The sequence below is a fragment of the Lacerta agilis genome, chromosome 1 (genome assembly GCF_009819535.1).
Source record: "Lacerta agilis isolate rLacAgi1 chromosome 1, rLacAgi1.pri, whole genome shotgun sequence".
Classification (NCBI taxonomy): Eukaryota; Metazoa; Chordata; class Lepidosauria; order Squamata; family Lacertidae; genus Lacerta; species Lacerta agilis.
Genome location: NC_046312.1, coordinates 86,406,038 through 86,478,126, shown reverse-complemented (window position 1 = coordinate 86,478,126; position 72,089 = coordinate 86,406,038). Strand labels below are relative to the sequence as shown.

At 42.6% G+C, this 72,089-nt stretch overlaps 1 protein-coding gene across 2 annotated transcripts; it reads left to right on the top strand.

Moving 5' to 3' along the window:
• The first annotated feature begins 23,388 nt into the window (after window positions 1–23,388).
• GYPC (glycophorin C (Gerbich blood group)) lies at window positions 23,389–51,591 on the top strand. 2 transcript variants are annotated; one of them, XM_033161877.1, is made up of 3 exons: window positions 23,396–23,692; window positions 47,114–47,164; window positions 50,597–51,591. In XM_033161877.1, exons 1-3 carry the CDS (start codon window positions 23,659–23,661, stop codon window positions 50,791–50,793), a joined length of 282 nt encoding a protein of 93 aa, XP_033017768.1. In that variant the 5' UTR covers window positions 23,396–23,658; the 3' UTR covers window positions 50,794–51,591. The 2 variants fall into 2 exon arrangements, with proteins under 2 accessions (XP_033017779.1, XP_033017768.1); XM_033161888.1 differs by lacking the exon at window positions 47,114–47,164 and having other exon boundaries at window positions 23,389–23,692.
• Window positions 51,592–72,089: the final 20,498 nt, after the last annotated feature.

Sequence of the window (72,089 nt, the reverse complement as noted above, 5' to 3'; positions counted from 1 at the left end):
ACGATTTGCTGGGATTAGACCGATAAAATATCAAGACTGAGCACAATGCTCTTTTTTGTCCCATCATAACACTGGAGTCATCTGGTGCTTTAGAATTAAGACAGATGCTATGGCTATTATTTTTGGTAAGATCTGAGGCACACTGACTTTTAGTTTGCCACTTTACTCATATTTTAAACAAGGATATTTTGAAAACTAATGTCACTTTAAGAATAATCCCCATTGTATGGGTGGAGTTGGAGACATACATTTAGAAGTGAAGAAATGAGATATCCAAGTCTGTGTGTGCTGTTCGTGATACCTCTTTGCAAACCATCACCCCTTTTGCAAGAGAAACCTATAATCCCTGCCATTTTATGCCTGTTTGAGGATTAAAATTTCAAATAAAATTTGAAATCTCTGTGACGCTTTTTCCTATACAAAACCTATGCCATTTTGCCTTTCTCAGTCTTAGGATAATTGACTGTTACAGCAGTGTGTGTAAGCCAAGCATAAAATCTATAAAAACTTTTCTGTTCCGGCTGTTCTGATGCCTTTGATATCTGCAGACAGTGGGAATGGAAATATTTTGTCCCTCCCTTAGCTTCTGAGAAGAATTTGATTAACATGTTGCAAATGTGTGATGGGAAAGTCAGTGATTTATAGCCCCTTTCAGAGTTCATGAACCTGCAGTTTGAATCAAATTCAGAGCATAGTGTACATTACTTAATGGACTGTCTAAGCAGGAGGCAATGATGTGGTCAACTGTCTGTGGCTAGTCATAACGTGAGGACAAAGTGGAGACAAGGTGTGCCACATCACAGGCAGGTTTCTATGTAGACATGTGTCTACTGCATACTAGGACTGCATTCACATGGCAATTTATTCCATTTCCCCGACATTTTCCTAACTGTTAATTCCCACATTAAATCTGAGCTTTCACACAATCTAAAAGCTGCTTCTGGAAAACTGATGGTATATAGTGTGGAGGCAGACAGTCAGGTCGTGTATCCCCTGCAGGGACCAGAGGAATGACCACTGGAAGGAGCACAGAGAGAAGAAACGCCATGGTGCACCTGTAGCAGCAAAGCCGGATGCCTTCACTTTCCCCACCTGCAATAAAACATGTCCCCCCTGTTTACTGAGCACAGTTTTACAAGATGACTCCAACAAACATCATGCTTTGCCAAAGGTTCTTTCATTTTTGCGTGGCCAGGGGGAGACCCCCCCCCCGACCCCAGACGACTCCCGGGAGGAATAATGACTCGTGACAATGTGTTATGGGATTAAAATTGGCCACAACTTTATTAAACTTTCAGATGTAGGGAGACCTTGGCTTGGGCACTGGGCATTTATCCCACCCGGTCCCTGGCCAGGGATCTGGGGAACATCAGGGTTATCCAAACCATGTGGGGATTGGGCTGGCTTTGGAAAACGTATTTTTAAGCAGAGAGCCTGCCCCCCATTTTGCCACAATGCAGGGGAGAGCACTGAAAACCTAATGGTGTGTGGCCAGCAACTCCCCTCAAAACAACCCCTTTAACAGGGAACCCTGGGATTGCCGCCGGAGGGGGGGCATGGGTCACAATTTCAGGCCCCCCCATTTAGGGAAGATAGACTAAAGGATTCCGCCCAAGGCCTGAAACCGCCAAAGTTATGACGTTTTGCTACGGGGAAGGCAAAACCTGCCAATGCAGGGAAATTCCTTCCCGGTCCTTCAACAGCAACCATCAATGACCATAGCTGTGCCCGCATACCTGTAAAGAAGAGGTTAACCTGCAAAAGGAAGACATAAACTGAGGGAGGGCAGGGTGGGAGGAGCTCTGGAGCCAACTGAGGACTCCCAGGTAAGTCCCACACTCTATTGTGTGTGCAGGGCGGTCCTAACCCTACCTGGTCAACTCCCCTGGCAACACCTCCCCAGCTGGGATTGGTTAACTGTCTGAGGTTAGGCGGAAACCTCCAGGTATCCAGCTTGGGGAGGCAAAGCCAGTCTGACTTGCCAGGGATTGTGTAGGGTCAGGGGACTGTGCACGACCACGCAAAAAGCGCCCTCCATTTGAAGTGGGGAGCGGTCATTATTTTGGGTCAGAAGCACTTCCAGTGTTTACCTGCAGGGAGAATACCATAGCTCAATGGCAGAGCATGTGCCTTACATGTAGAAGGTTCTAGGTTTATTCCCTGGCATCTCTAGTGAAGGGCTGGGGAAAACCACTGAATGAATTAATCTCGGGGTTGTAGGTTAGAACCCCCCTCTGGGCAAAAGATTCCTCCATTACAGGAATTTGGATTAGATGACCCTCGTTCCTTCCAACTCTACAGTTCTACAATTCTATGATTCTATGAAACCATGGAAAACCAGTCAGTGTGAGCAATTCAGAGCCACAGATGGAGCAACGTCCAATGGTCTGGCTCTGGAGAAAGCAGCTTCCTATGTTTCTAACTACTTCTGTACTTTTTCCTTCTCATGTTGTTGTCTTGCTTGGTTAGTCATATGTGGACCAGCCAACCAGGGCTCACATACTTGGAAAGAAATAATTATGTTGTGAACCACCCTGAGATCTGTGGATGTAGGGAGGTATACAAATGATGATGATGATGATGGATGATGATATTAATCAATCATCATCATCACATTTGTTCTGGAGAGAAAAAGGAAGCTTCCATCTCCGCCTCTAGAATGTCCTAAAATGATACAACACCCAGAAGATGATTACAGGAATATAAAATGGTGACTCCACTCTTAGTGTTGTTTCCAATATCCTCTCTGCAACTGCCACAGGACAAAGGCAAGCTCTTGGCCCTGCTATGCATATGAAAAATGTATTCAATTGTCTTCATTCCTTACTCATGACCTCTGTTTCAGAACAAATCAAAACTGAACTGAGTAGGCTATATTCAGCTCAATTTTTCCTATGTTCCGAAGGCTTCACACGCCCTTTATTTATTTGATGGCATATTTTAATCTGTATTGTTGGTGCTTTTGATGTTTTTGTGGGTTGGTTGGTTTTATTTTATGTTCTGTTCCCTGCTCTGGTACCTGCATTGTTGTTGTGGGTTATATATATTTCAAATAAATGAATAATAACACATTTAACTGCAGTAATATATTGGCTGCAGGCTAATTCCTGACATCAGTATTGGCAAGTGACAGCAATCCTTTCTGGAAAGGTAGACATTTCTTATCCCTTTTTATGCAGCACTCACAGAATTGCCAAAATATGGCACTTTTGATGTTCCCAAAATGTCTGTGAAAAGTAAACCTGCTTTCATCTCAGTCTTTGTAAGGATGCCCAGTAAGTAGCAAGCAAGCTTTGTTTCATGGTACATGTTGCAAACAGTGTGGCTGAGTCTTTTGAACATGCAAAGTAATATGGTTTTTATTAGATCTTTGAGGAGATTCTTCTACAGGTTTTAGTCTATAACCCATTCATACTCCCCAATGCCATGCCAAGTCATCTATAGCTCAGATATGTACTGTATACCTATCACTTCTGCCATTGCTTTCATGAGATCATGTGCCCTTTAACTCAATATCCAAAGCCATAGACTGCTGTGGTTTACTGGTGATTTCCCCATCCCATTTCAGGGAAGAGATAACACTGAGACCCCAAAGAAGAAGAAGAAGAGTTTGGATTTGATATCCCGCTTTTCACTACCCGAAGGAGTCTCAAAGCGGCTAACATTCTCCTTTCCCTTCCTCCCCCACAACAAACACTCTGTGAGGTGAGTGGGGCTGAGAGACTTCAAAGAAGTGTGACTAGCCCTAGGTCACCCAGCAGCTGCATGTGGAGGAGTGGAGACACAAACCCGGTTCCCCAGATTACGAGTCTACCGCTCTTAACCACTACACCACACTGGCTCTCATCAAGGTTGCTTTTAGCCTCTGTGGCCTCTTGTCAGCATTATGCAAAATCCCAGAAATGTTTTTGAAATATGATGGCAAAAATAGTGAAAGGTAGCAAGAAATAAGAAAGAGGCATGGCCATGTATTCTAGCTCTCTGGATTTCTTAGTTCACATTTGATGCTTTCAAACTGGGTGTCTCCATTCCCCCATCCCCACCCCCCAAAAAACAAGAATACTATAATACTGTTAATACATTCTTGCCAGCACATGGAAATGACTGCCACTTTTGTGAATTACATGCATCTAATTTATGCAAATTAACTGCAGCCCTTTGGCTCTGGATATTTCTAAATTGCCTCTCAGTGCTGAACAGGTTGCCCACCCACTGATCTATTCATTTATCCCCTGTTGGCAGGTATCCACCCATCAGGGAATAAGCAGACAGCCCAGCCAGTGCCTGCCAACACTTTGATTCACTTGCAGCCATGATTTCGCTGCTAAGGACAGATGGCAGTATGGAATAATTTTTGATGGTTGACAGTGGTCTCTTGGATTGAAATGGTTTGAAAACAATTTGCTAAATGGTCAGAGTAACAGCTAGCTACATTCCTCTTCACTTGTACCAAACTGCTATAGAATAATGAAGAACAGGGTAAAGGTGTATCCTTTTAGGCATAGAGACAAGACCATTAGGGGTATGCTGCAGCATAAGAACAGAAGAAAAACCCTACTGGGTCAGATCAGAGGCTTATCAGGTCCAGTATCCTATTCTCATAGTGGTGAACCAGTGGGAAGACCACAAGTTGGTCATGAGTGCAACCATGCTCTGTGATCCTCAGCAACTGGTATTCAGAGGCACACCATGTCTGATGCAGGAGGTAATATCATCATCATGAGTTGCCACTGATAGTGTCAGGCTTCGCGGAATCGGCTTCCTCCCCACTGGCAGTAAATAAGCAGATCAAACGAAAAGGAATCTTACCAGTTAGTTTCTTTAATAAACACAGCGAGAGACAAAAGAAAGTGTCTCCGTAGAATGGTGGTGCTCCCAATTAAGGCTGACTCCCCACTCCATCCCTATTAATCTACACCACTCCTATGTTTTGTAATCTGAGCTTGTACCCTCTTCACTTTCTGTTCTGAGACTTTTTGAGCTCTTCTTTACCTTGGGGAGATTGGTGGAGGAATGCTGTCCAACGACTGTGAATCTGTTAACTCTCTCTCTCTCCCAGAGAAAGAGTTCTTCTAGCTGTTCTTCTTCTAGCTGTTACCTATACAGTATTTCCCAGCTACTGCCTTCTGAACTATGCCCCTCTGCAAACCACTGCTCCAAATCTATGTTGTCCTCCTGTTCCTGGGAAGATTCAGGATCAGGGGGAGGGGGTGGCTCCCACTCCTCCTCAGTGCAGCCCTCCTCAGCACGGCCCCTGGCAGATAGTCTCCAAGAATTTGTTCAAGCCCCTTTTAAAGTTGTCAAAATTGGTGATCATCTCTACATTTTGTGATAACAATTTTCATAACACATAAACTATGTGTTATGTGAAAAAGTACTCTCACCTGGGTCCTAGTATTATGAAAGGCGGGGTGTGTGTGTAAACATCTCTATCCATTTTCTCCACAGCAATCATACCTCTATACACTTATATCATGGTTTCAAAACCAAAAAAGCCACACCCACCCACTGTAATCATTTCTCATAGAGGAATTGTTCTAGCCCAGGTGTAGGGAACATTTTGTTCCCCAGATGTTGCTATACTACAACTCCCATCATCCCAGGCCATTCTCAGGTAGTACCTATAGGAATTTGCCTTCTGTGCTCTTGGGCCCATGCTTTGAAACACCTTAGAAAAACAAAATTGCTATGCCCTCTGAACCTGCCTCTACAAATAATAGAGATGTTTCAGACCCAACAGGCTGTTAACTTGTTCCTTCGTTACTTGTGGAAAATGAATAATTGGAGATGCTCAGTGTTCCAGGTAAATGGCCTCACATATCCATTTGCTCCTTTGCTGTCTGATGCAACTGGTCACATTAAAGATTACCAGAGCATTTAGAGAAGAATGGTCTCCAAGTGACAGGATAATGCCAGAGTCCTCCCTGAAATGGCATTTATCTGCACAAATATTGTTAGGGGTATCTATCTTTAGCTTCCTTATATCTTCTTCAGCTTGACAGAAACACACACACACACACAAATCTTGATCTGTATGCTGAAGCATTATGTAGTTTTCTGCTTTCCCAGCAGTGGCAGATCTTGGGGGCTCAAATTTCAGCAATTCCAAAATCCAGTGCCTCTCTACCTCTTGTACTCCATTCTAAATCATAGTTGCTGGGTCCCTGGCAGTGCCCCCAAGGCTCTGTGCCTCAGGTAATCAGGGACATCAGTTCTGTTCTCCATATAAATACAGGCCTAGGGACAACTGGGAATTCATTATGTGGGGAAGATTTCGAATACCTGAACCGACTCTAAGTCACACCTGCAAATGCTGTTGGCTTCACTTGGGAACTGCATCCAACATCTCCTTGAGCTCATTTAAACCTGATAATATTATGAATGTGCAACATGCCTCGACAATATAAATGTGGTAATTCATTATCTTTAAATACAAAACATGCTTCCATCTTTAGCTGCAGGGAAACAGATTTTTGAAGCCAGGATTTCAAAGCAACTTAAGCAGGCCACAGCACTAGGTCCCATGGAAACACCCTTGGATTTGCCCATTACTGTGACGTATATCCCTTGTTAGCGTAACATAAAACAAGTGTACCTATTTTCTGCTGTCAAATAATGGGAAGCATGCATCATTAACCATATGGATTTTCATGTATTTACCCACAATTTGAACAGCAATGTAAATCAGGGGAGAGCTGGGACTTCATTTGCAGCTCTCTTGCAAATGTGGTTTCTTCCCCTCCCCTCAAATTATTCCGGTGGGGCAGAACTAGGTCACAACTGGCCTTCACTTCATCAGGAACGTGCACAATGCCTCATGTCAGAAATGGCAGGAAGAAAAGGCCATCAAATCCAAAGCTTGTTCCTCTCCGGCTGCATCTGTGTGATTGCTGCAAATTGTATGCCAAGTACAGCTCTGCCTTCAGGGAGCAGCAAATGGTTCACAGGCGTGGAGGATTCAAAGTTATGAGTAACATCTGTGGTGGGGACATTGATTCTCTTCCCCCTGTGATGCTTCCTCTTTTCTATGGGTTTTGATATCACAACATGCAGCTGATGCATAAAAGGTGAGAGAGAGAGAGCAAAAGAGCAAGGCAACCAGACAATATTAAGCTCCATTTGTACTAACATTGTTTGGCAGCAAACAGAGTCGGAGCTAAACTCCTCTGGTTTTTCAAGAGATCTCCCCACTGTGTTTTGCTTGCAGACTCTGTGCTCTCCCTGGCAATAACAGCTGCATTCTCTCTCCAATTGATTTCAGCTCTGTTGTTTACTTCAGCTGAAGTACTTGGATTGTAGAGCAGGAGGATGTGTAAGATGCTGGGTGAGTAAGTGTGGACCTCAGGCTTTGAGACTCAGACCTAAATTTCAGCACCTGATGCTGTCATGGGCTACCAACTACAAAAGGCCACCTACCTAACAAAGCAGGACCAAATTGAACCATGTCACCTGAGGGCCTGCTGCAACAAAGCCCACTTTTTTCCTGGTTGGAGACAGGGCAGTGTTCGATTGCAGAGTCATGCTAGCATGACTTTTAGCTCTGCAAAGTAATTTCCCCATCCTCTCCTCTCCCCAAGTGCCACAAACTGGGATTAGGCTTGGTCGGGATTAGGCTTTCTAGATGCTGGAACAAGAAAGATTTTTAGATCCTTGACTAGTTTGGAGCTCCTCTGCTGCTGGTCCCAGGACTGTTGCTTTCTGATGTTGCCATGGGATCATGACCCTGGATTGTTTTTCATTTTGCATGCTTGTCTTAGCATAACATTGTTTGGCGATCTTGTGTGTGAGGCCTTGACCTCCTGGGTCTTCTGAACGGGATTCAACTCATGAGTCCCATCATCAGAAACACTACACAAGGGCTTCTGCTTGTCCCCTGTTCCATGCACCTCCCCTCAGAGATTGGCTCTGGATGGGTTGGGGAAACCCACGGAACAGCACATGGATTGGTGAGAGGGGGACCATTTCACCTGGCAAGCCAAAATACTTGCCCTGACAGAACAATCACCTCAGCACAGTGTTGAATTCCTCCCATTAGGATTGGGGTCTACCCACAGATTACACCTGCTGGAGCAGAACAATGAGACACTGCATCAGGCTAATTTAAGGGGGTGCAGGGAAGGCTGTGTAGTACATACACCTCTTCCCTTCAATAGGGTGGACTGCTACCACTGCCTCCATGCATTTCTAGCAGTTGCTGCCTGAGGCAGCTGCCCCACCACTCTGCTCTGCATAATGGTAGCACCTGGCCTTTCCTAAGGCATCCATTACCCCAGAAAGAGCAGATCAAGATCAGATCAACAGGAGGAGGACCCATAGTTCAGGAGTAGAGCAGACGCCATCTTCCTAGGTTCAGGTTCCATCTACTTGCTGTAGTTCAAAGGATCAGATAGTAGGTGATAGGGAGCATCTGCCTGAGTACCTGTTGTTGGAGTGGGCAATATTCAGCTGGATGGGCAAAAGGTCTGAATCAGTACATGTGTTCCCAAAAACTGGAAGCAAGAGCCAAAATCATCAGAGAGATGATTCATTCAAAAATATATTAAAATGTTATAAAAATGTTATTTGAGTCCACTTTTAAAAATAAGAATACTTCCAAGCATCCCATCACATTTTTTTAGCCTATGTTCCTTTGGGGCCCTGTGTTCCTCTTCATCCTATCCTTGAGTTGTTCATTGAGCAGAGGCGATGTACCCCAGCCTCACACAGTGCGAGTTTGACTTATGGGTTCTGCTTCAGTTGCCAAATATGGACAGAATCTGGACAGGAAGTTTGTCATTCCTAGGAATCGTGGTACTTTGATGAACAGTGCCCTGCCAAGCATAGCCGCCTTCCATCTCCATCCACACTCTCATTTAAATCATACCAGGGCAGAGGAAAACTTGTCTTAACCTTCAGAGGTTAGCCTGGAAAAAAATATCCAAGAAAGAAGGGAGCGGAATGAATTTCAGAGTGTTTCCTGCTAAATAGGAACAGGACTTTGAAGCCAATATCTCAACGCAATGCCAAGTGAAGCCGCTCCCTCATATTGAAGTCCTACAAAGTGTGATCCAGCTGCAACTCATAATTAGTCTTCATATGCCAACAGCAGGGTTACCATATTTCAAGAGGCAAAAATCTGGACACAAAAAGTTGTTGAGCTTGTTAGGGCATTTTAGCACCTCCTCCACCACCACCAGAGACTGAACCAGAGCCACCAGCTAACCACTTTTCCTTTGTCTAAGCTGTCTTCAGAGGGGCAGGTTTTTTTTCTTACAGAAAAGACAAAGAGCCTTTCTACACTTACCATTTATAGTAGTGCAGTTGCTGTTGGAGCCAATGGTTTTGACGGTGAACTTATCTGCACCTGTGGTCAATGGGTGCCAATATTAGTGAATTTTGGGTGGTTTCCTATCCACTCTAATGGGGGGGGTGATGCCTGATGAGAAAAGTTCTGGGGTTGTAGTCATACCCCTAACATACCCTTGTGTTCCCCCAGCCAGTAAATATCAGAGTTACAAGTGTCCACAAAGGGATCAGAGGTGTAGCTAGAGGTTACTAAAACCAGCCTCTGCCAGGCAGGGACACAGGCATGGGGTGTGGGGCACAAAAACCACCCCAGAAATATGTCTCCGCTTATCTGTGTAAGGTTATGAGTTTAGACAAGAGCTAGGAGCTGAACCATAGAAGAAATGGTAAGGCTGTATGAAGGCAGACTGCTGGAGGCTATGGAGTGCATGGCGTATATGAATGTGGTGACATGCCACCACTTGTCATGGTAAGATCAAATACAGTGGTACCTCAGGTTACATACGCTTCAGGTTACAAACTCCGCTAACCCAGAAATAACGCTTCAGGTTAAGAACTTTGCTTCAGGATAAGAACAGAAATCGTGCTCTGGCGGCGCAGCGGCAGTGGGAGGACCCTTTAGCTAAAGTGGTGCTTCAGGTTAAGAACAATTTCAGGTTATGAACGGACCTCCAGTACGAATTAAGTTCTTAACCCGAGGTACCACTGTACAGGAGATGCTTCCCAATTTTCTCACACCATGGCACAAAGGCTTATGAATTTTTTTTCACCTCCTCACCTTGCCCTCATTTCAGATGCTTTGATTACCCAGATCACATAAAACGTAGTAATTTCTAAAATGGCAATTGCAGTAAACTGCAGATTCCCCCCCCCCCTGGAGTGCATGCCAATTCAGCTCCTTGCCAAGGGTGCAAGGGACCCTAGGTACGCCTCTGAGAGGGATAGTCCTTTTGTGGATTTTCTGTTTCTCTGATGCCTAGTATTCTGGAGTTCTAATCTCATAGGACTCTGGGAGATTAGAAGAGGAACTAGGTGTCTGCCTGAGCTATGGTGAACCTGCTTATTGTTATGAAATTTTGTCTGCAGCTAATGTTCCCTGTCATGGGCAGTACTTTGACTCCGTACTATCGACTCTATCTCCATATCCCTCCTCTGAACTGAGCTTGCAGACTGACAGGTTGCCCCATTCTGAGGGAAGTGGCATGAAAGAGACACCTCCCAAAGCACGTCCATCAACCCTCACACCCTCCACTCAGAAATTGGGATGCTGCTTGTACACATGCCACACTGATTAAAATACAAAGTCAGTTTCTTGTGGTTAAAGAAAAAGCTTTTTTGTATTAGTATATGATTAAGAAATATTAGCTGGATAATAATGCCATTGTGTGGCAGCATGCCAAAAAATCAGGGAAGGGGGCAATTATACCACTATAGATCGTAAGCATGAGAAGGTTTGAAGCTAGCAGCCTAACCAAAATCTTCTCCCCATCCCTCATTACCAAGCATGCTTGACAAATCATTAGAATTTATGAAAAAATAAAGCAATTCCAATGTAGTTATAATACTCTGTATTTACATGCGCCAGTGTACTTTATTCAGGAACTCGGTACTAAAAGGAAAGACGGGGAGTTTAAACAACAACAAAAATGCATCTGGCTTAACCTGACATGGCTATCCTTAAGTGGTAGTGAGTTATGCCTAGATGTTTTGGACTATGAGCAAGTCCATGAGACCAGCATATGCAATGGGCAGAATCACACCATACATTTAAAACACACAACTTGTTCCGAAAGAATCCTGGGAACTATAGGTTCCCCTCACAGAGCTACAATTCTCAGCACCTTCAGCAAACAACACTTCCCACAATTCTCATGAGCATTAAATGTGCGTTGGATGTGTTTCAAGTCTATGGTGTAGATCTGCCCATTGTCATTGGCCAATGCCAAGTAGGTTTCCACATTGCTTCACTGAGGTATGAGGAACAGGTACCATCAACAGAGCTGAATTGCCAACTGTGGCCTAAGCACTTTCCAGGAATTTGAATTTATTATTATATATAATGCAAGAGCTAGACATAAAAAGGGCATGGCAATTAATCCACCACAGGTTTTGTCAGCAAAAGCAGATACTACAGGAAGCAATATCGGAATTTAACATCCCCCTCACCCATGAGTCCTACAAAGCAGCCCAGGGAGAAGTCATTCTTAGTACTATGATTTCGCCTCGTTGTCACTAATATCTAAGCTATTATGGTAATTTAATTTAATTGCTGTGCTTGTCCAGCCCTGTTAATGAGATACACACTTCTGCATGCATGGACTGGAGGATGTGAAAATTAATATTTTTAACAGAGGCCGGTCACTTTGTAAAAGCAACAAAGCTATAAAGAAAAAAAACAATACACGTGAAATTAGAGGAGCAAGGAATCTCATTAATTTTAAGATGGAGCTGTTGAACTTATGAAGCATTTCCCCCTTTTCTCTGAGGCATCAGAAATTACACGGGGGCACAATTCATCTGGAATGTAAATTGATAGAATATGATGACATAAGGAGAGCCCTAGTGGATCACATGAGAAACCATTTACCCAAACACCCTTGCTCTGACAGCTATTAGCCAGATATTTCCAATGTGCCTAAAAGCAGGGCATGAAGGCATCAAACCAGTGTTTCTTCTCCTTCCTTGGGAGGACCATACCTCAGAGGCAGAACATCTACCATATTATTCCGTCTATAAGACACCCCCATGTATAAGACGCCCCCTATTTGGGGGGACTCTGATTTTAAAAAAGGGGGTATATGGCTCCCATGTATAAGATGCCCCCAAATTTTGGACATCATTTTTAGGGGGGGAACCTACTCTTATACATGGGAAAATATGGAACTTTGCATGCAGAAGGTCACAGATTCAACCCCTAGCTTCTCTGGAGAGGACTATGAATGTCCCCCACATCTGCCAGTCAGTGTAGACATTTCAGCTTGTCACATGGAATGATCCCCCTCTTCTCCCCCTGTGCACTGTTCTGTGGGCTCTCCCACAAGCAAATTTTGGGTGCACAAGGGTGCACAGAAGGAAGGTCCCATTGTGTGAATGGAAATCTTTGTGCAGGCTTCTGCTGGCATGACTCATTAGTTGAATCCTGCCCCATATAAATAGAGTGTGAGGAGACAGAGACAGAGCAAGAGTTTGTTTATTATTTCAGCTATTTATTTGCAACTTAATCAATGAAGTTTCTAACTGGTGTATATGCAGTTTACAAAACACATGCAGGATGTAAAAAAATCAGTCAAAAATTAATAATAAATACAGAAAATCTCCAGCCTGCTGAAATAGAAGGGACTTTGGCAAGTGCATGAAGTTTAACAGGAAGGGAGTTCCAGAGGATCAGACCCACAATACTGAATGCATGGCTTCTGGTGGATCTAAGCCAAGGAGGACCAGGACCACTAACAGGAGTTTTGTTCATGTTGCTGTTACTTTTATAATCCAATGGATTGTGTTCTAAAAGATTAGATGGGAACTGGTGTTGTGATGCACTTAATTGGAATTAAGTCCCTCCCACTTGAAACAATGAAGATGTATCAACAGTACAGAAAGCAAGAGATATGAGAAAGTTGAAGGAACTGTATCTGAAGGAACTAAGAAGACTTGAGAAATTGGGGGGCATGACAGCACTCTTCAAATATCTGATGGGGTGCAACATAGATGAAGGAAAGAAGAGGTTCCACTGTTGTCCATGGAAGCAGCACTAGATCTAACAGGCTGAAGTTTCAGAAGAATAGATTTTGGATGAGCACAGGTTAGGTCTAAGCTATCTGAGAAACCATATTCTCTCATATGAACCCGACCAGGTTTTGAGATCTTCGGGGGAGGATCTTCTCTCAGTCCTGCCACCCTCACAGGCACACTTGGTGGGGATGCGAGAGAGGGCCTTCTTGGTGGCTGCTCCCAGACTTTTAAACTCCCTCCCTAGAGAGCCTAGACTGGCTCCTTCCATGTTGTCCTTCCGCTGACAGGTGAAGACTTTCTTGTTCCAACAGGCTTTTGGGAATTGGCTGCTTTTAATTAAAGGGCTGGTGCCGTGGTGTTTTTATTGTAATTATTGTTATATTTTAAACATATTTTATATGTAAATATTTTTTTTGTAATTCTATCTGCATTTAATTGTATTATAATGATTTTTTTTAGTGGTTCTTGTTTTTAGCTGTAAGCCGCCTTGAGTCCCAGGATGGAAAAAGGTGGGGTATAAATAAATTAGTAATAGTATTAATATTAGTAGTAATAATAATACAGTCGTACCTTGGGAGTCGAACAGAATCCGTTCTGGAAGCTCCTGCAACCAATCGGAAGCTGAGGAAGCCCAGTTGGACGTTCAGCTTCCGAAGAACATTTGCAAACCAGAACAATCACTTCCAGGTTTGTGGCATTTGGGAGCCAAAACGTCTCAGTACCAAGGTGTTCGGGATCCAAGGTACGACTGTAATGTGAGGGGAGAAAGTCTTGATGGTAAGAGCAGTATAGCTGTGGAAACTACATTGAGAGGCAGTGGTCTGACCCTCTCTGGAGGCCCTCATGCAGTGGTTGGACAAAGAGGCTGGACAACAAGACCCCTACAAGACTCCTGGTTCTATGACAAACCTGACAGCATTTCTGTGTAGAATCAACAGGCGTCCACTATCTGCACTTTCCAGAAACAACTGACATTTCTGCCCCAATAAGCTTTCCCAGCTGGATAAATAGGTCTCTGCCTTGGGTATTGCTTTTTTTTTAAAATCAGATTTTTGTGTGTTTTGCGTTTAATTGTTTTTATTCAGTTTTGTACATCATCTTGTACATGTGTTTGGGAAGCAAAATGATGTTGTTGATGATGATGATGTCTGGTGCTTATTTACTTCTTCATGCCTATATTTTTTCTCCTTTCTCTGTGCAAAGATGAATAGGAATGCATTATCCAAGTTTTCCCTTGTTTGCAGATTATTTTTTTCCATTTAAGTCATGCTGGGTGTGGGGGAAGGAAGGATAGGGAGGTTCTTTTCTGAACAATGCCAAAGAAAAGATTGCATTACACGATCAGCGTGTCATGATTTCCAGGGAAGTTTCAGGAGGGCCAAGAGAAAGATCTTCTCTCTGTTCCCCTGGAGCAGTCAACCTGATGTTTCAAAATCATGCTAAAGAATGTAACTTGGAGAAAAACAGTCAACGTCATCACTTCAATCTTGACAATGTGTATAAATTACAGATCTGTTGAAAGCAGGATACTATTTCCCCTCCCTTTTTCTGCTCTCTAAACACTGAAAATCATATAAGCAGAAAAACCTACTGTTTAGAAAGAGCAAACACAGGAGCCTATTCCAAGTATGATGAAATGTGCATTTAATTAGTACTTTCAGTGAACAAAAATGAAAAGTTCATATATCACCCTTCCTTAGAACAACCTCCTGACTCAGGTGGCTGTGAAGCCATCCTTTTGACACTACCATCACTACTGTTTATGTGCAGCAGTGAAGTCACAGCTACATGGCTACACTGGCAAAATCAATCTGGGGCTTCTACCAGTGCATCCATACAGCCCCATCCTTGCCCCTACCCTACCCCAAGCCCATCAGAATAAGTTGTAGCAATGCCAGTGTCTGAAGGGATGTTTTCATAGTTCTGCCCCACAACACCATCTGCTACTGCATTGCAATACTTGCCAAGTGCCCCAGAAAAAAGGGGCATCCCGGGGTTTTTTTGTGCGAGACCACCGTGGCCATTTTGGGTACTGCATGTGATCTTGCCCCCCCCCAAAAAAAACCGCTTTTGGGGGGATGAGAGTGAGAATGAGACTCATTCGGGAGTTGGACAGTATGCATTGCACACCCCTGTTCTGCACACTGAATGACTATAGTTCTTAACAGCTAAGAGGACTTAAGGCCTAGCTCTGGATGCCTCACCATCACTTATCTGTACACTATCTTTCTATAGTTAAGCCATGCTCAAGGCAGCTTACAACATCAAATATTTACATGATTCCAAATGTATAATGAAATGTATGTAGTTAAAAAGAATACATGAAAACGTCTCACTAAGTATGCAATAAGATCAAATAATCCCTTTAGAATTCATAAGGTCAACAATCAATGTACAAAAACATAATACCAATAGCAACAACAAAAAGCACCTCCAAAATTAAATCTTGACCTCCACAAAACCTCGTAAACAATTTCCTCACCCCTAGAGTCTGTAGGCATCCTAAGCAGCAGGTCTTGCAAGACTTCCATGTAAGGTTGTCTTTGGCCCCATGAGCAGCAGCAGATTTGACAGTCAGTCAGGGCCCCATCCTCCCAGACCAGTTTGATATAGGCCAGCAGAGCAGGAAGCAGGTCTCGCAGGACACAGAGTAAATATGACTTAATTTACATTTTTTTAGAAGGAGGAGGAGGAGGAGGAGGAGGAAGGAAGGAAGGAAGGAAGGAAGGAAGGAAGGAAGGAAGGAAGGTGGTGACTGGTGTTGATACTAGCTATTGCTGTAATTATTACAAGGCAGAGATGTGGCCCTGCAGATGTTGTTGGACTCCTGTCATACACAGACAGCATGGGCAACAGTCAGGGATGATGGGAGTTGTAGTCCAACAACATGTGGAGGGTATGGGTCTTGAAACTTACTGAGAATCTCACTCCACACACTGAAATAGCCCCACTCTCCCGACTAGCCACAAAACTTTGGTAGGGCCATGCTGAAGGTACCATGTTCAATCCCTGATACCTTCTGATACAGCTGGTAAAGAGGCCACTGTCTGAGATCTTAGATAGCAGCTGTCAGTGAGTGCAAAGGGATGCAGGTGGCGCTGTGGTCTAAACCACTGAGCCTCTTGGGCTTGCCGATCAGGTTTCCCCCATGGTGTCTCATTGTGCCAGAGGCAGTTTTGTGCCAGAAGCAGCTGGCCACATGACCTGGAAAGCTGTCTGTGGACAAACGCCAGCTCCCTTGGCCTGAAAGCAAGATGAGCGCCACAACCTCATAGTCACCTTAACTGTCCAGGGGCTCTTTACCTTTACCTTCAGATGGACCAATGATCTGACTCACATAAGGCAGCTTTCTAAATTCCTAAATCTGAGATAATTTCTATGTGCATACACACTGGTCAACATGTGAGAATCCCTTTGCCATACAGTACCTTTTTCTTGTTGCAGTAAAGCAACAAATCAAAAGCAAAGAGAAAGACACACGAGGAAAAAACCCTTTCCTTCAAATGTTTTGATTAGGAGAGGAGTTCATTCATGACTCTGAGCATCCTTTGGTGCTGGCAACTGTTCATCACACAGAGGATGAAAACAGGAAGCTCTCAGGATGAATGTCCTCCAGAATAGTCATGTAAAGAAAACCTTGGTGTTGAGAGTGCTGTAATCAGTAAATATTTTCTTGGTGCCTCCGGGAGGCTGATTTGTTTTAAGCACTGATTATAAACATGCCATACAAGCTTGCTGCCGTGTTTTTCTTCTTTGCCTTCTGCAACTTGGAAAATCTTGAACGAAAGCCAATCAGATATAACATGAATGTGCCCCTGCTCTGGTAGAAAAAATGATCAGTATGCAATTTATTATTAGAACCGGCCCTGTGAAATCTTTACTCAGTGCAGCAGGCAGATAGAAGGCATTAAAAAAAAAACTTGTTTAACTTTTGAAGTTGGGACCCTAGAGTTATAACCTGGCCATATCAGAGGATTAAATACTTTTTACCCAATCTTACTAAAACCCACAACCAAAATTTCAAAGAAAAGGAAAGGAAAATCAAATAATCTCATGTGGGGGGAGGGTGTACAGATGTTACTGGTGCTGGAAATGGGGAAGGAAATCAGTTTTGTTTGCATTTTAATGAGAGACTACCTAATTTGCACAATAAGTAAATGAAAGCACAACCATGCTTTGAAATTCACACTTGTCTGAATTTTGCAATGCAATTCTCTTACGAATGCATGTGTTAGAGTAAAGCGTGTATATAACATATGAAATGCAATATATTATGGGAAAACACTGGCAAAAATGTGTCCATTAGTCAAAATTGCAGTGATATGTGTTTATTGGAAGAAATTCTCACTGAACAGTTGACAAATTTTCAGCAGGATTTTTTAATATATATATATATATATATATATATATATATATATATATATATATATAGCAATTTGCTGTGCAGATGTGGAGAACTGACTTTAAGATTGAGGGGCAAAATGAGAAAATGAAAGAAACCAAAACTGACACATCTGTCCATCTCTAATTGGAAAGCTGGGCTCACACTGTGGATGAGAAATCCAGTTCCATTGTTACTGCTCCTAAAAGAGTCTTCACTTTTAGATTTTCCTGGCACATAATTAGCATGCTTTTTAAACACACAAGCCTGTTTGTAAATCAGGCTTTTCCTCTTGGAGGGCATTCTGTCCCCTCTCTACCCAGACCCCCTTCACAACCAGCCCAAACATTGGGCTGCACACGTCTGACATCAGCATGCTCGGCAGTGTGTGCGGGGTGTGCTGACGTCACTCGCACGTGGATGTCGTAAGTGTGTGGCATCAGGTGTGCTGACCTTGGCGTGCACACTCCCACGGTGCGTGTGGCCCTGGGCACCCGTGGTTGTGGTGGCAAGCCACCGTTGCTGCTTCTGCGTGTCACATTCCTCCATGGGTTCATCTCCTGCAATAGGCAATCTTCCTCCTCTCTAGGAGCAATCCAACTAGGTCCTTGTTCCAGGACAGTCCAGTCTGCTTCATCGAGAATTTCCTCATCCTGCCCATCCGACTCCCTTTCGACAAAAAGCTGCTTTTACACTCCTTTTTAGCTGCCTCATTTTCACAGCTTTTACTGCCTGCAGCATATAAGCGTAAGAGGAAAGTTCAGACAAGGAGGAATTTAATAATTTAATGGCACAGCAGTCCTGTTCTTGTTTCCTCATTGTCTTATTTCCTAGCTTCCCTGAGGGAAGTTGCATTTGAGGTCAGAAGGAAAGAAAGAGAATTAGGCTGTTGTTTGTTCTCAGTGTGTATCCCATGCTCTACATTTAGCCCTGTTCAAGTGGGACTGGGAATGGTCTAATATGGACATTTCCCTTGGGGAACAAGGACAGCCCTTGATGAACCCACGGTAACATGGGGCCAGTGACAGGAGGCTGTAAGCGTCCAAAAAGGTTAAAAATCCAACTGAATATCAAGTTCTGAACATGCAGATGTTTGGTAAGCTGCAGGGCCAGAAATCGCACTTTGAAATTCCCAGCCTGCATTCTCCATAGTCAGTCTTCTGCTAATCCACTTTTCTCTTTGGTGTCACACACCATTCATGTTCATGGCTTTTTGTCCTACATCATCCTGTGATATACGTTAAAAGCCTGCAAAGATAAACTAAACAGCTCCCATATCTGATGTATCCTGGGGGCTGATAGATTGTACTCAACAAAATGCCAGTTTTAGTCAGGGCTTTCCTCCTCTCTTTTTTCCAGCTGGAACTCACTGGAACATTCGAAGCCATTCCCAGGGTGGGGCCACTGTTGCATGCTGGCAGCTTCTAGAAGCCATAGGTGAGAGATGAATGCACAATGTACACTACCCCAAAAGTAACATGATGTGTCCCTCACCAGAAGAACTACCCCTCCCCAACATCCCATATGCTCCCTTGCAGTGCTTCTGACAATATTTGTAACATCATTTGCATTTGTAACATTTACCAACCATTGATCACCCATGTGATCCCAAAGAAGTTTCCAACATAAAATAATATGATAATGATAATAACAATAATAATAATAGTAAAAACAGTACAATCACACCAGTAATAGCACAATGCTAGGGATGGGATTTTTCTGAAACTCTACACGTCAAGCTAATCTGCATGGATTATTATTTTTCTAATTCCCACCTCGCTCCTTGATCTCAGAGGCAATAATATTATTATATTTTAGCCAGTTCTGCTAAAAAACATTGTCAATTCCACATATTATATGCATTAATATGCACATTATTGTTTGCCTATTATACACATACGCACTCCCAGTTTGTGTATAACTGTAAAAATAATGATGTATTAATATATTTAAAAAATTATGCTGCAGAAATATAGTACCACATGGGGTTTGACTCTTTTACACATATTATTCATATTCATATTAGGCAGGCTACTTTGTTGTTCTGCTTCCAACGCATGCTGAAACTTTTTGCTCAGGCAAGTCTATCCAGGCAGATCCTTGGGGGGTCCCCCCCCCAAAAAAAGTTGAATCACTCCTGTTCTGCAGCCTATTTGCTATACAAACAGTAAGGTAATGTGGTCAGGGGTGGACTTTGGGCTCTCAAATTTCTGTGGTGCCCTGTGTGACGCTAAAATTCAGCGCTCCGTTGCCTCTCACACTGCTTTCTACAACATTGTGCCTACACTCAGTGTAGCCACTCCAGTCATACCACTCTAAAACTACTTCTGATGCAGGTGAGAGGCCAAAACAGGGATGAAGAACCTGCAGCCCTCCAGGAGCTGCAGGACTACAACTCCCATCATCCCTCACCATTGGCCATGCTGATGAGGTTTTCAACCTTCTTGAGTCCACAGCTCCCTTGACCAGCTGCATTCTTTCTGCGGCACCGCTGTGGGGCTCAGGAGCCCAGTTATGTCACCCCTTGACTCACCCTTTTTCAAACACCCTCCCTTATGGAGTGTTCCCTCAGCCTCCTCTCCTCTCCCCTCTCCTTGAGAGTCCTCTGGGAAGCTGCTGCTGCCGCCCCTGGTCTCTGAGCTGCATGCCCCCCACCCCACCCCAAAGAGAGGTGTTTCCTCACGCTGCCCCACAGGGGCCTGGGACTTGTCTGTCCATTTCCAACAGCAAGGGCTGGTGGACTGGCTGGCTGGGCTCCCTCACCCACTTGCTTGCTTACTCTGAGGCCGCCTCAGTTCCTACCAGCCAGCTCCCCCTGGCCAGCCACAGAGGTACCATTCACCTGTGGAGCTTGTAGACAGGACTGCTGCAACAAACAGTCCCACAAGCCTTTGGGAGGCAGAGACATGAGAGCGCATCAGAGGATGTAGAGAAGGAAAGAGGGTCAGTTGTCAGTGTTGCCCGCGACACCCCCGACCATCATTCAAGGCACTCCAGGGTGCCATGGCACACTGGTTGAAAACCACTGCCTTAGAGAATCCAGGTGCTAATACAGTGGAACCTTGGTTCTCAAACATCTTGATCCTGAATGCATTTTGGCTCCTGAATGCCAAAAACCCAGAAGTGTTCTGGTTTTTGAACGTTTTTAGGAAGCTGGACATCTGATGCTGCTTTCGGCTATTGTTTCCAGGGTGCCTACATCAATCAGAAGCTGGGCCTTGGTTTTCAAACATTTCAGAAGTCGAACAAACTTCCGGAATGGGTGTGATGTTTGTTTTGTTGTGCATTGTTTTTAATGTATGAATGTTACAAATTTCAATAAAGATTTATTTAAAAAATTTTTTTTTTAAAAAAAAAAACTTCCGGAATGGGTTACATTCGAGAACCAAGGTACCACTGTATATTAATTTCCAACTTAACAGAATGCACATCAACTTATCCTCTTTCCTTGTAGAGAAGTCACAGTGTGCTATGGAAATACCCGGCACCAAAATGATTCTCATCAAAATGCAGACAGAAACTATGCCTTCTGAACGAGAATTGTGTTCGGCTCTGTGTTAGCTCCCCCGCCAGGGTGATCATGACACAATCATCGTGCTACTGCACTGTCTGGCTTGTTTCCCGGGTAGTTGTGAAAGCACTTTGTAACCGGACAGAAGATCAGGAAAACAGTGCCATTCGAGAAACATTCCCCTGGGCTATGTGATACTGTAAATGTGCGGAAGCATCGAGATCAGGTGTCACTTGTCAGCAGGGTCCTGGATTTGCAGCACACTGTGATAGTGTAATACCTGGTTGAATATTAAGATTAAGAAAACCAGTGTGCTGTAGCAGTTAAAGTGTCAGATTAGGACCAGAAAGACCTGGGTTCAAATCTTCATTTAGCCATGAATGTTTCTGGGTGACTGGGCTAGCCGAAACTAGCATATACCACATTGTTATTAGGATAAACTAGATGGGGAGGGAAGCTGCTGATCAGCTGCTAGGCCATATTCAAGGTCTTCAACCTTGAACCCCAAAGCCCTGAATCTCTAAAGCCCAGGTCACCTGAAAAACTGCCTGTCCTTGGATAGATATGCAAGATCACTTAGATTAGCTGGGGAAATTCCTACAAAATATGATAGGTTAGTAATTCCAAAATGGGCATTTTTCTGCTATAGTTCCTGTACTATGGAATACCTTTGTGAAACAGCAACCACCAGTTGCTTCAGATGTCTATATTGGCTTATCTTTCTGCCCATACTTTCCCTGACCCATAATACCAGATCCTGTTTTATATATTTGAATTCTCTGAATTCTGGTTTTTATATGCTTTTATACTACTGCTTTGTTGGTTTTATGAGACATTTTTGTTTAATGTTATTGTTTGTTTTTATACTGCATGCCACTTAGAGATATTTAAAATATTAGGCAATTTATACATGCTTTTAAACAAAACAAAACAAATTTTTAAATCATTTTTTAAAAAAAAAACATCAGAGACAATGTTATTGAGTTTGGTACAGGAGGAAATACAAGAATATAGAAGAAATGTTTTCCTATATTCGTGTGCAACTGCTAGAATGTTATTAGCCCAATATTGGAAAGGGGAAGAGGTTCCAACGATACAGGAGTGGCACCTAAAATTAGTAGAGTTCAGGAACTTGGCAAAAATGACAGCAGCAATTAGAAATATTTCGAAACAAAAAATTATAGGAGAATGGAAATAAGTGGAGGAATATTTGAAGAAAGAAGTAGTAGAAACAAAATTGGCGATCTGCTTGGAATGACTGACATACAGGGAAAGGTAATTATGGATAACGAGGGATAAGTATATAAAGATATTTTCTAACAAATTTGATTTATTAAATAAAGCATAGACAAGAACTTTAGTAGGAGACACGAAGACGAACTTTAGGAAGTCATTTTAACTTTTTTTTTCTTTTTTTCCTCCGTCTTTTTTGAGTTCTATTTTTACTTGATTGCGTAATTGTATGTAATGATGTGGTTGTGTAATTGTCTTTTGTAATTGTGTAGACTGTGTTTGTATTATTATTTGTATTATCTTAAAGAAATTTCAATAAAAACTTGTTTTTTAAAAAAAATAAAAAACAAAAAAACAAATATAGAATCATAGTATCATAGAATTGTAGAGTTGGAAGGGACCTTGAGGGTCATCCAGTCCAACCCCCTGCAATGCCCAATGTGGGGCTCCAACCCACAAGCCTGAGACTGAGCGCATCATGCTCTACCGACTGAGCCTGCAGGCACCATGTTGACAGCCCCTGACTTACATGTGCCCTGCAAGGTACGCAAGTACTATCATTAACATAACACAGAGGGCAAGGAGGAAGCTGAGTCTGAGAAGATGTGCTCGAGAAGACCCAAAGTTACATCCTGATCTCATGGCAGAGGAGAGGTTAGGACTGGGGACCTTGCAATTTATAGCTCCTGTGTATGCAACCAATTTCTTTCATCCCACTTTTATCCCTCGACAAATTGCTTTCATCAGTTTGGGAAAGACTTCCCCCAAACCTGCAAAACCTGTTTAGCCAGAGGCCAAAGTGGACCAAGAACACAGCTTCATTCGTGCTGCTTTTTGCTCGCTGAAGCTATGTTCCCTCTGCCTTCAGCTCTCAGAAACAAACAGACACAACCATATATCTCAAAGTTGAACAGAGGGGACGGTGGGTGGGGGGGAGTTCTCTGTGCAGAGAGTCAGGAAAGCTGCCACAGCAAAGAGAGAAAATGAAAGTCCTATTGTTAAATTCTCCCCTGCGCAATTTTGGCAGCGTAACCGTTTCCACCCCCTCCCTTGAAAATTCACTGTTGTTTTTAACCTTATATTATGTTATACATTGCTGGCGTGAGAAGCATTTGGCTCTCGATTTGAAAGTAAGATGCCTTTGTCTCAACTTGTTGCTTGCTGGAGGTGGAAAGGTCCTAGTTAGCTGAGGGATAGGAGGGCTAAATGGAAAAAAAAAAGTTTGTGCTTATCTGCAAACTGGTGCCCCTCCCCTCCTCTTCATGTGAGCTGGAGAGGCCAAACCGAATGACACATGTGCTGTTTCCTTTTCCACTGGTAAATGGTCAAGAACCAGACAAGAAGCTCCGGAACAAGAGCTGCTTTCTTGCCTGGTTTCTCCCCAGTCCTTCCAGCTGTTGCAGCTTCATCTGTCTTTGGACTGCGGATAGGAAAGCCCGACTGACTGTCAGTAGAAAAATAATAATAATAATAAAAGGACAGGCGCAGAAAGAGGGGGGCAGTTTTGAATGCATACAGGATGGCTTCTCAAAACAGTACAACATCTGCTCCGCGTGAGTACTCGATATTTCTCTCCCCCCTCCCTCTGTACTATAATGGCAAACTGTACAACTCCTGGCTTAAATTTAATGCAAAGTTTTTATTATATATAGATGGATATATCTGTATCTACAGAATCCAAAGAGATTGCCTTTCTAAAGTGTGTCCTTGAAACTTTACTCCCTTCCTTCCTGCATTTGTGAGTGTGGATGGGGGAAATCAGCACAGAAAGAGAATGCGGAGAAGTCGAGGCAGGAATCCAAACATAACAGTCCTTGGAGAAGATAAAATCCAGATTTAAACTTCTGAATCGTTACTGTTCGCTTACCAAGAAAGTGTTGTTTCAAGTAGGAATTAATTGTATTTCATAAAAAAGAAGAAGTTTTTAGCTGTTTAATATCCTCCCCCACTCCCCGCTTTCTCTTTCCTGGGACATTACTGCCTCACTCAATACTGTATACAGAAATGGAGCTGTCTGTGTAACATGAGAGCCAAACCCCAAACTGTCAGACTATATTTAGCCACAATGCATTTTTGTTTTCACTAACTCTAGCAAGACAGGCACGAGGCAACTGAAAGTTAGAAAAACGAAGGGGAGAGGAAAGTGGGGTGTATTTCCTGTTTGTCAAATTCCTTACACTATGGTGAAAAGTTATACCAGGAAGAAAGTTAGTCCAGGGAGATTTGGGTGGGCGGTTAGGGAGACATAAGCACACCAGTTTCTGCTACGGAGTTTTGTCAGTCCTGAGTGAGCTTTTGAGAGCAAAAATGTACTAGCTGTAGGCTTCCAACAGAAGCACTGAAGCAGATTCTAAACTGGAAATCATATTACCAGTATGGGAATGATTCAGTTGAAACCAGTTTAATGATATTACTGCCGTTAAAAATTGAATTATGAATGGCTGTAATAATTAAAACATAGTCATCATTTAATGTATTATTGGTGCTGCTGCTGCACATTCAGTTCATATGGAACTGTTCAGAGCTGTATATAAAGTTCACAAACAAGACTCTGCCCTGAGGAAATTACAGTCTATCACCAACTGTGAGAAATACACAGAAGGGAGACAGAGACCAAGGTAGTAAGGGGTGGAGATCATCTGTTCTTCCTTCTATGTAACTGGTGCAAACTGCATGGGTCCTCCGTGGCAGAATGTGTGTCAAAGTACTGACATATTGACGCGCTGGGACGTCTATTCATAGATATTCGGTATGCCCATACCTAGTTTATGTGAAATCTTAGAACATGTTTTCCGGTTCTCGGGGAGGGCTACAGGAGGAGGAAATGAGGTATTTGTGCTGCTTTCTTTCCTTCTCTGCTTTTCTTTTCATTAAGCATCAAGCACACAGTGTTGCATGAAAACTTAAGGCATCTATACTGTGCTATGATGGTTTGGTAGAGGAGATATGTCAGAAAATACATAAAGTTCTATCTAATTCGGCCTATGAAACTGTGATATGCTTTGTAAATGCAACGCCCATTTTAACAAACACACACTCCTTCCTCTCTCCCCCCTTTGACTATTTCACTTTTGCAGACCCATTTGTCAACTGTTGTGAAACTGTGGTATAACACTTGAATGTCACAGTGACTGCCTTTGTGCTCATTAGCTGTGTCTTCAGGGGAAATGTTGTCAGACTTATATACTGCAGATTGGAGACCAATATAAGTGCAGGGAAGGAACACAAATGCATAGAATTTTGTGGTTAGAAGGAACCCTGAGGGTCATCTAGTCCAACTCCCATGCAGGAATCTCAACTAAAGCATCGACAGCAGTGGCCATCCAACTTCTGCTCAGAAACCTCCAAAACCTCCAAAGGAGAGTCTACGACCTTCCAAGGGAGTTCATTTATCTGTTGAACACTTCTTGGTGTTCAACAGGATGGGGCAGTCTTGGATTGCCACAAATCAGATCAGACCCAGTCATGTTGTTGTTGTTTAGTCATTTAGTCATATCCTACTCTTCGTGACCCCATGGACCAGAGCACGCCAGGCACTCCTGTCTTCCACTGCTTCCTGCAGTTTGGTCAGACTCATGTTGGTAGTTTCGAGAACACTGTCCAACCATCTCATCCTCTGTCGTCCCCTTCTCCTTGTGCCCTCCATCTTTCCCAACATCAGGGTCTTTTCTAGGGAGTCTTCTCTTCTCATGAGGTGGCCAAAGTATTGGAGCCTCAGTGAGCACTCAGGGCTGATTTTTTTTAAGAATAGATAGGTTTGATCTTCTTGCAGTCCATAGGACTATCAAGAGTCTCCTCCAGCACCATAATTCAAAAGCATCATTTCTTCAGCGATCAGCCTTCTTTATGGTCCTGCTCTCACTTCCATACATCACTACTGGGAAAACCATAGCTTTAATTATACAGACCTTTGTTGGCAAGGTGATGTCTCTGCTTTTTAAGAACTGTCTAGGTTTGTCATTGCTTTTTCTCCCAAGAAGCAGGCGTCTTTTAATTTTGTGACTGATGTCACCATCTGCAGTGATCATGGAACCCAAGAAAGTAAAATCTCTCACTGCCTCCATTTCTTCCCCTTCTATTTGCCAGGAGGTGATGGGACCAGTGGCCATGATCTTAGTTTTTTTGTTGAGCTTCAGACCATATTTTGCACTCTCCTCTTTCACCCACATTAAAAGGTTATTGTCAAGGGAGGTGGTCTGATGGTGAGGAGGGGGCCTAGATCTGGACTGGGTTAGCCTTGAATCATCCCAAGTCAGGGTGATTCCAAAGTGCCAGATTGGGCCCAAATTGGATCCTGGAGGTGGGTCGGCATGCACAGACATTCTCAGTGTTTGCAGCTCTGAGCCCTTTCACCAGCTTAGACAATCTGTCTGGGGGCAACAAGTTCTTTCTTGTGCCAAAGGATGGTGACTTTATAAATAAATAAACAAAACCCTCATGCTTTAAACCATTTAATTCATTATAACTTGTAGTACCACGAAAGTCATCTCATCAAACCCCTTTGCACCGAGGGAGGATAATTAATAACTAAACATTCCTAATCGACTGGGCTGTAAAATAGAAGATTGCCAGGTATGCTCAGTTTGATTCAGACTGCAGCATGTCAAAAACTGAGAGTAGTCAAATACAGCTCATTCCTTGCCTCTGTCTGCACCTTCTCTTTTAATCCCCGTAGCACGTCATGCTACCCCTGGAAAACTTGCATGTAAAGGAGAAGATATGACTAAAATGCAACTTGTGGAGAGAAGCAGGGACAGCAATGGGAAGGGCAGAGCTAGCATGCTTGTCTCAGTGATGTAGCGTGGGTTGCTGGTGCCCAGGGCAGGGCAAGTGTTGCGCCCCCTGGTGGCTTGGGCAGCTAGGGGGAGGGCATGGGTGGAGCCTGCACAGAGGGAAAGGAGAGATGGCCCAAAAGTGTCCGCCAACCAAGCGACAAGGCGCACGCAGACATCACTTCACTGGCCACACAAAGAAGGGGGCACTGCCCCAGTCCTGAAGGCCTGGGCTGGACACGGATTGCCTCCCTGCAGCTCTGGAAGGTGGTTAGGAGCTCAGCCATGTTGAGGGAGCCTGTCGTGGGAGTTGCCTGAGACTGTATTTTTTAAGCATCAGCTACCTGTTTGGTGAGTGAAGGCATGTGGACAACCAGAAAAGCCAGTGTGCTTTGAATAATCTCTAGAACAAGTCAGCCTCTTGCATAAATTTACAGTGGTACCTCTGGTTAAGAACTTAATTCGTTCTGGAGGTCTGTTCTTAACCTGAAACTGTTCTTAACCTGAAGCACCACTTTAGCTAATGGGGCCTCCCGCTGCCACTGTTCTCATCCTGAGGTAAAGTTCTTAACCCGAGGTAGCCTACTACTTCCAGGTTAGCAGAGTCTGTAACCTGAAGCATTTGTAACCCGAAGCGTTTATAATCCGAGGTACCACTGTATTCTCCAACAAATGTTTTGGGGATGTCTCTAAATGAAACTGAAAAGCTCTGCTGAGAATTGTAGTCCTTTCAACTTTTTGCACATTACTGGCACCACTGCCCCTCACTCTCCTTACCTTAACAATATACAAAAAAGAACTTTGCAAGGAAGACTTTTTTTTTTTAGTTCCAAGAAGTCCAAATACGTTGCTGAGCTTATCAGTAACTTGCACATGGGAGTCTCAGTGTGGATTGTCTTGAGACTGATAAATTATGATATCCCAGCAGGGTTCTGATTGGGAGCCTCACATTTAATGTATACACGTTGATGAGGGCAGAGATGTAGTTAAGCAAGATAGTGTGAAAAACAGTGTGAACTGCAATGCCAAGGTCTCTTTTTCTGTATATACGTTTCTTCTTCCTGCATGGCTTCTGAACTTGGAAGTTCTTGATTTGGTGCTCATTACTTTAGCTAGCACTGTGGGTTAAACCACAGAGCCTAGGGCTTGCTGATCAGAAGGTCGGCGGTTCGAATCCCCATGATGGGGGGAGCTCCCGTTGCTCGGTCCCAGCTCCTGCCCACCTAGCAGTTCAAAAGCACGTCAAAGTGCAAGTAGATAAATAGGTACCACTCCCGTGGGAAGGTAAACGGCCTTTCCGTGTGCTACTCTGGTTCGCCAGAAGCAGCTTTGTCATGCTGGCCACATGACCCGGATGCTGTACACCGGCTCCCTCGGCCAGTAACGCGAGATGAGCACCACAACCCCAGAGTCGGACACGACTGGACCTAATGGTCAGGGGTCCCTTTACCTTTACCCTTTACTTTAGCTAGAGCTGTGCCAAAGATTTCTTTATTGACCATTCATTGTGAGGATGGGAACAATGAAATCTTCAAGAAAAAAATGTGAACAGTGGGGAGAAAGAAGATTTCCCCCCCCCCCTGAAAGGTTTTGGATACAAATGATGTAAATAATTGTTCCTCTGCATCCTTAATCAGAAGTAAGTCTTGTTGAGTTCATTGAAGTTTACTCCCTATTAAGTGAGTTCAGGATTCTATCTTAATCATTTAAACTCATGGCTTTGACTTAGATTAGATCAGTCAATTTCTGGTTCTTGATAATTTGGCATATGCTCATTGCCTGTTTATTGTCTGTTTCCATATAGATATTTTTAAAATACTAAAATTTCATTTTTATCTCACTGTACACATTTCTAAACATGTTTTTGTCATATGAAATACATACTTTTAAAATGAATTTTGGTTTTATTTTCTGAGCTGAGAACTTTGGAGAAGTGCAAAACCTGGAAGATTATTACTTTCCAATCCAGGAGGTTTGAATTAAGTCACTTGGCTTACAAATGCAGGCTGAATGAAATTCTCCTCCTTTCTGGTTTCAGCATCATTAGATTTGAAAACTGAAGAAATACAGGAAGCCTACCCCCTTTGCCTTCTGGATGTCATAATACCCCTATGAAAACTTTTGACGGGATCATTTTTATCGGTTTGTTCTCAAAGTATGAAAAAGGGACGCTACTCCTTAGAAATGATTCTCAGAATGCTGATAGGAGTTTGCAGGCTTCGTAAAACACACACACACCCTTCAGAGTATCACGCAGCCTTAGGCCATCTGTTACCAGCTCATGACATGTAGCCAAAAACCTAATAAAGGCCAATAGCAAGATGGTTAAATGGTTTAATGGAACTGCTGCATTCAGAGGCGGTATGCCTCTGAAATGAATACCAGATGCTAGAGAAAAAACAATGCAAGGGGGGTGGTTGCTTATGTACTGTGCAGAAGCAACATCCAGTTCCCATGCCCTCTTGTAGCCCAGTTGATAACTAAATTTAAGTGTGTGTTACAAACAGAATCACATGTTGCTTCCCTATTTACTCTTGTCTCCAGTTCATTCCCCGTCTTCTGTAGCTTGTCCTGTGTTGAATTTTAGATCTTCAGGGCAGGGACTTCTCCTCTTGCATTTGTGTAAAGTGCTATGTACACTGATTGCGCTATATAAATTAATACAATGGAACCTTGGTTCTTGAACGGCTTAGTTGATGAACAAATCGGCTCCCGAGAGCCGAAAACCCAGAAGCAAATGTTCCAGTTTTTGAGCATTCTTCTGAAGCCAAACGTCCGACGTGGCTTCCAATTGAGTGCAGGAAGCTCCTGCAGCCAATAGGAAGCCACGCCTTGGTTTTTGAACAGTTTCAGGTGTCGAACAGACTTCTGGAATGGATTAAGTTCGAGAATCAAGGTTCCACTGTACTAAACAACAGACAACATACAGTCGCCATGAAAGAACATGGCTGAAAAGAGGGTGCAGGACTAGATCCTAAATGCAGGACTGATTCTATATTCTTGTATTCTTCTAACAGTGAGAAGGTCTATCGTCCAGACCTTTGGGTCTGACGTTCAATTCCTGGAATCTTCAGCTAAGGCTAGTAGGGGCCCCTGCCTGAGACCCTGGAGAGCTGCAGTCTGTCAGTGTAGATAGACAACGTAGCTTCCTATGTTCCTGTCAGTTGATCAGCATGTGATTGGTAAGCTCCAGTTCAGCTCATGCTACTTGCCCCTTTGGTGATTGCAACTTTCATGCTACTGCTTAAAAGTACAGTGGTACCTCTAGTTACGAACTTAATTCGTTCTGGAGGTCTGTTCTTAACCTGAAACTGTTCTTAACTAGAGGCTAATGGGGCCACTTGCTGCCGCTGCGCCACTGGCACACGATTTCCGTTCTCATCCTGGGACAAAGTTCTCAACTCAAGGTAACTCTTCCAGGTTAGCGGAGGTTGTAACCTGAAGCGTTTGTAATCTGAGGCATTTGTAACTTGAGGTACCACTATATGCAGCTAATATGGGTATCCTCTCTGAATGGCTCATGCTTTAGCAAGGCCATCTTGGCTACTGAGCTGCTCCGATGATTTAGGAGTTTAATCACTGCTCTCTAGCTAGCACACCCAGGGCAAATGGAGAATCGCTGAGGGTGATGATAATTTTTCGTTCCTAATTGTTCCCTTTCCACGGGCTTCTCCAACATCCTTCAGTCTTCTTTTGAAATTGATAGGGTGACACGGCTGGTAGGATCAGCAAGGGTTATGCCATCAACATGGCCAGCAGAGGTGCCAACTTGAATAAAACATGAGGGGCAGGTAACCCCCGGCCTGCATAATCGATCACAAGCATCACCAGGGGAGAGGGGGGTCAGCTGCCCCCCCCCAAAATAAATAAAAATACATAGCTAACTGAGGTTCTGCCTGCCTCCCCTAACAAAAGGCCTACCACCCACTAACAAAAAATTTGGCTACGTCCATGATCACAAGTTGTGGCACATGCATACCATTTGAATGACAATGCCCATCAACTTGGGGGTGGGGTGGAGGCCCCCTCAAATATTTTACGGGGTGCAAAGGGGCCTTGGCTCCTATGATGGCCAGGAATGTTGTACAGTGACGTTCAGGTAGAAATCAGAATCTAGCTTGGGCTTTAAATACACACACACACACACACACACACACACATTTCTGGGCTTTTTTAAAATCTTCTCTCCAGGCATCCTTCATTTCCCCCCTATGCCAAATCCCCATAGGCAGCTTTATGCTGCTTTTAACATTGAATGCACTTTTTTAAAAAAAAAAAAAAAAAACCTCCTTTTCTCTTAGGGTATTCAAGAAGCATTGTCAGCAGGAAGGAAGGAAAGGAAGTTATGGCCACAGGGGAGGAAGGCATAAATCTTTCCTTTTCAACTCATGGCCTGGAGTGTTTTATTTTTCTCTGCAAAAGTCACTTCCTTTCTCAAAGGATCCCTGCCCATGACACTGACTGTCCCCAATTCCCATTTCTGCAGGTGCCAGATATTAACCCCCCCTCCACTCATTTCTACTCTAGGGCACTTGGGGGGGGGCATACATAAACAAACCTCTCATCCTTGCAAGACCAACAGAGTTTATCAGTCTCCTTTTAATTTCCAAAGCTGCCTCAGTGGATTGTGCTTCCTGAATTGCAAATGAACCCATGGACCAAGTCTTCTGCTCTTTGCTTCATGTTCTGCAGGTTTTAAATAAGTTGGTGGAGAGGGAGAGGTGCCACTAGGGAGTGAGGCACATGGCAATGGCATCTCTGTTCTGCACAGAGAGTTGCTGTTTTCCTCCTTGGGAGAGTCAGGCAACCGGTGTAACTTTTACAGCCTGCAGCAGTGACTGACAGCCCCAGGAGCTGAGCGGAGAGTGACTAAAAAGCAAAGCCTTCCTCTGGGGATAAGTTTCATCACCTCTTCTTAAGGACTAGCTTTCTTCCTGATGTGTGAGCATAGCTCAGCAGTTGACAAAGTTCCTGTATGGAACAAAATTGGACAGCGAAATGCCACAAGTCTTACAACCTCCTGCAATGTCTTACGTATCTGCAGCTCACACATAGCCACATTTGCTGCAGAACCCATTTGCCAGAGGGATGTCTGACCTGTCCACACCCTCATTCTTCACTCCCTCAGTTTTACCCCCTCTGCAACCAGGTTGCTGGGATGCAAGGAGGGATGGAGATTTGGGTAGGGCACATCTCTACTGAAGACCTCTCAGAAACTGGACTAGCATAAAACACAGCTGCGAGAATTATGGACTAGGAGCAGCTATGTGGAGTGTATTTTTTGCCAGTGCCTGAACATCGCTTGTTGGTTCATTTCAAGCCCTAAGCGTGTGGTGGATAACCTTTATCAGCCTGACTTCTGCGTTCCTTTCTAGGGGATCTTCTGGGTGGGCACATGCTAGTGCTGTGCAGGGCTAGAGGCAAATGTTTGAGGGCAACAAATGTACATTTCACCTTTGGAATAATAGGTCAGCTTCTACACACACTTACACACCCCTATATATCCTCCATCCAGGCAGGAAAGAGGTATTATCAGAGTTGAAAGAAAACATTTCAGGGGAAGAGGCAGGGGGCTTGCAGACAGGGGAGGGAATTGGGTTGCTCAACTGTTAAAACTGAACTCTCTTTTTTCTTTTTCTTTTTTAAGGAAAAGTTCATTCATTTATTTTTTAGTGTTTGACTTGAACAATTGAGCAGGGCAATTGATCTGTGGACTGAGCAAGTTGCAAAATTCATGTCTTTCAGTCAAGGAACCCTGGGGATTATAGTTCTGTAAATGAGTCTGGATACAAAGCACTAGCCCCACATAACTATAATTCCCAGGTCTTCCTACAGAAAATCTAGAACTGTTAATCTGTTATTAACTGGTTTACATTTGTAGAGAAGGCCCTTCTGCCAGAGATTTATAATGGAAATTCAGAGCATCTATAATGGCTCCTGATTCAATCCACAGTAGATTCCATCCCCTCCTCCCCGAAAAGCCAAGAGGTCATGACCTCTGCAGCTTCTTCACACCATTTGCCCCATTTTCTTTCCTCCTTGAGAGTCTCCAAAGCCTTGCATCCTGTTTATGGGGCATGAGCCAAGGCTGATTTCAGCTAAACTGTTTTACTTGTTTGAAACAAATCAGGCCTTTGGGCTTTGGTAGCATCTGATTTTTTGGTCACAGGACTTGAGACTGAGCAGAGTGCAAGTAGCAATCTTGATGGAATGCTTGTTTGAAGCGTTTCTTGCCTGGGTAAACACATGATGGATGAGGCTCAGGCAAGGGGACCAGCTTGAAGAACAGAGAGAGAGTTGATGTGTGAGGATGGTTTAAATGAAAAGAAGGAGCCTGAGGCGAAGGTCTTTCCCCTTCTCTTAGAGGCCTGTCTTTTCCTGAAAGAGAAGGGCTGTGTTTTCTGTCTTGTGTTGTTAACAGCATTTCCCAGGCAGGAAGTGAATCCGGCATTATGTTCGTAGCCTCCCTGCTACCCTGCCCCAGGCAGTAATTGAGGAGATGAAATTATGAATTCCATGTGTCCTCTCAACAGTATTGCTTTTCAGTAAAGCCCTCTCCTTAAATCAATGAGGTGGTGTGCACTGGACGCACTCTGCCCCGACTCCTCTTTTTTTAAATGGCGCATAAACCGGTGCTGTGACTTACACATCCTGACAGCTGCCTTGAGGTGACCAATCAGTGCATGTACAAGTGAAACAGTAGCTTGTCTGTCTAAAGTGCAACATGACTATTTTTGTCAGGTTGGTAATTGTAGCTATCTCCAGGCGTCTGCCGCACATGTCTTGTAATTAAAGATCATGCTGGTTATTAATTCCACCAGAGCTATTCTCCTTTCCCCTTGTAGCACAAAGGAAACTTAACTTTCTTGAACCAAAAGAAAGAGAAAATCCACCCAGTTTTAGATCACAGAAAGGAGGAGGTATCTGGAAAGAATAAATTATATTAGAGTCGCAGCAAGAATGGGTGTATGTCTTAATAAGCAAGCACATCAGACACCATAAATTCAGGTCAAAGTAACTTAAAGTTAATAAGATTGGTATTTTGCATGTCCTGGTTCTGAGACATCTAGTCATGAGCTGCTTCTGTTATAAGGATGAGAGACTGAGGCTTAACACACTGCCTAGTTTTCTTAAGCCACTTTAGCTTCTCTGATGCAAGTATAGCGGAATCATTCACTTCTGCCACTGATGAGCTTGTCAATATATCTATAACAGGCCTCAGGGCCAGCTTTAGTTTCCGGAAGGCCCTCAGAGCAACAAGGCCTAGGAAGGCCCAATGGTCTCAGAGGTCAAGCTAGTTAGGGCCAGAGGATGTCTGAGACCACAAAGACATACCCTCCAACATCCTACTGATCAAAATTTGGATGCTTCTTTTTTCAGTCCTGAGCTCTCAGTGGAGCCAGCCAGCTGACTCAAGCCAGAGCGCTGGTCCAAAAAATGAGCTTCGTTTAGTCTTGTGCTCTGGTGTGAACCAGCTGACTCAAGCCAGAGCGCTGAACCAAAAAAACAGGACATTTGGGGAGCCAATCAGAAACTAGTATGGCTTCTTTAATTCCGGGATGTCTCACTCAAATCACGACGGTTGAAGTGTATGCAAAGAGAATATCTTAAACTTGCTATATGGTCAAGATGGATTTTTGGAGCAAAGCCTGGCCAGATCATAAGTCCTGAAAGCTAATATGGTGGCACTGACTTTCAGTTGGTGGGTCCCTTAATAGACCTGGCCCCCAGCAGCTGCCTAATCCTGCTGACCTTTTGTGCTTGCCCCCCCCCAGCCTGTGCAATTTGAGAGCCATGAAATGAAGCACAGCCTACCAGCCATGTGCGTTTGTCTACAAAGAACATTATAAGTGTCATGTTTTAATTGACTTCTCTGATTGTATGGAGAGGAAGCATGTCAAGTTCCTAATAAGGAAAGTAGTATGGCTGGTACATGTGCTTGGCGTGGTTGCTCACTAGTTGGGCAGGACAGAACTGGAGGCACAAAATTAGATTCAGAATTGCAAAAGAGTAGGGTCAAAGAGAATGGCAAAAAATGGAATTGTCAGTTATTCCACCTGTACCCTGTACCCAGCAGTGATTGTGTGTGTGTGTGCGCGCGCGTACGTACATGTACGTGTACGTACGTACACACACACACACACACACACACACACACACACAATAGGGATAGTAGTGGACAACACTCCTGCAGTAGCAATGAGTCTGGGTGGTACATGAGATTGGTCCTTATGAGCCCAGGATCTAAGTCTTCACATCAGTTTCCATGGCCATCAGAAATCACTGAGCAAACTATGAAATTGTAAGGTACACTGTTTACAGCAGTGCCATCAATACTGTCTAAGCAAGTGACAACTCTGATCAAAACCCTTTTAGAATCTATAGTTTTAATTTGTATTCATTACATCATACCACAGACAGCAAACGTCCTCTGTCGGCTTTTATCAAAGATTCGGAAAATGCTCAATTGATTTGTACCCACTAGATGTCATTTGAAGCACCTTGGAACCTAGCAAGATTTTTTTTCAGTACAGCCTAGATATCAGGGTGTTTCAAATGATACCTTCTAGCTGGATAAAAAATCAACTAAGCAGTTTTAGAGCCTTCAACAAGAGCTTGGCAGCCTAGGGCCAGGTAGTCAAGTATTAAGAGGAACTGGGTGTACTGCGGGATGCGATTTCCTTGGTCAATAAGAACTTTTGTTTGCTGCAATTAAAAACAAAACAAAACAGCTTTGTGCACCTGAAGCACAGATTCTAAGGTGCTCTGAGTTCCTCTTAGTACTTGACTTCTAAGCCCCTCTGTGACATCAGTGCAACTAAACAAATACCGGTAGCCCAGAAGGTGATAACACCTGTGACATCAGAGCAGACAGGTGACTCTCAACAGCTGGTGGACTGTCAACATACTAGTTTCTAATCAATAATTGAAAACTAATGCCACTTCCTTTCTGGCTGAGGAAAAGACAAACCTGATCTAAAGAAACCGAACAGAAATATCAACTAATGTTGCTATTATTTTGTTTTATGGTTCACATTGCCCCCTAGGCAAGATACAGTATTACAGTATTCAAAAGTAATAGGTATACTCCAAAATATTCTAAAATATAAAATATACCAAACTAAAGCTCCTCAGAACAAGATTACTCTGGGCTGCTAAGGAAAGGTCTTATACCAGCTTCTGGGAAATGCTTGGGGAAGAATATTTCATAGCTGTGTAATGGGCAGCAAGTATGCCTGTCTATGTATGCCTGTTGGTGCAAAGACGATGTAATCAAGACCTCTATTTTGTGACTTGCTAAGCCAAATGCAGCTCCACAGCCATTGTGGCTTGCAAGAGGTTTAATAATGCAGATTTCACGGTCCCAGGAAGACAGTTTATCATGCTCTGGGTGGCCCATGATATATGACTTGTGGGCAGCATTGAGCTACGTGCATCTCAAGTTGTGCAGCTGCGATCAAAAGGAATCTCTCAGCTAATCTGAGCAATATTCACAATCCAGTGCCAGCCTAGAAATGCTGAATGGATAATGTGTTATGTGTGGTTATGAAAGGCACAGCGTCAAACTCTCAGTCATGAATCTCTTTAGGTGGCTTTAATAAGACTTTAATAACTCTTTGCCTGAACACATTGTCAGGGTTTAACTCGAAAGCATGCAGTATCTCATGTAATAAGAGCCCCTGTCAAATGGCTGTCCTACTATTGCAAGCTTTTGTTGCCATCAGATCTCAAAGTTCCACCCAGGCTTGCTGTCTTTAGCATGTTCTAATTTTTTCATCAATGGGGAAAGACTCATACAAGTTTTGGCTCTTATATACATCACACAGATTATCTCATTGGTCTGCTGGAATTTTCAGAGCCCTGATTTAAACTATGTAAACTAGGCTCATAGCAGCAAGAACGGTCATCCTAATTCAGAGCAGGAAGCCCAAGTGTGAAAGGGTGTCCATGCTTTAAAGACTAAGGCAGGGATGGGCAATCTTTTTCCTCCAGGTGTTGTTGTATCACCAATTCCCAACCGTTCTGGCCAATGTGGCCAGAGGACACAGATGATGAGAATCGTAGTCTTCTGGAAGGCCACAGGTTCCCTGTTTTAGATGTCATAGGCTGCATTTTGATACCTACTTATTTGGGAGTCATTTCTAAGAAGACATGTATAGGATTGCACTATGCAATCTGACCAAACTGCGGGAGGCAGTGGAAGACAGGAGTGCCTGGCGTGCTCTGGTCCATGGGGTCACGAAGAGTTGGACATGACTAAACAACAACAACAACAGCATCCAATCATTTCCAAGTTGTGGTGCTCCGGCTTTTGTTAAAAACCTGTCAATAACACCCTGTCATGCTAGTCTGAAAATACCTTCCAACATCATATGCTGCTGTGACAGCAAAATTTCCATGGGGTGTTAGCAAAAGGTAGCTACTCCTATTGTACCTCCCCCTCCCCCCAGTATGAGCTGCTACTGTGCCAAAGGGATTATTGCAGCCTTTTCACAGAGCATGCCCTTTTTTGCAGAACAAAACAGCAATCCCAAATGTGCTGAGGCAATGCTCCCCAAAAAGTTAGGTCTGGAAGCCACTGCATCTTTTGAAGCAATGCTATGGTGCAGCCTGTATGTCAAGTAGTTGTTAGCAGTATTCTGGTTGAAATGTGAGTTCATCAGATTCAAGTGGAGGGAAGGCCTGAAGCCCACGCTTTTACACACTGCGACTAACCCAAGTTTATATTCCCAGTCCTGCTTCCTGTTCAAACTCCCATGTGCAGTCTGTGATTTCTGCTGCTTCTTTGAGACCTGTTGCTCTTCCAATGGCAATGCCACTATCCTCCCTGGTTCACTAGTGGGAAAACAACAACAACAAGGCTCTAACCTTTCTCTGTCTTTTGACTGAAGTGGGTGAAATTTGCACACAAAAAAGTCCCTCAAGAGAGCATAAAGCCTGCCAGTGATTTTTATACTAGGCACCTCTAAAATGTGATTTCACCCACCCTCCAAAAAGAAACCATCTCGTAACTTTTCATTTAGGGGCAGAATTGGATGGAATTTGCAGGCTGAGTCACCACTTCAGAGAACATGAATCCTGTCAAATTTCAGAAGGATCACTGTAGCAGTTCTGCCACAAGGACTGAAATGGGTAACAACAAAAGGAATCACTTAAATATCCCCATGTCTTTTGTGTGCAATTAGTCTGAAAATCACAGACATGAGAGATCTCCACATTTGCAGACAAATAGGCCCAAAGGCCAAGCACTTTTAAAATGTTTTTGGTATAGAAAAAACTAAAAGAGATTCATTTTCCCAACTAGACTTGTCAGTGATAAAGGAGCTCTGAAATGTTGAGAAGGGGGGGGGGGTTGGGCTCTGTAAGCATCTTAAGGTGCTGGATATCTCCCTGGAGATTTGATGTAGGAGGACCAGGTTTCAGTTGGCTGCTTGACTGCTCAAACTATGTGCCTCCACCTAAGCTTGACTTGTCTATTTGTAAATATGAATGTTACAAAACTCCAATAAGCCTCTAGTGACCTCCTTCCAAAGGAAATCCAAACTGAATGTGCAATGCACCCATGGAACTTTGCTCTTCTCGGAGTAATGGGGCAAAACTAAGGTTAACTTCAAAGGACAGTGAAGCTGGAGAAAGATAAAACACTTCCTGTGTGGTGCTGCACTTCACAGGAGTTATAAAATTCCCCACAGGATTGCTGGCTCTTCTTTCCAAAGAATGAATCACCCTTCCGCAAAAAGAGAGGATGGCTTCAGCAACTTCTCCCTGCACCCTCCTGAGCAGTAAATCTAGAAATATGAGGAGGATTTCCCCAGGACCAAACAGTTTGTACCAAAGAGCAAGTACTACAGATAGCACAAAGCTTCTTCTGCCCAGACCCAGGCTGAATCTACACACACACACACACACACACACACACACACATGAATGAGAGAGAGAGAGAGAGAGAGAGAGAGAGAGAGAGAGAGAGAGAGATCACTGTGAAAATGCCTTTATAATAAATGTAGTAAAGTATATATGGAATTTGCCATTAGCTCATCAGCGCCATCTAGTGTCACATTTGTAAAATGCACTTAACACACACTTAAAATGTATTTGCAGCTGTATTTGCAAGACGGTTGACTATCAGATGTTGCTGACCCATTCACAATGAGCCATGGTTTTGCATGCCACTAACTAAGGCATGATATGTAGTGATGTACAAAATGACAGTTTGTGCTCATAGTTCATAAGTGGCACATCATATGGCAGAAGCAGAATGGCAGAATGTCAGAAAGGGAGAAAATGCAAATCAAACAGCAGATACCAGGTAGGGGCCATAGCTGATGGGAAAGGCCATAGCTCAGTGGCAGAGAAATGGCATTGCATACAGAAGATTCAATCCTCAGAATCTGCAGGTAGGGTTAGAGAAGACTCTTGTCTGAGACCCTGATGAACTGTTGTCATTCAATGTAGACATCACCAAACTAGACGGGCCAATGGTCTGACTTGGTTTAATGTAGCTTCCTATGTATGTTGAGGTCTCAAATCACATGATAGCTTGTGCATAGCATCATTTTGCGGCGGCTGTTTTACCCACAAGAAAATGGCTTCTGACTAGATCCACTTGATAAACGCAATATTGACTTTGACACAAGCAGTTATTTCATGTGCATGTATGAAAACAGGAATTGGCAAACAAATTTCCATATTTGTCTATTATATAATCTTAACGTCAGCATCTTCCAAAGCTAGTGCTGTTCATAGCTTTCCCCTGCATCCAATTCAACAGCAAGCATTTTGCTGGCATGATGAGGATTATCTTATTCCATATTTATTATTAATAATATTGCTTTAAACTGCTTATCATTTTTTATGATGGTGATCTTAATCTTCTTGTTTATTGTTGCTGATTGTGTGTTTTACAAAGTTTAATGTAATGGGTTTGTATTTTAAAAACAGCGTAGCCTACTTTGTGCAGAATTTCCCCAGAAAGCACACTAGTTGCCTCATAAATAACTAAATAATTAAATTTATCAAATGGCACATAATGTTAGAAAATAATACTTTGTTGATAACCCTAAAATGAGCATGTGTTATATTGAAAGAGTTCTGGAAGGCAGAATACTTTGAAGACTTTTCTCTGACAGGTTAGGCTGAGGGAGACCCTGTGTGGAATTTTAAAGAATTTCTCTTCAATATTATTATTTTTCACTAGCCACCTATAACCTGCAGAATTCTGTATGTTCTTCCATTATCCACTTTGAGCTATAATCTTATGTTCTATCTTTAAAATTCAGAGATATCTGTGACATAGGCAGGTGCTTCTAGTGTCCACCATTTTGTTTTCTCTAAAGTGTCTCATGGGAGCATTGTTTCAGGACATTTGGGAAAGAAAGAATGCTTACCTCCTTGTAAGCAATACAACCAACCAGGGGCCAGGTAAATGGTGGCATCCTACCATGCCATCTGCTACTGAGAGGGACAATGACACCTCTGCCTACAAGGTTCCACTATGCAGATCAGGCAAACCTTAAGAAGGAACACCATAGAAGTGCACCAGTAGTGGTGACTGGAAACTCACAAGAAAAGGAGAAACTGAGAACCGTGAAGCTTTTCCCCTGTACCTGAGAAAAAATAATCTTCTAATCTGTTCCCTAACCACTTCTCTTTTAATTCATTCTAGTTCTCCTTTAAAAAAACCAACAACAACTTTTACCACCCCAGTTCTTTCAAAATCATTGTTAGACTTTGCAAAATCCCAAATAGTGCGCTCCTCACAGGGCGTCATTCAAATCCAGCATCTTGGTGTATATTTGCATAATGTGTTCTAAATTGTGGATTTCAGTTATCTCTAAGCCAAACGACAGGTGCACTGATGTGCAGTATGTAGCTATGTTCCCACCTTTTTGCTTTTGTAAATTACAGGTGTGCATAGTATGTGTATATGTATGATCCTTTTGAGAAATGCAGGTTGCAGGGAGGGGTGGCTTATCTCTCCAAACTAAAATTTCACCCCCTGCAGAGCACCAATACTTGGGCGGTGGGGTGTGTGTGAATAATTTGTTTGTTTTTTTATACTAGCTATGCATAGGAGGGCAATTTACGTTCCAGTCATGCTGGAGAGGGAAGAGATAACTTTCTCCCCTTCTCCAAATGCTGAATTCCTGGTAAGCATCATCCTCTGCTCCCCAGAAAAACTGCACTTGTAATTAATAAAAATTTAAAGGGGGGGGGGAGGAAGCTACACAATGTACATTTTGGCTTTCAGCACAGACTTTCAAACTGGGTAGAACATGGCAGAGTACAATCAGCCCCATTTATGGGGTTCATGGCATCACTATCTGGAGGCCATAAAAAAGAAACAAAGATATTTAAGAGTCACTGGATTTCATCTGGGTTGTCTTTAAAAAAACAACAACAACAAAACTGCTGTTGTTTTCCTGACCACAATATGTGATCTTTGTTCACTGCCTTTGAAACATCTAAACAAAAGAGCATCTATCCTTTGGGAGCTGTATACCCATCGCCCTGCATTGATCAATAAGCAATGGTACCACACGGATAACACTGCTATGGCTCACAGGACAGCTGCCTTTCTTTGATTCTTATTTTTGAGAAAATGTTAAGAAAACTGTAAGCCCCTAGGTTAATTAATGGAAGTGACAGCAGCAGTCTTAGGCAGCAGGAATCAACGCCGGCAGTTCCGCTGTATTTTTCAAGCCAAAGGTGGGCTGCTCAGATTATATGGAGTGCATTAACATAATGAATTTAATTCCTCAAATACTCCACAGTTTAACTATGTTGTTTCTGTGGAAAAAACATCCAGCAAATACCTGGGGCCTATAATTTTATTTGCTACCGAGGCAATTAAATATTTGCATCTGAATGCAATTCGAGGCACAATCCCGTTCACTCTGAATGGCCATTAGTTCTAGAAGGATGAACACCGGGCCTTAAGTGTTTTGATTTTGAAGCAATCCGTGTGTTTATCTGCATTTTTCTCTAACCTCGCCTTCTGAAGACGATCCATTTACAGTCACCTAAACAATCAGTGTGGTTGTTATATTTTCCCCTCCCCAACCCACCATTATTATCCTTGTAATAATTTAGCATATAAATGGAGGCCAAATTATTCTATCTCCTGTCCAGATTGACAGATGAGAAGCTGTTCCTTAATTTTCAAAGAGCGGCGTTGATGAGTTTCACCATCTCGTGGAAGGCGGTGATGGGTTTTTCAGCGGAGAGAATGTCAGATTGATGAATTTGCTCTGATGACCCCTTCAGAAAAGTGGATGCCAACTCCAGTGGGGCACCAGAGTTGGCAGCAAGTATTCAAATAGATAATGGGTAACGCTTTAACTGTTCAATATGCAGTTTGAACAGAAACCTTTTGATACAAAATGGGATTTTGCAAGCTCTCTCTTTTGATTCATGCACTCTTAGGCTAGCCTTCCCCTACTCCCTTCAACTCCAGCCAGCATGGCCAATGGTTAGAAATTATGGGAGAGTATCAGGCTGGGGAAAGTCTACCCTAGATGACTTCACAAGTATACTTTAAATATAAACTTGCAGTCAATCATGACTCCCCAATATGGAGAAGGGCATAGCTCATGCAAAAGGTCCCAATGCTTGGCATCTCCAGATAGGTCTGGCCATGGGCATAGCCAGAGGGTGGCAGAGGGTGGCATCTGCACCCACCCACACCCAGATCAAGTAAATAGAGAAAAATACTTAGCTAACTGACCAATCACGCCACAGATAGTTCAGTTCTTCCCCCCACTAACAAAAATCCTGGCTACACCCATGGGCTTGGAAGAGACCCCTGCCTGAAATCCTGGAGAACTGTTGCCAGTCAACATAGACAATACTGAGCTAGTTGGGACAATGGTCTGACTCGGTTTAAGGCAGCTTCCTGTGTTCCAAATAACTGTAACTGCATGATGCATGCATTTCTCACACACTTTATTTTTCAGTGAGCACCTAAAATGTAACAAGTCAAGTGACCTTCAGCAATCTTTTCTTGCACTCCTTGGCCTCTAGCCTGAGATTTAAATCTATATGGAAAATCAATGAATGGCAGGTGTTGGCAAGAGGGGAAAAAGCATACACACTAAAAGCAGGGAGGATGGACACAATTGCAGAAGCTGCCTGGTTTGTAATTTTATAGACAGAAATACAGAATGTGATCCCTGTCCTGTTTTCTCCTCCAACCCCTTTTCTTCTGCAGTGTAGTCTGCACTGGCAGATCTTATTGCAGAGAGGGCACAAGCTTTTAAGATTTAGAACCGAAGCTTCTTAGGGGTTGGGTCACATTGCTGAGAACTGCCAATTCCTCACACAGGACAAGGCGGTTCCCTTCCACGTGCCCAGTGTAATCTGTGGGCCAAACTAGGCAGTGGTAGGAACACAATTAATGTGCCTCCCTTTTTGTTATGTAGTTAGGAGTCTTGGGGTGGTAGAGAGGGGAAATCTCACTCATTCTCCCACTGCAAACAAAATGGCCTCTCTTGAAATTGCTATTTGCATTTCAAGGGCACCAGTGGGAGATTTCCTTGAAATGGAAATAGTAGAGGTTTTGTTGATGTTGTCAAGACTGTGACATGGCAATAGAGAGTTAAACGCCTCCTCCCAACCTATTGCAGTCCAAAGGCTGCTCAGGCATCAAGAGTGGCCACCATTTTACATAGTAATAACGCACACACACCTAAAAATAGGTGCTGAGTTGCAAAGTGGGAGGGTGGTTTTCCCAACAAAATCCACCAGTTTGGCATAGGGAAAATGAAAAGCTGGCCAGCATCATGGTCATGAGAGCCCACATCCCAGCAGGCAGCCCAGTGACAAGAGCCCCCTTGGACCTTCTCCTCCTCTTCCCCATTTCAGGGTAGCTTGTTCACCTGACTCTCCCTCTGGCCAAGCAGGATGAGCAAGTAAACATAAGTGGAAGTGAAAAGGAGGCGGAATAACTGCCGCTGCATTCTTGCTCATTGGTTCTGTCTGGCAAGAAAACGGCTGGCAACAATGGTAACGAAAGTGCAAACTCACTGAGGGAAGGGCTATTGAGGGTGTCTTGTAAAAGCTCCCTCCTGCAGACTTCCCCCACAAAACAAACAAACAAACAAAAACTTCAACCCATCACTGGCAACAGTAATAAAACCATGGTGTGCTTTCAGACAGCCTGTGGAACGAACTTTCATTCATTCAGGTTGGTTTGTGGGGAGATTAAAAAATGGCTGTTGAGGAGCATTCCTTCTATTTGTTTGTGTGAACTCTATATGGTGTTGCTTCAAAGCAAGTGCAGGTGCATTGCCCTGTCACTTTTCTTATTCTAAAAGGTCTGATCTTTGGGGGGAAGTGAGTTTGTTGGAAAAGACCTCCCAATCAACATTAATTACACAACCTGAACGTGCCAGTATGTGATTGAATCCCACCCAAAATCAGCAACAGTCTGGAATTGCTCGACGAAAGCTTACTGCTCTTGGTTCAAGCTGCTTAAATTAGAGTTGTGCTATTTGTGTGTAGCTGTGGTAGCTGCAGTCTCCAACCTATGCACTCTGGTCCCATTTATTTATATACAACTTCAATGCAAAATTAAAGCCATTACAGCAGATAGATAGAGAGAAAGGCAGGGTAGCGGAACTAGGGAAATAAGAGCCTCTCAGTTTGCTGATGCATTCAGTATCTTGTAAGATAATGGGAAAGAAAAAGGGAGTTGTCTGAAGTTTCCTTTCTTCCTGCAAAATGCTCCCACCCCCACCCCCCTTTTCCTGCCTTTTATTAGTCTGAATTTTTCTTATCTAAAGTGAGGGCTATAATTAAGTTTGAGATTTCATGCCTACTTTTTCAACCTCTCATAACTCTCTCAAACCAATTCCTTTTCTTAGATTCTTTTTTTTAAAAAAAAACAAAAACACCCGCACCCATATCCACACACACCCAATGTTGGGTTTTATCTAATTCTGGCGTTGTTATAATTCAGTAGAGAATGTAATTGGAGTTCTGGGAGCCAAATTCAGCCCTGTGGTAAGCAAGTAAAGGTAAAGGGACTCCTGACCATTAGGTCCAGACATGGAAGAATCTGGGGTTGCGCCACTCATCTCGCTTTACTGGCTGAGGGAGCCAATGTACAGCTTCCGGGCCATGTGGCCAGCATGACTAAGCTGGTTCTGTCGAACCAGAGTAGCACACAGAAACGGCGTTTACCTTCCTGCCGGAGCTGTACCTATTTATCTACTTGCACTTTGACATGCTTTCGAACTGCTAGGTGGGCAGGAGCTGGGACCGAACAACGGGAGCTCACCCTGACATGGGGATTCGAACCACCGACCTTCTGATTGGCAAGCCCTAGGCTCTGTGGTTTAGAACACAGCATGACCCGTGTCCCTGTGGTAAGCAAGTGCCACTTCACAAAAACTGCACCTGTTTATGATAAATGACCTAGATATCCATCTTTGTTGTTCCTTCTGCAGCAGTCAATTGTAGTAAACCCCCAGACTTCATATTTGAGATAGACTTTTGCTCTTACTGAAATGGTACATCTGTGGGTGGGCTTTATGAGTTGAAACTATGGGGGGGGGGGTGTTTCACACTACTGAATGATTCTCTTAAAACAACAACTCTGCACATAGAAATAGAAATAAATGTCCTAGTCAAGCCTTATTTCCCCATTTTCAATGAGTTTTATGAAGAAACATTCAGTCATGTGAGTCCCCACCTGTTGTATGAAATGGTACAGGCCAGGGACAGATTTGCCAATTGAATAAATCTTGGGGCCATTACAATGCTTGTAAACCAAGGGAGAGAAATTACTCATAGGAGAACCACATTCATCAGAAAGGGCAGATGAGATTCCCCTCCAATTTCAAATTGGGGAAAAAAAAATAGTGACCCAAAAGCAGCCTCCTACTGTGTGATTTTTTTGAAAGTTCACTTCATTATTTATGTTCTTTTTATAAATCCCAAACTAAAGATGTATACAACAACAGCAGCAGCAACAACAACAACAACGTTATACATACATAACATTGATGGCAGCTTATAAAGTCCTAAAACTGATGCTTGAAGGAGCACAACTTATTATACCAGCTTGCCCAACTTTTGAGCTCTGCAGGGGAAACCATTCTTGCCACCCCACTACTACCGTGTTTCTCCTAAAATAAGACACCGTCTTATATTTTTTTTCGCCCAACAAAACACAGTATGGCTTATTTTCAGGGGATGTCTTATTTTAATCGCGTTGCATCGGTACGCTGCATAGCCACGCCTCTCCAGGCTGTTTTAATGGGAGGTACCATGTCACTATGGCTTATTTTCGGGGTATGGCTTATTTTTGGGGAACAGCTTATATTTCGCAAATGCATGGAAATCCTGCTATGTCTTATTTTAGGAGAAACAGGGTAGGTGGTGACATGGAATAGGGTTTACTCTTACTCCTACCGGTATAGGTTACGCCCCAAGCCTCTAGAATCTAAGGCCTCACACACAAGACGCCAAACAATGTAGAATATGTCAAGTGCACAAAGTGAAAGACAAACCAGGATCATGCATAATCCATCAGTCTAAGTCCCAAACATGATCAAGATGCCATTTACACATCTTCTGCCATTCGACTTAGAACATGCATGTTTCTTTCATGGATTTTGTGCTTGTGAGGGAAAACGAGGGAGGAAATGCATATGCTTTTATTAATTTTCACCCAGAGACGTTGACAGAAAATATTTGTAAAATTTTGTAGATGTTTCCTTGGGCTGCAGAGCTACTGCACAAGTGTTCTAGTACTGTAATATATTTTCAGTGTGTACAGCAGGGATGGAGAACCTTTGGCCCTCTGATGTTGGAGTCAGCAGTGATGGGAGTCGTAGTGCAACAGCATCTGGAGGGTCTCAGGTTTCCCATCCTTAGTGTGTATAGCATGGGGCATCCTCAATGCTTGAATTAGGCTTCTTCTTTTTGATTTACAGTAGTTGAGATTCCTGCATCACAAAAGACTGGACCAGATGAACCTCAAGGTCCCTTTCCAATGCTACAATTTGATGATTTGAGTATTCTAATTGCTGCCCTTTGCAGTCCAGATCCTTCACATTCCTGGTTTCATGGGAAGAAAATGAATGGAATGGTTAAAAACAAAACAGAACAGAACACTGCTCCATTCAGTGCAGTAGCAGTGGTTATTTATCACCCGAGATCTCCTGTCTAATTAGATTTTGTATATTCTATTTCTAGCTGCAAATATTGGAAGCTCTCCTACTGCAGCTGATATTGCAGTCATCGGAGGTAAGAACACAATCTTGCTTGAACAAAGGCTGTATTTCACAGAATAGAAGAAACAAAACAGGACTCTCTGCCTATGCCCAGAAAAAATAAGTATTATAATATACACCTACTCAGCTTTTCTGTTGAAAAATCAATGGTGTGATGCAATATGTCTCTGTTAATAGCCTGTGAAAATGTGATAAACCATTCAGACCAAACCTGAAAAGACATCTATAAAGCTGCTATACAACAGACTTTCTAGCACATGCGATGAAGGCTTCCTTGGGGAGGGTGGAATATAATGGAGAGGGTACAACAAAATGTGCACTCTCTGTATGTATGGCATTTATTTAAAAAAGGCAAGGCTCCAGACTTCTAAAAGTGTGGCTTGCAATTACAACCTTGCTGAAACTACCACAGACCTGCTGACAACAGGTTGGAGCACAGCACTGGAAGTGCAGAGAATTGGCAGAAAATATGTTTGGTGCTTGCATTGATGGGGTAAACAGCCCAGGGGTGTAACAGGCATATGTACCCAGAAGGCTTCCCAGTTGTGAGCAGCGGAGAGAGAGAGAGAGAGAGAGAGAGAGAGAGAGAGAGAGAGAGAGAGGAAGTAAAGTCTTTGTATGTTTACAACAGGAGGTATTTAATATCATTTCATAAATTATTATTATTATTATTATTATTATTATTATTATTATTATTATTATTACAGCATCACAGAGAGAAAGAAGGTCTGGACTGCACAGTCCCAGTCAGAGTGCTAAAGTCTAGAGAAAATCCTACAGATAATAGTAGGATTCAACCAGCTCTTTCTGTTAGCAGAAGCTAACACAAGGACTTCCACTAGTGCAATAGGGCTCCCCCCCCCGTCTTATGCACCCCTCTTGTTTTCTCTAAATCCAGTTTGGTGGGTCAGGAGAATCCTCAGAATGGTGCAGGGGGGGGGGAGAGAGAAATGGATTGTTCAGTTGGGCAAGCAGAAATCCTTACACTGATGGAACAATTCCCTTAGTGCTAAACTGAGTACTTTGACACCCCGCCCCCCAGGACTAAACAGATAAGCCCTGTATAATGAGGGTATAGAAGATGAAAAATAGGGGTTGTATCAAAATACACCCTACTCAGATCCACCAACTGACATGAATAACTCAAATCAGTCTATTTAAGTGGGTCTACTCTTAATTTTGATTTAGCAGTAATAATATTAATAATGAATTATTATTAATGATTTAGCAGGCAATAATAATAATATTAATGATTTTGCAGGCAAGACAAATGAAGAGGCGAAAAGCAATAACTGGGATTAAACAGGTCAAAAACTTGATTCAGGAAACACAGTTTAACCCACTAGCTATTCAGACCAGTATGAAGGGAGTGTTTTAATGCTTCTCAAACGTTTGTGTCTAGTGCAGTGCTAAGTAAGCATCCCATCAGCGGAAGGATTCCCACCTGCACAATGGGACTTCCTACCACTCTCCTCCTCTAGGCACTCCCTAATTCTGTTCTGGAGAGTCCCCTAACCTCCCAGAACTGATTGAGGAGGGTGTGGGGCAAAGTTCAGAGTGGCATCTGATAAATCACCCATTGCCTGTTAAGAAACGCAGATGTGCAGAAGGTTCCTCACTGGAGCTGAATGCAGTCCCTGTTGGTTGTACCATACTTTGAATACTATATAGACTATAGACAGCAGCCTCACATAGGGCTGTTCTGCCTTGTGGGTATCCTCACATTCCCACATCTCATTTTAAGATCTGTGAGAGCCCAGGGCATCTGACGTCATGAGATTCTAGATGATTCTATCCCAAAACCTTGTGGTGTGGGGCCTCCTCTTTTACTCCCCACTAACGGAACTTCACTGCAAGTTTATCCGTGCACATACAAAACCATCTTAGATTATCAACTGGTGTTAAGAAGAGCATTCCCTCTCTAGGCTTTTCCACTGATGAGAGCTGCCATGACAGAAACTTGTTACAGCAATTTTGCTACAGTCCCATTAGTACATTGCCGTACTAATTCAAGTTGTTCGCTTGAATTACTATTTCTCCCCAAAGAAGCTTCTTAAATGTTAAGGTGTATTATTTGGGCCTTCTTTATTTCTATTGTGTTTGCTCACTTCCTTGCTGTACTTGCTAATTTCAGTAATTCACCAGGTGGATTCCCCGTCATTAGTGGAAATTAGTGAAGTTCTGCTGTATTTCCCTTAGGTTCCATCTCTTGTAACTTTAATTTCAGCTTCCTACAAGTTACAAGGAGGAAAATTGAATTGTGCTGAGTCCCTGAGGCTTATTAATACTGTACAACATCTAAAGAGCATTATAGCCTATTGTGCTTTGAGAGTCCATCACGGGCCTTAAAAATTGATGAATTCCCTATTGGAGTCACATTATTATACCAGAGGCAACATCTTTACAGGGGCAATTTTCTTTTTCATAGCAGTAACTTTGATTCCTGAAATCAGGCAGCAAAAGCTCTGAGGGTTTCTTAATGCTTCAGACTTGAGTGTGCTTTGCACAGGTAAAGTGATTTCCCATACCCATACCATAACCATTGTGGGCTTGCTTCAGGATCCCTGGTATGGTGATAGCTTCAGAGTCAAATGTTTGTGGTAAGCCAAGCTTGAAAGACTAATTGTCCAAGATCAGACCCAGATCTGCAGAACAAACAATGAGTAATACTGAAGTCCTGGTTCAGACTGGTTGGGTTGACTGTAGAAAACCAAATGAGAGGAGAGGGGGAGACCATGCTAGAATTACTGCTTGAGGAATTCAATTTTTTGCCAATTCCAATATAAACTGACTCTATTCACACTCCTGGTTCAGACTTAAGCTTGGTTAGGAGCAACAGAGAGAGTCTGTGGCAGGACTGGAGCAGGAATTAAGTAGCATTGAATCATATAATCTGTACAAAAAAATATGTGGCCCACACCAAGGTTGGCTCAGAATCTTACATACATAAAACCATGGGAGATGGAAGCACTGACAAGATCTGAAAGTCTCAAGCAGCTGCCACCATGGGTGCAGAACAAGTCTACCAAAATGTAAATATAAAATAAAATAAAAAATTCCTTCGAGTAGCACCTTAGTTGGTCTCTAAGGTGCTACTGGAAGGAATTTTTTATTTTATTTTGTTTTGACTATGGCAGACCAACACGGCTACCTACCTGTAACTGGAAAAATGTAAGTGTGTGTGTGTGTGTGTGTGTGTGTGTGTGATTTTGTTGTTTCTTGTTTTTGTTTTGTACTGCTTATATTTTTTTCCTCAATCCGATATTCATCATCACAATGTCAAAGCCGCTTTCTGATGTGTTGCTGTGTATGAATGCTTCCTCTTTGAAGGGTTCAACATAAGCACCCATCTATGCATAACAAAACAAAAAACAAAAAATAAAACCTTCAGCTATTTGAAATCATTAATGAAAGGGAACATTCAAATGTTTCTTCCTCCCCATAGGTGTCATTGCAGCTGTAGCTTTTGTCTTGATTTGCCTCTTGGTAGTGATGCTGAGATACATGTACCGGCACAAGGGCACCTACCACACCAACGAAGCAAAGGGAACCGAATTTGCCGAAAGCGCGGATGCAGCTTTGAAAAATGACCCTACCCTTCAAGAAGCCATGGATGAGAGCCGGAAAGAATATTTCATCTGAGAGCAAAGGCAGCCCCACTGAGTCATACTTAGTCATTCTCTCCTTCCCAAGGGAATCGATCAGAGACATCAAAAAGCACCGGGATACAGCAATTGCACAGAGGAGAACAAGGAGACTAATTGAAATATTGCTGCTTGCCCCCCAAAAGAAGCAACGCCGGATCCATGGCTGTTTATTTGATTTTAACAGCACAACTCAGTTCAATATCAGATCAAGAGAAACAAAACAAAACAAAAACTCAGGATGAGTGATTAACTGATAACAGATAATAGCATCAAATGTCAAACCTTGACATTTGGCAAAAAAATAGCAGGCACCAACTGAAAGCATCCTCATAGGCTCGTTGATCCATCCCACACTGATACAGCACCTGAAAGTGAATTTTAAGCTGCAACCCAACAAACGTTGTGATGTATAAAACAGAGGGTCTTGGCACAAGCACTACTTTGAACACATATATTGTATCCAGATACTTCGTTTTTCTTAACATGCATAAGCTTGCCAGTGTGAATATATATGTGTATGTTTGTTTTGAGAAGACTACAAACAAAAGCAACCAGGATCTGACAGAAAATGCAAAGAAATTCCTGAGAAAACTTTTTAAAATGAAGGGTTTTATTTCCAGATAGCTAGTGTGGTGTCATAATAAGACTGTGTGCTGGGAGTGTAAATTGGTTTGCTGGAAGCCTGTGTTGACTTATAGTTGTTGTTGTTTAAGAAGAGCTGCCCTTGAGCTGCTCTTTCACTGCTCTTCTGAGATTTTATATTTGCCTGTATTAAACTGGCTCCACCTGCTTAGTTCTCTGCGTTTCTTGAAGCACTTCTGCCATAACCCAGAAGGCCGTGCAGAAGGGGGAACTGTACAGACAGACACTATGACATGGGAGTCCTTTGTCCTGAGCCATTCCTCCTAGTTCAACTGAACAAAATGGGTAAGTTGCAACCAGGGCCACAGCCTAAATCAAACTTAGAGTCAGTCTACACAGAACCAATCTACAATCTATACCAGGTGTGGCCCTCCAGATGTTGCAGAACTACAATCCCCACATGCTGCAACAAGGATGATGTGAGTTCTAGCTCAACAATATCTGGAGGGCCAAAGTTTCCTCACACCTGGTCTATGTGTTTTTGTAGGCTGGCTCTAAGGTTCAGAAAGTACTGTATGCTGCCCTCAGGTCTATACACCTCCAAGTCCACAAGCCACATGTGATCACCTGCCATGTGCTTGACAACAACCCACAACCACAGGCTTTTATTAAAGAAAAAGAAATAGTTTATTCTGGTGGCCAAATTTTAGAGGGGCCATAGGGGGACTCCCCACTTACATTTTGTGGTATGCCCCTTAGCTCCCAAAAGTAAAGGGGTACCATGGTTTGTGGTTGTCATTAAGGGCCCCCATAACTCTCCACCACCACAGTTCAACCATTCAATCAATCAATCAATCAATCAATCGATTTCTACTCACCCTCCCATTGGAGGCCACTTCTCCTTGCCTCAATTGAAAACGTTTAGCATGGCTTCCCACATGGATCCTCCTAAACCTATAATCATAGCTGTCAACTTTTCCCTTTTCTTGCGAGGAATCCTGTTCAGAATAAGGGAATTTCCCTTAAAAAAAAATGTTGACAGCTATGCCTATAATGATTCCTTATGGCAGTACTAGATTTCATGGGAGTATTCATTACTGGTGTGAAAAAGCTCCATATGACCAGAAATATCCATGTGGCTACATGTTTCAGCCATGATGTAGGCTTTTAATGACAGAGAGTTCCAACATGGAAGTATTCTCCCTGGGCCAGAAAGTAAACCATGGAATGGCTCTTCATGTTACAAGAGACTTGGAGGAAAGCGAGAAGGAAATAAATGAGCTAGTGAAAAGAGCAATTTTTACTTGAAGGTTCCAAATTCATTATAAAGAGCCAAATGATAAAACTGTTACAGGTCTGGGATATCTTCAAAGTGCACACTGAGCGTGCATATGGAACCATGGTGAACTGCAGTCTTGCTATGGCTGTGAAGAGAGAAAGCAGTCAAATGCCACATACAGCTGAAAACACATCACCTAAATTCTTTCTGAATTGTGCTATTAAGCACCATTCAGGAAACCAACCATTTGGTCACAAATGCCACATACAGCTGAAAACACATCACCTAAATTCTTTCTGAATTGTGCTATTAAGCACCATTCAGGAAACCAACCATTTGGTCACGAAAGAGTCAAGTATTCCATACATACACTGCCTTAAGGGAACAAGCCTTGTTCCAGTCCTATACAGTGGTACCTCTGGTTTCAAACTTAATTCGTTCCAGAGGTCAGTTCTTAACCTGAAACTGTTCTTAACCTGAGGTACAACTTTAGCTAATGGGACCTCCTGCTGCCACCGTGCCACCGCCGCACGATTTCTGTTCTCATCATGAGGTAAAATTCTTAACCCGAGGTACTACTTCTGGGTTAGTGGAATCTGTTACCCAAGGTGTTTGTAACCTGAGGTGTTTGTAACCCAAGGTACCACTGTATTCTTTTAATCCAGATTTTTGTTTCCCACACTCCAGATTTCCCTCTTTCCATTGGCAACCATAAGGAAGCTCCTGGCAATAAGAGGTGGCCCCAAATGTGCTAGCTAAGCCTATGACTATTTTACCCAATATGCAAATCTGATTCAAAATTGGGGTTTTGTCTCAAAGAAAATTAACTTTTGTTCCCACCCAAGTTATCAGTTTATTTTATATTTCTTTGGTTTCCTGTTTTGTTGACAGTATTCCTCTAACCAAGGAAACAATCAAAGTGCAATGGCTCTTCCCCCTCCACCATTGCTATTTAGCCATTTTAGTTATTAAAACACATACACAATTACTTAGTTTCTATTGCTTTCTTTTCTTTTCTTTTCTTTTCTTTTCTATTCTATTTCTTATTATTATTAGGAATAGTAGTATTAAACAGGATGTCACTATTTTCATTGGATAAATGATGGAGGGTTATGTGTTTGGAGCCAAATGGCTACATTTATCTCCACTGCACTCAGATCCTGGTTTATATGCAGAATGCCACTACAATTATGCTGAATACTTGACTTTAAGTCACTTGAGTCAGTGTGCTGTGTTGTATGTAACAAAAGTAAACTTGTCTTTATTTGCATGGCACACAGATTCATTCGGTGGCTGCATACTCCTCAGCAGAAAACACCTAATTGATTTTTAGGAAGATGGAAAGTCTCCTGTTGCTTAACCTCTTCCCTTATCCTGCAGCTGCTGAACTCAGAACAGGATGCATGAAGTTGTGCAAGCGAGTGCTAAGGGTCCAGTCCAGATGTTTCCAACTTTGGGGAATATTATAATTGAATGTCTAGGTACTAGCATGGACTAATTTGTATACCTAAAGCAGTCTGGTTGGATTTTTGTTCAAATGGGTTGTTTCTCTAGTGTTCATTTTCAGTGAACAACAAAACCTGATGTCAGAGGTTCCGACATCAGGTTTCTTTGTGTGTGGAAAATGAGCATCGGAAAACCTATTCATTTTTGTGTTTGTTTTGAAATAAGCCAAACCTCTTTGTGAATTCAGAGCATTGGATATCCCCCGTTCTTTGTGAAATCCGGCTTCAGAGCTGTGTGATTCTTTCCCAGCGTTCTCTTTAATTGTTCTGTTTTTGTTTTAATTCAAAGGACCCAGGATAGGCTATAAGGCTGAGGCAGCAGAACACAGTAGTAATGTTCTCTAGCACTTTATACTGCTGGCAATGGTCACATTAATGAATGTTTCTGCAGCTAAAGAACTCCCTGCAAACAGAAAAACACAAAAGGGAGCAGATTGGGCTAGAAACTTTCTCCCTGACGTGTTAGCTTTTTACTTGCAGGAATGTATTTGTGTAGGGGAGCATTCAGAAATGGTATCTCCCCACCTACAATCTGAAGTAGTACAGCCTCTTCCGTCATCACAGAATCCTACCATCTCTTTTTGCTGCATGGGGAGAGACAGGCTTAATGTAAAAGAGTCTGAGCCAGTGCAAACATGTACTGAGCAAGAAAAGCAAACAGCACCTTCTGCATTGTGAATTTTTGAAGGGGTATTTACTGAAATCACTCACAGGAGCCCTAAGAAGCATTGGGGGACACACTGGCACCCATGGGCACCACATTGGTGACCCTTGCATTAAGACAACTGTCTAGAAATGCAGTTACTAAGTGGTGGCACATTTGCAGCAGCAAAAACAGTGGAAGCAAATACTATGGTGGGGTGGAAGTGCTTACTTGACCTCCCAGCAGGTGAGTCACTGCGACTTACCAGAAAGAACAGGGGCGAGGCAGCAGTGAGGTCAGCAGAGGCAGCCTGGTTTTCCTGCCAGTGAGTCCGCCATCTTGGCCTTTCCGCTCTTGGTCAATAACAGCAGCCCACCTGCTAGGAGGTCAGGTAAGCACCCCAGACTCTCTAAGCCATCTGCTACCCAAAAGCAGTCATCCTTCCTGGTGTGATTATAACCTGTGTTTGTTTGCATATAGATAATGAGCAATCTTTTCTGGACAAAAGATTGATTGCTCAAGAGGCAAAATGGCCCTAGAGAGTTTCAAGGCTGTTTTAGCAGATGTGAGGTTCTGTACAGGCAGGCAGGTTTAAGAGGTAGCAGGATGCTGAATCTAAGAGACTTGTCACAAAGTGGAGGCCACCCAGAGGATGCGCATGCAAAAACATGCAAGATACTTCCCAAGGAACAAAGTATTCAGCAACCTGCTGCTTGCAATGCAGAACTGAAACTTAAACACAGAGCCTGAGAACTGACTCAGGCATTTCCAAGGTGAGGAGGCCAAAAACATCAAAAGGTCACAAAGAGGGATTTGATAGTCTTGTTAACTCAGGGAAGGGGCAGCTGGCATGTCAGTGTGGGTAAAAGGAGTTTCACTATTTTGCAAAGCATGCCTGCACAAGCACTACGTGAGGACTCTCCGTAGAGCAAAGAAACTTAACGCCTAACAAGATGCCTACTGGCCCCAAAGTAGGGCAAATGCTTATGTGTGATGCCTCAGCGATAGATGCACACCCAAGCTCAGATGCTATGATCCTTTGATGCCACATCAAGATTTCCCCCCAGAAAGTGAATCATCAGGCACTGACTGGTAAGATACTTGTGGCACAGAACAGTTCATCTCACCTCCAATGTGCTTCTAAAGGCCCCAAATCTGCAGCAGTAAGATGCTAGAACTCCTCACACAGCCAGGAGGGCTTGGCCTTTGCTTTCCCCTCACAACAGGAGACAACAGCTCCAAACGGTTCACACAGTTTGTTCAATCTAAAGAGCAAATCAGAGGCACATCCAACTGTTAGCACATATTCTCCTTGCGTCTGTTCCAATCCATTTGCCCATTACCATCAGACACAAGCTCCTGGAAAACGAGTTGCTGAGCCTTTTCGGCCACTAAACCTGCTATTATCCCTCTGGAGCCGGTGTCAGTGGCCCCATCTTCCTGTAACGTGACTTCCTATGTTCAGGACTGCCATATGATCACAGTATCTTTGAAACATTTTTTAATCTTATTCTCAATATAGTTGGATTCTTATCGTAATTTTTAATAGCTATGTGTGAATGTAGAATCTCCTTGGGCACCTAAGTGGCAGAAATGTTATTCAAAGAGATTTAGTTAATTAATTAGCGCACACACACACACACAAACACACACCCCACAAGAAACAGAATCGTTTTGGAACTAAATAGCAGAAGAGTTTATCTGAAGCATTATTTGTTGGCAAGCCTTCTGCATTGTATCCCCCAGCATTGCTTCTGAAATGATCCTGTTTATGCTTCTCCAAAGGAGATAACCAGGAATCACTTTTCAGAGCTGCTTAATGGTATTTATCACATTATGTACATTCATAGTTTCATCAAGGAGCTGTAAGGCTGCCAGAAGCAGAAGATGGGCATACCTTAAATGCCATCCTGTCATCACATCAGTGCAAAAAAATGCTGTCATTACTTGCATTCTGTCACCTTTGATTGCTGAACCTGGATTTGATTTATATTATTGTGGACACTTTTCCTCCGCTTTAACAATATATTTCCAAGCATCACTCAGACCATTCCAACAACCTGTCATTTGAGATTAGTATACTCATCTCTATGAAGACATGCAGACACCTCAGGCTAGATTATACGCTCAATCACCCCATCTGTAGTCTGGTTTCAAATTTTTAATAATGAGGCTGTTTGTTTGTTTGTTTGTTTGTTTGTTTTCAATGAGTTGTTGTTACTACTACTACTACTACTACTACTACTATTATTATTATTATTATTATTGCATTTGTATACTGCCCCAAAACACAAAGTTCTCTGGGCAGAATAAATGATGTTTTAGTAAAGGGGGGAAGTGGAAAGAAGCTAGGAAAGCAGAACATTTGCACACTTAATATTTAGTAATATTAATTAATTAATTAATTAACTGAAAACCCAACCACCTCTTGCAAAGCTGGTTATAACACTGGTTGACAGGGGACAGTGATGATCATTCCTTCTCCAAGCCAGGTGGCCTTTGAAAAGGCATTTGAACTGGTGCTTACAAACTGAAGAAGGGTGATTTAATTAGCCTCCTCATGTGATTTAGCTAAGCCATACAGGACAGAGCCTTCCAGCTTTGTTCCACTTTGTCATTTATGTAAACATCTAATCTATCCACTGGGATAGCTCACTTGGTAGAGCATGAAACTCTTAATCTCAAGAGTTGTGGGTTCGAGTCTTACATTGGGTGAAAGTTTCCTGCATTGTAGGGGGTTGGACTAGATTACTCCCAGGATCCCATTTAATACAGTGATTCTATGGTCCTGGGTGGCCAGGTGAAAAAGAGAGCAAGGCTCTTGCACATTTAATAACTATTAATAGAAAATACCTATTAGAGAAGCCAGTAAGTAAGGTGACCAACCTTTAACAGTATGTTCAAGTTGTTTATTTTCTTTAATCAACCTTTGCTAAATGAACTTGTCAATTCTGGAGAGGAATATAAGCAGTTATTTGTAAGTTTATCTGAAATTCAAATGTTCTCTGTGCTGCTAAATCATCATGACTGGCCTCATCAGTGCTTGTATTAAAGGGCACCATCTGTTATTCATGTGCTGATATAAAATTATTCTGTATCTGTAAAAACTCAAAGTAACTAACATATGCTACAAAGAACACATTCTATGCGGCAGAAGAGTGTGTTTCTGGTCTAGTTTTCTTTGCTAACCATAAATTTACAGGATGATATCCTGCTACGTCAAACTCAGAGGAGATCTGTTGAAATCAATAGTCTTGAGTTAAGTAGCTCCACTGATTTCAATGGGGCTGCTGTGAGTCTGATTGCTGGATATCCCCCATAGGTTTTAACAGAAGAAAAATAGATAATGTAAACTAGAGACAGACATCCAGAAGCTCAGGGGCCGCATCTACCCCTCTCAAAAAGGCTTACATCTGGCCTTCAATATCTCCCCTGAACACATGGACATAGACACACATTATCATGCCCCTCCTCATTCATAAGCCAAGACAATTGCAAAAAGATCTTTAATCTCCTCTCCTCCAATGTAAATCACAAGAGATGCTTTAGTTTCTACTCAGTACTGGTCTAAGACATTTTGCTGCCCAAGGAGAAGACTAGAGAGATGAGATTGGGACTTGGAGGGCCATGCATGAGAGGCCATCTCCATGAAGCTGCCTGAATTTCTGGCAGCCTTAGTATGTTGTTGCCACCCAGCATGCAGCAAAGGTCTTCTTTTCCATTCCAACTTCCCTCTTCCTTTTGGTGTATGTAGGTGTATTAAATTCTGAGCATGAGGGCAAGGGAGTGTTTATCTTACTATTTTATATAGCATGGCAGTGTAGAAACAGATGCTGCTATTTCATTGGCTCATAGCACCCACTATTGAATGCATGAAGCCTCTAGTTCAGGCATGCCCAACCTGCGGCCCTCCAGATGTTTTGGACTACAATTCCCATCATCCCTTACCACTGGTCATGTTAGCTAGGGATCATGGGAGTTGTAGGCCAAAACATCTGGAGGGCCGCAGGTTGGGCATGCCTGCTCTAGTTGCATGTTCATAGGCCACTGTAACAGAGCATGAATGCCGGATAATGAGAATACCTGCTTTGTATTTGTGGCCATCATTATTTTGCACCTCACTCTGGAGCTAATAGGATTAATCCTATCCTTTTAGACAACAGCCCATCTTTCTTAATCTTAGGGCTGTAATACCTCGTGTTCTCTATTATCTCTATAATAGGCCTCTACATTATAACTATAGATCTGGCAATTGGGGAGGGTTTGGAGCAGAGACAGAGGCGTAGCAAGCCCAAGTGGTACCCGGAGTGGATTTTTTTTTTGTCATCCCCCCCCACATCCGCCCAAACCCCTTCAAGTCACAGTGAGCATTTTGTGTTCCCCCACAATGCTTTGTGGCACCTCATTTGCATCAAATGAGGTGCCGCAAAGCATTGTGGGGGAATGCAAAACGCTCACTGTGACTTGAAGGGGTGTGGGCGGATGGTAGTAAAGCAAGCACAGCTAATGCTTTTGCAGTGCTATGGTGAGTCCTAAGCCCAAAGCCACTGGATTTGTTCTGGCTTGTGCTTGAGGCTCTAGGTGGAGGTGCCAAATGTCACCCCTTGAAGATGGCACCTTCGTGCCCCCTGAGAGGGCAATGCCCTAGTGAAATGTGCCAGAGCTGTGCTTCTGTGGCTCTTCCCAGCAGGAAGGAAAAAGCAAAGTGTGTGCTGTGTAAGCCAGCTGCTGCACTGAGCAACTTATGAGTTGTAGGGTGTGCATGCTGAGAGTCACCCCCCCTCCCCTGGAACATGGGGCAGGCCGCCCCCCCCCAGCGACGCCCCTGAGCAGAGAATGCATACAGAGCAGAGAATTTACATACATACATACAGAGAAATACATGCTTGCAGTGGCACCTGTAAGACTTTCCCAAGAGAGCAAAACGTCTTACAAACACAAAGACAAATTCCCCTTTCACTGAGCAATGTTAAAACAATTTCCTCTGTCCTTGCTGGCTAACTAGTTGAAACACACCCACACACCATATCACTGCACAAGGAAAAGCAGACTTCTGAAAATTCCATCCAGCTTCTAAAGTTGCAAAAGCTGGAAAAAAAATGAAACAGGGTGGGTGGGGACTGATGGCTACCTTGAAAGAACAGGTGCCTTCTTTTCTACTTTCCTGTGTGGGTGCCATACCACCACTATGTACAATAGAAGACGGCACACATGTCATATCTGCCAAACAAGAGCTGTTGTTTCACTAAGAAGGGCTGCCATAGTGATGCTTCACTCACAATAATGATGAGGTAAGATATTGTGAACTCAGGAGTTTCTATTTTCATTGTTTCCTGCAAATAAAAAAATTCTACTTTTTATTATTAAAAGTTGTTTCCCTCAAGAAAAAAAGAATGGTTAAGAACTTTTTAAATGCATGAGTAATGTGTTTGGAAGGGAGAGGTGAGTGAGGTAAAAGCCTTGTCTCCCATGAATAGGTTGAGCAGGTGGGTTATCTTCTAGTTATGCCACTTGCTGTTATTAAACATAGGAACATATGACATTGTGTTACTCTGACAGCTTTGCTCAGTTCTGCCTATTCTGACTCGCAGTGGTTTGCTCTGCTACCTTCTATCCCATTTAAACCACAGAACCCAGATACCTTCTGCACCCAGATAACTTGATCTATGGTCTCATACCCCAAACTATAAGCCACAGGTTTTCAGTGATACTTTAATATAAGTGGACAGAAAAGAAATTATTGAAGTGAAAGTTCCCATTCTCCTCTTTCTACAACCACTTGTGCCCCACTAAGTGTTTCAGGAAGATCAAAGGACCATCTAAACAATATGATATATGGTGTAAGGAGATGCTTGAGGAGGAGATTCATAGAATCACGGGGTTGGAAGGAATCCGAAAGATAATCTGGTTCAACCTCCTGTGATGCAGGAATCACAGATAAAGAATCATTGACATATGGCCATCCAACCTCTGTTTAAAAACATCCAATGAAGTAAAGTCTGCCACCTTTTGATGTATTCTGTTCTACTGTTGAACAGCTCCTACCATCAGAAAGTTCTAGCCATTGGTCAGAGCATTACATATGAAACATAGCAAGAAGTATTATCACTAAACACAGGGATCTCTCACCTCCAGCTGTTGTTTTTTTTTTAGGGAGAGGGGAAGTCTTTCTCTTAAAAGTTAAGTTAGTGATCAGTAGATTTCTTTTTTTAAAAAATGCTGTGTGGAGGGGGAATAAAACTGCTTCATGGGTTGCATTCGGTCTGCAACCACCTGCCTATCTTGGATTTAAATGAAGTACCGGTAGTAAATAATTTTAGAGTGTTGACTCAAGGAACTTTTACTTGGCTCTACTTCCAAGCAGCACTTTGTGATGAAAAGCATGAATAAAAGAAGGGGAACCTGTTCCCAAGCACAGCAAATAAACATTGTGTATATGCAAAACAAAGAAGAAGTATTACAAACACACGCATGCTAACATACACTTGGCAGAAGGAAGCTATGTTGTTGTTTTTAAACCTCTCTTCATGCTTAATCGAAAAAGCTATTTCTGTGATTAAGAGCCAAATATACTACAACTGTATTCTCTATTCGAAACCATTTCCAAAGTAGAAGATAAAAACCAAGTTTGCTATTATGAGTTAATTATATCATTAAGAACATTTGTCCAAGGTTTTTGAGAGGCACTATTTTTGGTGGTAGCTGAAGTGGCTGCAGGAACAGATATATTCAAAGTACAAAAGAAAATAATGATTCCGTTCCAAAAGCCACAGATGGCCCTTCATTAGGGGAATTGTGAGTGTTAAGAAAACAGAAGCTTTGAATAAATAAGGAGTGCTTTTGTTGCTGAAGTTCCAGTTTGAAGTTATATACTTGTGTGTGAGAGAGTGAGTGACAGAGAAACACACAGAGAGACCAGATGATGATACAAATTTTGAATAAGCAAAAGGAAAAGAAGTATGCTGTGCTCATATTTTCTTTGTCGGTTTCAACATAAGGGTGGTATCCAAATAATGGATCCAATCAGTGCAAGGATTTCCACTTGCACAATGGGGCTCCCTCCTCCCTTCCAACTTGCCCCCTCCCCAAATCTGCTCTAAAGGTTATAGGACCCCAGGGGCATGTGGAGGAAATTAGAGGGGGGAAGTTCAATTGTGCAAGTGGACTGAGACTTAGCTATACTTTGGTTTCAAAACATGGGGTATTATTCTGCTATATCATACTCAAAGTAAGCTAACTTAAGTCCATTTATTTCACCGGACCTATTCTGAATATGCCTTTGTCTGTTGCAAGCCTATATATGCTTGTTCTTGCAGAAGTGCCGCACGTCCTTCTTCACTATGACAGACCTAGGAGTGAAGACCCATCTTGCACCATTACGCTTGGGTTTGAGTTCTGCTCCCTCCCTGGCACATCCCATTCTGCAGCAACTTTTTTCAAAAATGACTAATAACAGTGCCATAGGATCCAACTCCTAGGGGACAAGGGGTCTTGCCCCCCCCACAAATTTTTTTAAGGGGTCTGCCCCCCCCAAGTTGGTGGGCATTGCCATTCAAATAGTGCGTGTGCACCGCATCATGTGATCGATTATGCAAGGCAGAGCTTACTTTTCTCACACACAATATTTTATTCATGTTGGCAGCCTGGTCAGTGCTGGCATTGCTGGAGGATGATGTCAAGAAAGTGTAAATAAATGAGGACCTATCTGACCAGATATATACTGCTTATCCTATTGCTGCCCCCTTGTGATGGAAAAAGCGCTTCTCTGACCATGCAATAATAAAGCTGCAATCCTGTACTCACTTCTCTAAGGAGCTTAATGCTCCTGAGCAAGCCTCCATAAGGGAAGGCTGACAGAATAGAGTATGCAATTTTGTAACCCTGTCTGCTCACTGTCGATCCTCAGGTATCAAAATTATTTTGTGGCACCTTAAGGAGGGACAAACCTACTGGTATCTAATAAAGTGGACTCTGGGCCTCAAAAGCTTAAGCTTGTTATAAGGTGCCAGAAAGCTGTTGTTTTTGGTGCAACAAACTAATAGGACTACTGCTCTGAAAATCATAAAATATGTTGCTTTCCTCAGGCAACTATTGCTGCTTTCTTTGATGTAGAAATCACTTCCTTCAGCTTGAGGTCTTAATCAATAGCAAATACCATCCCTTCTGAAAACATTTCACTCTTCTCTTATCTTATAGTGCATCCATACTTTTGAAATTATGAACTCTTCAGGTTTAGAACATTTAATCTTATAAAGTCTAGAGTGCTTAATCTTCTGAAGTACCTTAGCTGTAGAAACCTTTTAGGCTACTAAGAGCCCACTCTACATGTCTACTCATAAGTAAGCTCCACTGGGTTCAATCCTATACTGGCTTGGTCCCAGGTAAGTACATATAGAATTGCAGCCCAAATGTATCTTAATAGTGTTCAGGTTGTTTAAGGTAAAATTAGCATTTTTAATTGGCTTCTTAGCCCCTAGGGCTCACTGAGCTAGGATCAAATGGGTAAAATTTCTCCTTCTCTAGAATCCTTTTGAGAAAGAAAGTTTGTGCTGTGAAGAATATGAGATTGTTGGGTGTTCTTTGCCCAGCTGTTTACCAAAAGGTGTGAATATAATTGTCATCATCACCACCATGTTAAACCATACACAGAACAGCTCACATCATCAGAAAGTTTGTCTAATAAAATATAGCAACATTTCAAGTTAATTCACTAACAGTTACAATACATTTTTCACTTCCATCAATAAGGGAGAATCACAAATGTCACTCCCAAGGGTCGTTGGTGTCAATCTAAAGGGATGAACTTATCCAAGTAGTAAAAAAGTGATAAAATATGTATTGTCATAACACCTCTATTTCTATTTTAACAGCAAACAACACTTGCTAATGCTGTATTTCCCCCCTTTTTATTTGTTGTTTATTGTTGACACACACTGGTTATGCATATATGCAAAAAAATCACAATGAAATTTAAATAGTCATACCAATATTTATAGGCTAATCAAAACATTTCACATTAATAACTGTATACTAAGACTGAACAATCCAATAATAATTCATACTAAAATACAGGAAGATAAACCAAATTGCAGCACAATAATACACCTCCAAAACTGAATGCTGGCCTGAGCACCAACCTAAAGGAAAGACACCACATTGATAGTGGTTTCTAGGCACTTTGAGCAGCAGGATCAGACTATGAAACTGGAGGTAGGTTATGGTTGGGAGTGGAAGAAGAAGAAAGAAGAAGAAGAAGAAGAAGAGGAGGAGGAGGAGTTTGGATTTGATATCCCGCTTTTCACTAGGAGACTCAAAGCAGCTAACATTCTGCTTTCCCTTCCTCCCCAACAACAAACACTCCATGAGGTGAGTGGGGCTGAGAGACTTCAAAGAAGTGTGACTAGCCCAAGGTCACCCAGCAGCTGCATGTGGAGGAGCGGAGACGCGAACCCGGTTCACCAGATTACAAGTCTACCGCTCTTAACCACTACACCACACTGGAGACAAATTCAGTTCGGTTTTTACAGCTTGGTTATTGAACGGCTTAGCTGCCAAACAAATCGGCTCTTGAACGCCGCAAACCCGGAAGTAAGTGTTCCAGTTTGCAAACATTTTCTGGAAGCTGAACTTACAACGCGGTTTCCACTGGAGTGCAGGAAACTCCTACAGCCAATCAGAAGCCACGATTTAGTTTTTGAATGGTTTTGTGAGACTCCCAGAGCGGATTATGTTCGAGAACCACGGTACCACTGTATTTTAACATGAAGTTGCTTAATTTGCACTGTCCCAAAACACTATGTGAACTGCAACACAGCTATCCTTCAAATTTCTTCCTTCTCTTAATTTTGTGATGCAGTTCTTCAGCTAATTACTGTGTACAAAAGTACATCTAGTTGTGCACTACCCCACTCTCAGCAGCATGAGATCCCAAGGGTTCCAGGCACTTTCCCAGGGTTTGTGTTTCTTTTGGAATTAGGTACAGCAGGGAATGTGGTGTCTTTTTAATATATGGTTTATTTACATATATATACAACCTGATCCTATGATGGAGGGGGCTCACAGCATTCACACCCCCAGTAAGGTTTTGCTTCTCCCATAGTCATAGTCTTGGATTGAAACAGAAACCAAGCATTGCTCTGGTTCTCTCTCTCTCTAGCTTGCAGCTTTTTCCTCTAGCTCACATCACTGCAATGCTCAACTCTCAACTCTGGCTCTGTTTGTCTAAGTATCCAGAATTGAGGGAGGGTGCCCCACCCATTTCCTCTGTCCCACAGAGCCCCTTCCTTCATCTTCCTTCATGGCTCCTTACCCAGGCTATCGCTTCACCAGAAGGATAGCCTGACTACTCCAATAATTAGAAGCCTTGATTAGATTTTAACAGTTAGAAGGAAGCATGCACTAGAATGCATATAATAGTGAAGACAGCATGAAAAAAACACATTATATCTGAGGGAAATCACTTGTAAAAACCTGCATATTGAGAAAAATGTGCACTAAAATTGCAATATTTCCCATGAGGATTATTTTTCAACAACAAAAAAGAAAAGAAAAAGAAAAAAGGTACAAAGCGATGCAGAAATGTGGAGAACTGCAGAATGGAAAAATGAGAAACGGAAAAACTGAAATCAAGAGATTTGTCTATCCCTAGTGATGGGGGAAGAGGGTTGAGGAGCGACTGCAGGCCCTGTTACATTCCTAATAAGGTTGTTCAGCATGGAGCAGCAGGATTTGAATTTAAGAATGGGCTTGCAGCAGCAACAACAACATCAAAATTACTTTCCCTTTATATAGATATAGATATATGTTATTAACCAAGTTCACCCATCACTAGCTAGAGCATAAGGTAGATGGCAGCAGTTGAACAACTCCCTGCAGTATAGCACAGGGAGGCATGTTTTCTCAGAAAATGTGCAAGAGAAAAGCCCCAAACTCCCACTGTGAGTTGTTTCTGTGATATCTCTCCACTTTTGTCTCCTTCTGCTGCCCAGATGCACACACATATTCAGTGGCTGAAACACTCCACCTCGCCTTCTGAGGAATCCAGCAGCCATTTCAAGCTATCCAAGGCAAAGGCGAGTTTTTGACCATTGTTCTTCAGAAGCACGTTTATGTGCATTCAAGTGTCAGCAAGGAAACTGAAGTCTCCCCCTCCCCCCACCCCACCCTCCACAGAAAGAGACAGAACAACCCTTTGAGAGTTGACTGTTTTCCTCACTTCCATTGAACATTTGTGTACACTGCACAGTTCTGGTAATTAAAGCTTAATCTTTGTCATTCTACATTAATTAAATTATGGAAATGCTCCTGCAATAATTATCTTGACTAAAATCAACACTCACCTTTTGAAAATGTACAGGGAGTTCTCCTTTTTTTTTGCTATGCTCTCTCCCCAACCATACAGTTATCACCTAAGGCAGGTTAAAGTGGGCCAGCTGGGTCACATTCAATTCACAGTGCCTGATCTTGTGAACATTCACTTAATTGGAGGCAGGAAACTGGAGCAGGGAATTGTCATGAGGATAAAAGGCAAGAAAGTTTGAAAAACTAATACATCTCAGAATCCAAACTCTAGACTAAACCTGCGATTTTGAAAAACAACAACAACCATATTAAAGGATATTTTAACCCTCTTACCAATGTTAAAGGGGTCATATATAATTTAAATCACTCCCTCTGAAGACCCAGAGATCTATGAATTGACTGATGGATCTATAATGCTCAGAAATCCTCCTTCGGTTTGTGTGGCAAAGGCAGGGATTTTGACAGGCAGATAAAAAGCTGATAGTAAAATGTGATGCAAGCTATAGAAGATTAGAAATGGGAAATCAAATTCGTCTAACCTTTTGTCCCATAACGTCGAGGCTTCAGAACTAAAGCTTCATCTTTCATCTAGCTTTTTATTTTTAGCATCTATTTTATTAGTATTCTCTCCCTCTTCCCCCATCCTCATCATTTCACAATCTATGTATTTATGCAGCGAAAGCCTCTGTATTCACATAAGTAGACACATTCATTTCCCAATGTTTGGCTTGTATTATTGTGTTGTTGATGCTACTGATGCTTTAAAATTAAATCTCATACCGAGCAAGTTGGTCAGCAGCAGAAAAGCTTCTATTCCTTGCCCCCACAAAGAAGTTCAGCTGAAACAAAATTTAAGATGCCTTTTGTTTTCAGACATTATGGCTTGCAGCCTGTTCCTCTAGTCTAGATGCAGTGGCAACTAATTCCATAGGCGCTGGCGCCCGTTTTGGGAACAGCTTAATCGTGAATGCCATTACATCCCAGAATTAGTACAAACACATCAGAAGTCAACAGCACATTAGTCTTTGTTGTTTTATCCCAGTCTTTGAGCTTGATGTAGACTGTAGAACCTTGATGGAACCATAGGGCTTCAATGTTCTTTGAAGTGGTGGTTCCTAAAGATCAGGGTTAGAATACCACAAGACCAGCTGGTATTGAAGCCACAACTGAGACAGAAGTAGCTGCATCAGTGAGGTACATATAAAGAATTGTCTTACAGTGCAATCTGTACATGTTTAGTCAGAAGCAAGTCCCATTGCAATCAGTTGGGTTTATTCTCAGGTATGTTTGCATTGGATTACAATCTTAGTCTACATAAATTCAGCAGAATTTTGTTTTATTACTTGTGGAGTTGTGTGTGTGTGTGTGTTTCTAAATAATTTTTTTTATTAATTTTTCATTAATAACACTCCAATATGGACCACATTATTACAACATCAAATCATGTCAAATCATAATACAATTTATAAAGCCAATTATACATTCCAAATTAAACAAATTGGGTGACTTCCTTTCTGATCGTCTGGAGATAATTATTACTAAATCCTGCACATAATCTCATATATAATCCAAATACAGCAATTCTGATCTTGATCCTTTCTTCTATTTTTGAAGCCATTGGTGTAATGACTTCACTCGTATTCAAAAAAAACAAAACCCATCTCCATTAACTTGCAACAGGTATTTAAAGCCTATAATTTTCTGTGTAAAATATTTTTCCTTTGTATTTCCTTTCCTGTTATAATCCATCATCCTTCTTCCAGGCTGTCTCCCTTCAAGAGCTATTTTTCCAAACTGCATCAGAGCCATCACTATTTTGTTTATCTGAGCCAAGCTCTGGGCCGACATCTAGATCTTTGCTCTTTAATCTTCCCATCTTTTTTAACAAGCTGGTGTCTCACCAAAGCAATTATAAATCCAAATTAATGCTGTCCATAGGAGACAGTGCCACAAAACCTCACAGTATTTTTCACAGTCTTTTGTTTGAAGAACTCCGTAGGTAGATTCTAAAGTTCTTGTAAAGTCCATGTTGCATTCCATTTACAATTGTAATCCAATAGTAAATTCAATCCATTAATAATTTCTTAGTTCATCTTCAGTGAAGGTTTGCCAGATCATAAATCAGCAAAAATAATGTAAATATAAAAAGAGGACAGAAGCCCCCCCCCCCTTCACTTACATAACAATCCTGTTACGGCAAAGTCCTCTCCAGATCAAAACCTTGGCACACAGTAGCTGATTCAATTAGCAGGTTATCATGTCTCCATCCTCCCAAACACACCTGTTTCTTAAGTCCAGATTTTTTATCTTAAAAAACAGAAGTACTCCCGCTCATGGCAGCCGCATTGGAGAGTTTCCGATTCATGCAGTGCCAAGCACTCAGTGCCCCTGCCCCTCACATTCCGTCGGAGCGAGAGGCAGTTAACAGACAATCCCCAAGTGAAAGATCACCCTCCCCGACCCGGGGGGGGGGGGTCCACAAGGATAATTGCTCTCATATTATCCTTAATTAACTGCATAATCAGAGACCGCTATCATGGCTCCGCTACATGCCGTGGCAGTCCGTACCTGAAGTCCGTGTGTGTGTTTCTAAATTCAGTCAAACCTTGGTAGTCCGTTCTGAAAGCCCGTTCAGCTTCTGAAATGTTCAACAACCGAGGCACGGCTTCTGATTGGTTGCAGGAGCTTCCTGCAGCCAAGCGGAAGCCACGTCAAACATTTGGCTTCAAAAAAAAAAAAAAAAAAACATTTGAAAACTGGAGCATTTACTTCCGGGTTTTGGTGTTCGGGAGCCGAAAAGTTCCAAAACGGAGGCATTCGGGAGCTGAGGTTTGACTGTAATATATAAAAGGTAAATCACGTTTAGATTCCCTCCGCAATTCTGGTTATCAGCAAACTCCGTGCAACAATTCGTAAAAGACCTACACACAGCAATATTCACACTTTCTTTTTTACATTAAGAGTTTGGTCAAGGACTCTTCAGTACTTTTCATATATTATGCATGGCTCACCAAAGGGCTGGGAGAAATAGATGAATTGCTTTTCTACAGCAGTAGGTCTTCCTGAACAGCTGGATCTCAGCAAGGCACAGTGAAGAGTTACCTTTGAGCCCCTCTTTAGCTCGAAACTTTATGCTGTTACTTTTGGAGCTAAGAATAAAAAGGGCAACTCCTCCTAATACAAAACCAGCCTTAAATAATAATAATAATAATCAACTTTTTGTTCACTCTCCTGAAACCTCCCCATGAGATGGCCTCAGCCAAAGAGAGGATGCTGAAGTGTTTGGATTAGAGTATTAAGACACTTGCGGCAAAGGCAGAAAGGACAGTGCTAAAAAAAAAAAAAAAACATAGCTGGGCATCACACCAGGTGCATTTGATAAAGTGTAAGAAAGCAAATGGGACGTATTGGGTGGAATGAAATCTCAAGTGTCAAAAAGTTCCATAGCTTTCAAGTGCCTCATTTCATTTTCAAATGCCAATAAGCACCCTGATTCTGTGCTATGCTAAAATATCAGTAAATGCTAGAAGATCACTGTGGATCACTTCCTGTTTTTAATACTGAATTTTAAATTGTTATGACTGACCCTTTGATCTAAGAGTGTGTACAGTAATAAATATTCTTCTTCTTTTTCTTCTTCTTCTATTTTCCTACCCAAAAGTATGTTTCATTGATTTAAATGAGACTTACTCCTGACAAAAGTACACAAAATGGCACCCCAAGGCACCCAGATACCATTATATTGATCTCCAAGTCTCTAAGGAAGGAGGATTGTGCCAGTTTTGATGAAAACTTGGTGGGATCTCACCTGTTGACAGCACTGCTTTCATCATCACTATGTTTTCTAATGGTTTATAACTTTGGGTTGACACACACACCTTACCAGTCTTTAACAAGTATCTTCAATATTAATTTAACACATCCCCCAAAGGTAGTCTAACTTAACAACAGACTTCTTCTTCTTCTTCTTCTTTTCCTTTTCCAAGTTAACATGTCAGCATGGTCAACCAAGCTTGTCTTAGCAGATGCATTGTAGGAAAATACAGGGAGGGAATTGCTTCTGAGCTGCCTAGCTTACAGCAGTGTCACATCCCCCTCTTTAATGCAGAGAGAAGCTGGGCTCCTGCCAGTTTTTCTGCCGAGTAATCCCATTAGCTGTGATGAACGACATACATAAGTGTAGTATGTAGATTCAATCAAGCAGGGAACATGCACTGTGTCGCTTTGATCTACGCTGCTCATTAATATCCTACATGGCCTAGGGAAGTTCTTGCTTTGATTTCCATTTGATTTTGTTCAGTATGTTTGAGTTTGTGGGATGTTTTGATTGTCTCCTCAATATTTTTATGCACAAAACTGCATCTTGTAAAGCTGCCATCTGTGCTTTAAATATGTACCAGTGTTTTCCACCCAGGAGATTTGCTGGTCTTGAAGAAACACTGAATCAAATGCACACCATGTCTCAAAGCAGAGGCAATGGGAGGGGGAGCAAAGCTGTGTTTGTAGATCAGGTTGCATGAAAATGTAAACAACCCTTTGCTCATATTGCAGTTTCTCTCACACACACAATAACCACATTAAAAGTTTATGCTCTTCTTTCTAGCTTACTTGCTACTGCCAGTATTAAAGAATGCAATGCAAGCTATTTGTCAGGTCTTCAGATACGGTGGGTGGTTTCATATCTTTCCTGCTGCAGATCCACACAGAAAGCAAAAATGGCATAGAGATTTGGTGGCACTACATCACAGAATTCAGAAAAGAGCACATTTCCAAGAATGGCTGTCAGCAGAAGGGGACTCAATAAGATGGATGCCCACCTAAAATCTGCAAGGTGATCATGTATTGATGGTGTGTACATCCATTCAAGAATTGAGAGGGGTCTGTTCAACCTGGCACATCCCTGCACCAAGACAAAAGTGGTCCAAGAGATGTTTGCAGATGATGCAGCCTTGACAGCACACTCCTAGGAAGCTCTACAGAGTCTCATTAACTGATGAAGGCCAACATCCTGAGTCAGGATGTCACCAACTCTCCACACATCAGCATCAGTGACCATATGCTTGAGATGGTAAATGGTTTTGTCTACCTGGGCTCCACCATAACCAGCAACTTCTCCATCGACTCTGAGCTAAAGAAATGGCTTGCCTCTCCAAAAGGTTATGGGAGAATGAGGCTAATAACCACTACCAAGATGAAGGTCTCCAGGCTTGCATGTTGAACACCCTGCTCTATGGAAGTGAGACATGGGCAACTTACACCCACTACACCCTCAACACCTTCCGCATGTGCTGCATCAGAATGATTATGGGTATCTCATGACAGGACAGAGTCTCAAACAAAGAGGTGCTCTCCCAAGTCCACATTCCCAGCATATTCATGCTCCTGTCTCAGCAACGTCTATGCAGCCTTGCTCATGTCCACATAATTGAAGATAAGGGTGTGCTTTATGGGGAGCTGGCTTCAGGTGCCAGGCCCATTGGCAGACCAACTTTCTTTTACAAAGACGTCTGCAAGCATGACAGGAAGGTTGGCAACATTAAACTCACCATGTGGAAATCCCTTACAGACGACTGCAGCAGCTGAGGACAATCTGCTGGGTCATGTATCCACAGCAGTGACCAGAGAATGAATGAAAGCTGTGAGGAGCACAGAAAGAAGAAACGCCATGATGCACCTGTAGCAGCACAACCAGACACCTTCATCTGTTCCAGCTGCAACAAAACATGTTTCTCCCATACTGGTCTCTACAACCACAGCAGGCTCTCCAACAGTTTGACTTCACCCACAAAGGTGCTCTCTTCCATTGTCTCCCAAGAAAGATGGATGTCAACCAAATGTGTTTCAATCTGCATATTTGTTTTGAAAAAGTACAAATAAGGTCGATTTACCAAATTGAACCAAGTTTCTCCACCATTGCTCCCTACTGCTGTCAACTTTCACTGACTTCAAGCCCTTCAGAGATTCCCAAGTCCTTTTGCTTG

Coding starts and splice junctions, on each gene's coding strand:
- GYPC (XM_033161877.1), top strand. CDS start 23,659: ATGGCTTCTCAAAACAGTACAACATCTGCTCCGC. Junction 23,693..47,113: donor CAGTACAACATCTGCTCCGC/GTGAGTACTCGA, acceptor TTCTATTTCTAG/CTGCAAATATTGGAAGCTCT. Junction 47,165..50,596: donor TGATATTGCAGTCATCGGAG/GTAAGAACACAA, acceptor TCCTCCCCATAG/GTGTCATTGCAGCTGTAGCT.